Raw genomic sequence first — 66,684 nt, 5'->3', positions numbered from 1 at the left:
TCTCCAGAGGAAATGGCGCCATGGCTCCGCCTCTGCCACTGTCTCCCGGGAGCCCGGAACCGACCCAGTCACAAGGGGCTCCATGGAAACGGAAGGGCTCGGCTCAGGCCACCATCAACGGGGCAGAGAAGGGGTGCGGTGGGACGACGACTTCCAAGACGACGACAGGATGAGTGTGTGGGGAAGAGCGCGCAAATGCTGCTTGGAAAGGATACTGTTTGAAAGCACCGAAGAGGGACTTCCCTGCTGGTCCCGTGGTAAACATCCGCCTGACGATGCAGGGGCGCGGGTTGGATACCTGGTCCGGGAGCTAAGATCCCACATGCTGTGGGGAAACTAATCCCGCGCGCCACAACTACTGCACTCGCACGCCGCAACTAGAGAAGAGAAAACCCGCATGCGGCAGCTAGAGAGAAGCCCGCACACCTCAACGAAAAAGCCCGCATGCCTCAAGATCCCACGTGCCACAACTAAGACCCGACTCAGCCATACAGATAAAACAAGTTAATTTTTTAAAAACGGAACAAAATTTTTAGCAAATTAACACGAAGCTACTGAAGAGTATTAACTGTTTCAGAAAACAAATGCACTAGAACTAAGAGGGGTTTGCCACCTCCTCCTACTAAAAACGACACCAGTGAGGCTATGGGAAGGGCCCCACCTAAACTCAAGGGCATCCCTAGAATCTACCCCGGGTGAGGAGTCACTGAGCTAATTCTACCTCACTGATTCTGAGGTCAGTTCTGCCTGACTGACTCACTCAAGCTCAGGAAGTGCTGGCTCCAACCTTGTTAAGGGCACTGAAATGAACCCACAGTGGAGTGCTGGACCCTGCTGTGAACTCAGCCGTTCTTGAGACAGGCTGGGGATTCCTCACACCAGAGCCTCTCAACCCCGGCTGTGCCGTGGGTGCTGTGTAGATGTTCAGGAGCATCCCTGCCCTGAGTGCGACAGCCACGGCCCCTCAGACCCCGCCCGGTGTCGCCCCTTCCTGTGTCCCCACGCCATCCCCCACCCCCTCACCCTCCTTGCTCTCTGATCCCCCCTGCACAGGCTACACTGCTCCTGGCTCCACCCAAACCTCTGCTGTGACAACCAACACTCCTGACACAGGCAGACTAAGTTGTGATTTTAGGACCTTAGTCCTTCGGGTGTTTGGAGTCCTGTACCCACCCATCTCAGGAATTAGCAGACTCCAGGAGACACAGAGGCACAATTTGGGGTCCCGCCCACAATTCAACCTGAACACACTCTCTTTTCTCGGCCTTATACACTGGAGTTCTCTGAAATGTCTTTCTCAAATCTCAACTGTTGCTTTCAAAAAGACTAAAATCACTGCACTCAACTTCAAGAATAAAATCTTCATTTTCACCTTTAAAATGAAATTGGAGGGATGACTAAAAGCAGTCATTTTTTTAAGCACTTAAAGAGAAAACCCACATGGGATCAGTTCACAGAATAAAGGCCACGTAACCCCTCCCACCTCCTCAGCCACCGCCCGTCATCACGAAGCCTGCCCTGGGCTGGCACAGGGCAAGGGGACGAGGGGAGACCAGTGCGGGCCTGGGAAAACGGCACAGCGGCCACGAGAGGAGCCGCAGCACAGGTCCTCTGTCTCTGGGCAGAGTGGGCCACTTGCTCCATCCTCTTTCCAAGCTCAAGTGGCCAATAGCATGGGCAACCTGGGGATTCTGATTAGAAACGGAATAGTGGGGACTGAGCAAGGACCAGTGGTTCTTGCTTTCTCCCATATTAAATAAAAATGATCGACATATCTACAATGACTATTACGTATTGCTTCAGATGGAGAGAACACCAGTTTTCCCCCCACTTCCAGTTCTATACGTGAGCAGCCTGTAGGTCAGCCCACCAAGAACTAGAAAAGCTAAATATGTTTTTAACGGATGTCTGAAGGCATCAAAGAGGTACTGAGGCATCCGCAACCGAAGGGTCCAAGATTCCAGACAAAAGGGAAAGCCAGTGAGGGAGCGGGAGACTGAGAGGGCCACTCCTTCACTCGGGGCATCTGACTCTGGGAAGAAAATGCAGTAAAAAGTCAAGCAGAGAGCCCTGGCTAACAGAGATCTGGACAGTTCCATGGGGCTGGGAAGACAAAAATTCGAGTGCAGGCCTGACAAGTCAGCCAGGACTTTAGGGACCAAGCTCCCCAAGAAAAGGAAGGCACAGAAAATGAGCCCAACACTCTGCACAAACGGGCTGAGCAGCTGAGCTGCAGTAAAACCTCATGGTGCTGAGGACCTGCCAAGGAGGAGGGGCCCTGGGAAGCTTCCAGACGGAGACCCTGGAGGGCTCCACCCTGGGGTGGGGGGGAAGGTGGGTGAAGGCAGGTAAGACTGAGGCTTACAAGGACTCCCAGCCTCCAGTCACTCATTCCCTGACTAAACTGAGAGCCTGTCCGTACCCTGGGTCTGCGTCTACGGTTCTGCATATATAATACCCAGCACTCAACTAAAATAACAAAAACGATGTCACAACAAATAGGACCAAGAGATAAAAAGAACAGAAATAGAAACAGATGCAGAGGGGATCCACAGACTCCAGTGATCAGATGCAAACTTCACTTGTTCAAAAATACATACCAGACATTTATGCATATGAATACGTGACTTCCATGTGCAGATTCATTTCTCCTGGCTTACAGAGGGTGACAAAGGGCGTTGCTGAAACTTAGGATCTGTAGCGTATTCGTGAGCAGCACGGGTGATAACCTCGATTTGTGCCTGCCATCTGAAGTGTGTTGAGAGGGATGTCAGTCCTGTGAGATCTATAGGACCTCATGCAATCTCAGTGCAGACACTGTCTCAGCTGAGTTGAATTGTGGGACACCCAGCTGGTGTCCCAGGAATTACTTGTGAGAAAAATCCCCACACATTGGTGACCAAAAGTGTCAAAAGCGTTCTACAGGGGCGGAGGGGAAGATGGAGGAAGAGTAAGACGCAGAGATCACCTTCCTCCCCACAGATACACCAGAAATACATCTACACGTGGAGCAACTCCTACAGAACACCTACTGAATGCTGGCAGAAGACCTCAGACCTCCCAAAAGGCAAGAAATTCCCCACGTACCGGGGTAGGGCAAAAGAAAAAACAGAGACAAAAGAATAGGGACGGGACCTGCACCAGTGGGAGGGAGCTGTGAAGGAGGAAAGGTTTCCACACACTAGGAAGCCCCTTCGCGGGCGGAGACTGCGGGAGGCGGAGGAGGGGGGAGCTTTGGAGCCGCGGAGGACAGCACAGCAACAGGGGTGCAGAGGGCAAAGCGGAGAGATTCCCGCACAGAGGATCGGTGCCGACCAGCACTCACCAGCCCGAGAGGCTTGTCTGCTCACCCGCCGGGGCGGGCGGGGGCTGGGAGCGGAGGCTCGGGCTTCGGTCGGAGCGCAGGGAGAGGACTGGGGTTGGCTGCATGAACACAGCCTGCAGGGGTTAGTGCGCCACGGCTGGCCGGGAGGGAGTCCGGGGAAAAGTCTGGACCTGCTGAAGAGGCAAGAAACTTTTTCTTCCCTCTTTGTTTCCTGGTGCGCGAGGACAGGGGATTAAGAGCGCTGCTTAAAGGAACTCCAGAGACGGTCGCGAGCCGCAACTAAAAGCGCGGACCCCAGAGACGGGCGCGAGCCGCAGCTAAAAGCGCGGACCCCAGAGACGAGCAGGAGACACTAAGGCTGCTGCTGCCGCCACCAAGGGGCCTGTGTGCAAGCACAGGTCACTCTCCACACCTCCCTTCCAGGGAGCCTGTGCAGCCCGCCACTGCCAGGTTCCCGGGATCCAGGGACAACTTCCCCGGAAGAACGCACGGCGGGCCTCAGGCTGGTGCAACGTCACGCCGGCCTCTGCTGCCGCAGGCTCACCCTGCATCCGTACCCCTCCCTTCCCCCCGGCCTGAGTGAGGCAGAGCCCCCGAATCAGCGGCTCCTTTAACCCCGTCCTGTCTGAGCAAAGAACAGACGCCCTCTGGTGACCTACACGCAGAGGCGGGGCCAAATCCAAAGCTGAGCCCCGGGAGCTGTGAGAACAAAGAAGAGAAACGGAAATCTCTCCCAGCAGCCTCAGGGGCAGCGGATTAAAGCTCCACAGTCAACTTGATGTACCTGCATCTGTGGAATACCTGAAGAGACAACGAATCATCCCAAATTAAGGAGGTGGACTTTGAGAGCAAGATCTATGAATTTTTCCCCTTTTCCTCTTTTTGTGAGGGTGTATGTGTATGCTTCTGTGTGAGATTTTGTCTGTATAGCTTTGCTTCCACCATTTGTCCTAAGGTTCTATCCGTCCCTTTTTTTCCTAGTTATTTTTTTAATTTAATAACTTTATTATATTTTACTTTATTTTACTGTATCTTCTTTTTTCCTTCCTTCGCTCCTTCCTTCCTTCCTCCCTCCTTTCCTTTCCTTCTTCCTTCCTTCCTTCCTACTTCTACTAATTCTTTCTCTCTACTTTTTCTCCCTTTTATTCTGAGCCATGTGGATGAAAGGCTCTTGGTGCTGCAGCCAGGAGTCAGTGCTGTGCCTCTGAGGTGGGAGAGCCAACTTCAGGACACTGGTCAACAAGAGACCTCCCAGCTCCACATAATATCAAATGGCGAAAATCTCCCAGAGATCTCCATCTCAACACCAGCACCCAGCTTCACTCAACGAGCAGCAAGCTACAGTGCTGGACACCCCATGCCAAACAACTAGCAAAACAGGATCACAACCCCAACCATTAGCAGAGAGGCTGCCTAAAATCATAATAAGTCCACAGACACCCAAAACACACCACCAGACGTGGACCTGCCCACCAGAGAGACAAGATCCAGCGTCATCCACCAGAACACAGGCACTAGCCCCCTCCACCAGAAAGCCTACACAAGCCACTGAACCAACCTTAGCCACTGGGGACAGACATCAAAAACAATGGGAACTACGAACCTGCAGCCTGCAAAAAGGAGACCCCAAACACAGTTAGATAAGCAAAATGAGAAGACAGAGAAACACACAGCAGATGAATGAGCAAGATAAAAACGCACCAGACCTAACAAATGAAGAGGAAATAGGCAGTCTACCTGAAAAAGAATTCAGAATAATGATAGTAAAGATGATCCAAAATCTTGGAAATAGACAAAATGCAAGAAACATTTAACAAGGACCTAGAAGAACTAAAGATGAAACAAACAATGATGAACAACACAATAAATGAAATGAAAAATACTCTAGATGGGATCAATAGCAGAATAACTGAGGCAGAAGAACGGATAAGTGACCTGGAAGATAAAATAGTGGAAATAACTACTGCAGAGCAGAATAAAGAAAAAAGAATGACAAGAACTGAGGACAGTCTCAGAGACCTCTGGGACAACATTAAACGCACCAACATTCGAATTATAGGGGTTCCAGAAGAAAAAGAGAAGAAGAAAGAGACTGAGAAAATATTTGAAGAGATTATAGTTGAAAACTTCCCTAATATGGGAAAGGAAATAGTTAATCAAGTCCAGGAAGCACAGAGAGTCCCATACAGGATAAATACAAGGAGAAATACACCAAGACACATATTAATCAAACTGTCAAAAATTAAATACAAAGAAAGCATATTAAAAGCAGCAAGGGAAAAACAACAAATAACACACAAGGGAATCCCCATAAGGTTAACAGCTGATCTCTCAGCAGAAACTCTGCAAGCCACAAGGGAGTGGCAGGACATACTGAAAGTGATGAAGGAGAAAAACCTGCAACCAAGATTACTCTACCCAGCAAGGATCTCATTCCAATTTGATGGAGAAATTAAAACCTTTACAGACAAGCAAAAGCTGAGAGAGTTCAGCACCACCAAACCAGCTTTACAACAAATGCTAAAGGAACTTCTCTAGGCAAGAAACACAAGAGAAGAAAAAGACCTATAATAACGAACCCCAAACAATTTAGAAAATGGGAATAGGAACATACATATCGATAATTACCTTAAACGTAAATGGACTAAATGCTCCCACCAAAAGACACACATTGCCTGAATGGATACAAAAACAAGACCCATATATATGCTGTCTACAAGAGACCCACTTCAGACCTAGAGACACATACAGACTGAAAGTAAGGGGATGGAAAAAGATATTACATGCAAATGGAAACCAAAAGAAAGCTGGAGTAGCAATTCTCATATCAGACAAAATAGACTTTAAAATAAAGACTATTAGAAGAGACAGAGAAGGACACTACATAATGATCAAAGGATCGATCCAAGAAGAAGATACAACAATTGTAAATATCTATGCACCCAACATAGGAGCACCTCAATACATAAGGCAAATACTAACAGCCAAAAAAGGGGAAATCGACAGTAACACATTCATAGTAGGGGACTTGAACACCCCACTTTCACCAATGGACAGATCATCCAAAATGAAAATAAATAAGGAAACACAAGCTTTAAATGATACATTAAACAAGATGGATTTAATTGATATTTATAGGACACTCCATCCAAAAACAACAGAATACACATTTTTCTCAAGTGCTCATGGAACATTCTCCAGGATAGATCATATCTTGGGTCACAATTTAAGAAAACTGAAATTGTATCGAGTATCTTTTCCAACCACAATGCCATGAGACTAGATATCAATTACAGGAAAAGATCTGTAAAAAATACAAACACATGGAGGCTAAACAATACACTACTTAATAACGAAGTGATCACTGAAGAAATCAAAGAGGAAATTAAAAAATACCTAGAAACAAATGGACAATGGAGACAAGACGACCCAAAACCTATGGGATGCAGCCAAAGCAGTTCTAAGAGGGAAGTTTATAGCAATACAAGCCCACTTGAAGAAACAGGAAACATCTCGAATAAACAACCTAACCTTGCACCTAAAGCAATTAGAGAAAGAAGAACAAAAAAACCCCAAAGTTAGCAGAAGGAAAGAAATCATAAAAATCAGATCAGAAATAAATGAAAAGGAAATGAAGGAAACAATAGCCAAGATCAATAAAACTAAAAGCCGGTTATTTGAGAAGATAAACAAAATAGATAGACCATTAGCCAGACTCATCAAGAAAAAAGGGAGAAGACTCAAATCAATAAAATTATAAATGAAAAAGGAGAAGTAACAACTGACACTGCAGAAATAAAAAAGATCACGAGAGATTACTACAAGCAACTCTATGCCAATAAAATGGACAACCTGGAAGAAATGGACAAATTCTTAGAAATGCACAACCTGCCAAGACTGAATCAGTAAGAAATAGAAAGTATGAACAGACCAATCACAAGCACTGAAATTGAAACTGTGATTAAAAATCTTGCAACAAACAAAAGCCCAGGACCAGATGGCTTCACAGGCGAATTCTATCAAACATTTAGAGAAGAGCTAACACCTATCCTTCTCAAACTCTCCCAAAATATAGCAGAGGGAGGAACACTCCCAAATTCATTCTATGAGGCCACCATCACCTTGATACCAAAACCAGACAAGGATGTCACAAAGAAAGAAAACTACAGGCCAATATCACTGATGAACATAGATGCAAAAATCCTCAACAAAATACTAGCAAACAGAATCCAACAGCACATTAAAAGGATCATACACCATGATCAAGTGGGGTTTATTCCAGGAATGCAAGGATTCTTCAATATACGCAAATCTATCAATGTGATAAACCATATTAACAAATTGAAGGAGAAAAACCATACGATCATCTCAATAGATGCAGAGAAAACTTTTGACAAAATTCAACACCCATTTATGATAAAAACCCTGCAGAAAGTAGGCATAGAGGGAACTTTCCTCAACATAATAAAGGCCATATATGACAAACCCACAGCCAACATCATCCTCAATGGTGAAAAACTGAAAGCATTTCCACTAAGATCAGGAACAAGACAAGGTTGCCCACCCTCACCACTCTTATTCAATATAGTTTTGGAAGTTTTAGCGACAGCCATCAGAGAAGAAAAGGAAATAAAAGGAATCCAAATCGGAAAAGAAGTAAAGATGTCACTGTTTGCAGACAACATGATACTATACATAGAGAATCCTAAAGATGCTACCAGAAAACTACTAGAGCTAATCAATGAATTTGGTAAAGTTTCAGGATACAAAATTAATGCACAGAAATCTCTTGCATTCCTATACACTAATGATGAAAAATCTGAAAGTGAAATCAAGAAAACACTCCCATTTACACTCCCATCACATTTATATAATTTCTTTTGTTACCACTGCAACAAAAAGATTAAAATATCTAGGAATAAACCTACCTAAGGAGACAAAAGACCTGTATGCAGAAAATTATAAGACACTGATGAAAGAAATTAAAGATGATACAAATAGATGGAGAGATATACCATGTTCTTGGATTGGAAGAATCAACATTGTGAAAATGACTCTACTACCCAAAGCAATCTACAGATTCAATGCAATCCCTATCAAACTACCACTGGCATTTTTCACAGAACTAGAACAAAAAATTTCACAATTTGTATGGAAACACAAAAGACCACGAATAGCCAAAGCAATCTTGAGAACGAAAAACGGAGCTGGAGGAATCAGGCTCCCTGACTTCAGACTATACTACAAAGCTACAGTAATCAAGACAGTATGGTACTGGCACAAAAACAGAAAGATAGATCAATGGAACAGGATAGAAAGCCCAGAAATAAACCCACGCACATATGGTCACCTTATCTTTGATAGAGGAAGGAATGTACAGTGGAAAAAGGACAGCCTCTTCAATAAGTGGTGCTGGGAAAACTAGACAGGTACATGTAAAAGTATGAGATTAGATCACTCCCTAACAGCATACACAAAAATAAGCTCAAAATGGATTAAAGACCTAAATGTAAGGCCAGAAACTATCAAACTCTTAGAGGAAAACATAGGCAGAACACTCTATGACATAAATCACAGCAAGATCCTTTTTGACCCACCTCCTAGAGAAATGGAAATAAAAACAAAAATAAACAAATGGGACCTAATGAAACTTCAAAGCTTTTGCACAGCAAAGGAAACCATAAACAAGACCAAAAGACAACCCTCAGAATGGGAGAAAATATTTGCAAATGAAGCAACTGACAAAGGATTAATTTCCAAAATTTACAAGCAGCTCATGCAGTTCAATAACAAAAAAACAAACAACCCAATCCAAAAATGGGCATAAGGCCTAAATAGACATTTCTCCAAAGAAGATATACTGACTGCCAACAAACACATGAAAGGATGCTCAACATCATTAATCATTAGAGAAATGCAAATCAAAACTACAATGAGATATCATCTCACACCAGTCAGAATGGCCATCATCAAAAAATCTAGAAACAATAAATGCTGGAGAGGGTGTGGAGAAAAGGGAACACTCTTGCACTGCTGGTGGGAATGTGAAGTGGTTCAGCCACTATGGAGAACAGTATGGAGGTTCCTTAAAAAACTACAAATAGAACTACCATATGACCCAGAAATCCCACTACTGGGCATATACCCTGAGAAAACCAAAATTCAAAAAGAGTCATGTACCAAAATGTTCATTGCAGCTCTACTTACTATAGCCCGGAGATGGAAACAACCTAAGTGTCCATCATCGGATGAATGGAGAAAGAAGATGTGGCACATATATACAATGGAGTATTACTCAGCCATAAAAAGAAACGAAATTGAGCTATTTGTAATGAGGTGGATAGACCTAGAGTCTGTCATACAGAGTGAAGTAAGTCAGAAAGAGAAAAACGAATACTGTATGCTAAAACATATATATGAAATTTAAGAAAAACCATGACTAACCTAGGGGTAAGACAGGAATAAAGACACAGACATACTGGAGAACGGACTTGAGGATATGGGGAAGGGAAAGGGTGAGCTGTAACAAAGGGAGAGAGAGGCATGGACATATATACACTAACAAACGTAAGGTAGACAGCTAGTGGGAAGCGGCCGCATAGCACGGGGATATCAGCTCGGTGCTTTGTGGCTGCCTGGAGGGGTGGGATAGGGAGGGTGGGAGCGGGCGAGGCGCAAGAGGGAGGGGATGTGGGAACACATGTGTATGTATAGCTGATTCACTTTGTTGTAGAGCAGAAACTAACACACCACTGTAAAGCAATTATACCCCAATAAAGATGTAAAAAAAAAAAAAGCATTCTACATGAGGGTGTTGTGGTGTGCATTTTTAAGTATGAAGTATTTGGTGATCCCTGAGTTTAAGGCACAACCAAGAAGCTTTGCTAAATTCAGCACATCTGTAATGCTCTGACGGGTGTGGAAGTCCTGATTATTGGTGAGACGTGATCCACGAGGATAGCTTTTTCACATTCATGGCATTTGTGAGGATTCTTTCCAGAATGAATTCATCTTCTAAAGACCTGACTATACTAAATACATTTATCTGGCTTCTATCCAGCATAAATTTTCTCATGAAGCCTAAGCTATCAAGCCATGCTAAAAGCATCGCCAACTTCATTATATTTTTAAGGGCTCTCAGTAGTACGGATCCTCTGATGCTAAGTTAGGCTAGAAGGCGCACTGAAGAATCTACCACACTCATTACATTTGTACGGTTTCTGTCCGGTATGAACTCCCCGTTGATTGGCAAGGTATGAATTTCGGCTAAAGGCTCTGCCACATACATCACATTTATACACTTTCTTTCCTGTCTGAATTTTCTGATGTCTACTGACGTTTGAGCTGTCATTACATTTGTAACTTCTCTTTCCAGCATGAATATTCCAAGCTGTGAGTTTTGACCAAAGATTTTACCACATACATCACATTTATATAATTTGGCTCCTGGGTGGATTAGCTGATGTCTTCCAAGAGTGGCTCTATCATTAAAGGTTTTGCCACACGTTACATTTGTACCATGACTCTCCGTGAATTTTCTGACGACGTACAAGCTGTGAATTTCGAACAAAGAATTTGTCGCATACATCACATTTATATAATTTCTCTCTTGTACGGATTATCTGATGTCCAGTGAGGAGTAAGTCCTTAAGAAAGGTTTTCCTACACTCATTACATTTGTAAGGTCTTTCGATGTGGTCTTGTGTCATCACTGAAGGAGGCATGAAATAATTGCCATATGTGTTTGAAACGTCGGTTTGGACACGAGGAGGAATTCTTTGAAGTGGAGTAAATGAGGAACTACTGTTGATAGACCTCTCAACTTCATCACATTCAGATATTATCCCATCAGTAAGAAATACCTGCAGTTTATCCAAAATGTTAAATCCAAGCCTATTTCCAATGGGCTTGATTCCTGCTTGATCCCTTCTACCATGTTGATCTCTTCCATCAGTGAGATTTCCATTATGGGTCATAGACATTCCTTTGTAATTTCATCATCTATCTAATGACACTCAAAATCATGTGTATTTTCCTGGATTTCCCTGAGGTAAAAATGATTATAGGAACAGTTCTGTCATTATCAGTTTAAAGAGTTGGGTGGAAGATTAACATGAAGATTTTTCTGTCGGTGCCCTTCCGACCTGCAGCTTTATCAAGCTGAACGTTCCATCGCTGACTTGCACCAAGCCGTCTTGGAGTCGACCTAGTTATGGAAACGCGTTCTTCACAGAATCCCAGTTCAGGGAGTTCAAGCTGGCCCATCACAGTACCTCTCCATCTCTACAGGCAGAGGGTTAAAAGCAGGAGAACTGGCAGGTTTCCACAGGAGGGAAGTCCATGGAAAAGAGTGAAAACTGGGGAGTGAGGAGAGGAACCCCACGGTGTCCTCCGCAAGGCTGTGGACAGTGGCCCGTGAGCACAGGGAGCCCTCGCTGGTCACCTATGCTGTCATCAAGGAGGGCCGCCCTCGTAGTGAGCAGCTACTGGATGCCTGCTGTGTGCCTGGTGCTCTGTTCCCCTCGCAGAAGAGCTGAACCCACGGAAGGTGTCCTTAGGGGTGGATGGTGGAGCGGGCACTTGTGTCCGGTGGGGCACTGACCCCGAGCCTGGGTACCCCTCTCCCGGGGGGAGCAGCAGCAGGCTGGCCTCTGCCGGCCACATGTGCCGGGAGCCCCGAGCCTGCTCTCCTGAGGATGCGGTGGGCTGAGAGCTGGGAGGGATGGGTTTCCAGGTTCCCGAGCCAGTGACCACAGGCTTTGGCTGCACACGCCCCCACCAGGTACCAGGGCCCCGTCAGCGCACACCCACGAGGCCCTCACCTCTGGGGATTCGACCTCTTTTCCACCCCCGCTTCATTATCCAGAACACTCGCTATTTGACTGCATGTCTTTTGAATGAATGTGACCTACAGTTGAGAAGCACTGTGATGACATTTTAATCACTGGGAACATGAATTAAAAGAATGATATTTACATACCAATTAGCACTAAATAGACTGTTGTCTCATAATTGAGAAGAAAAATATATATTATACTATAGGTGTATTCTGAATACTTACTGTAAATAAATAAATGCAAAAGAACAGATGACATAGGATAAAGAAGATGTGGCACATATATACAATGGAATATTACTCAGCCATAAAAAGAACCGAAACTGAGTTATCTGTAGTGAGGTGGATGGACCTAGAGTCTGTCATACAGAATGAAGTGAAGAGAAAAACAAATACTGTATGCTAACACATATATATGGAATCTAAAAAAGGAAAAAAAAAAGGTTCTGATGAACCTAGGGCCAGGACAGGAATAAAGATGCAGACGTAGAGAATGGACTTGAGGACACAGGAAGGGGGAAGGGTAAGCTGGGATGAAGTGAGAGAGTATCATGGACATATATACACACCAAATGTAAAATAGCTAGCTAGTGGGAAGCAGCCGCATAGCACAGGGAGACCAGCTCGGTGCTTTGTGTTCACCTAGAGGGATGGGATAGGGAGGGTGGGAGGGAGACGCAAGAGGGAGGAGATATGGGGACATATGTATATGTATAGCTGATTCACTTTGTTATACGGCAGAAACTAACACAACACTGTAAAGCAGTTATACTCCGATAAAGACGTTAAAGAAAAAAAAGAACAGATGACATAAATTGTAATGCTAAATAAGCCAAAACAAGCATATCCAATCTAACTAATTGGCTGTAAAACAAATACAGAGAAATGAAGAATTTGATAAAACAATTTTTAACAAAACAATATAGTTTTCTAAGTATCTGCTGTAAAACTACATACCTATAAAGAAAAGGCATTTTATAACTTTAACAAGTAGTATGTCAGCTGTTTTGCATAAGACACGCTGAAAGACCATCATCTGTAAATTCCACTTATAAATTAATATATAAAATATTAATTTTCTCCAGTTCTCTAACAGCCAGTAAGTAGAGCAATCCCTACCTATGCAGTACCCTTAGTTATCTAGCTTAATGGTTACCAAAATATATGGACTAAACAGCACATTCTATATTCATTAACTGGGATCAGATACAATGTTGTTGAGAACGAAGTACAAACGAAAAGCAAACAGGATATAATGCAGACAAAGGTGTATCATGAAAACCATGACAGAATACTAACATACCTATTTCTAAAAAAGTAACTTTTGAGTATTTACTACAAAACATGCAATATTCTAAGCCATCTAACAGCACTAACTTGTTTTTAAAGGCTTGAGGTAAATTAACACGATTTTTCAAATCAGGGTAGGAGATGCACACAGGTTTATGTACATTAACCCAACCGACACACAAAGTAGTGTAAGAACCAGGACCTACAGACAGAAAACTTCAATGTGACCGGCCATCGGCCAAAACTTAAACAGGACAGATTACAAAATAATACAACGAATACCAAAATAATACAACGAATAATACAACGAATTTCTGACGTTTAGACAGAAAACGTCAAGGGAGATGTAAGAAGTGAGCTGTGTAACGAAGCCATTCAGCCATCCCTCCTGGAAGTGGTTTCCGAGTCATCACAGCTGCACGGCTGTCCGGATAAAGTTGTTCAATGGATAAAGAGGGATTGTTTCTATAATGTGACTAACGTGGAAGGTGGAGGCATGGGTGAAAAAGTGCTCTGGAAATGGGGGTGATCAACACAACAAATTAAATATGCAAATAAATAACTTTCCATTCACATCGAGGTTCCATCTGAGAAGTGATCAGGAATGAGAAAGGGCATGAGTGGAGCACAGGGTGTATGCATATGTGGGAGCACAGCTTGTGACTGCACATCTGTGTGAAAATAAGTGTACGATGGCAACTGAAATACTAATTTTAAAAGAAAACAAGAATTGGTTTAGGAATTAACATGATACCATCCCATTTTTCACTATGGAAATTATACTATGGGTATGAAACAGAAACGAAAAAGATCTAAAAAGGGAGAGAGTGTGATGTTGTAAGGAGAAAGCAGGATTACAAATGTGCTCTATAATGTGTTGTACTGATTATACCACAAGTACCACAAGTTCCACTGTCATGTTTATATCCAAGAAAAACATACAGGATTTTGGCACAGTGGTTAAGAATACGCCTGCCAATGCAGAGGGCACGGGTTCCATCCCTGGTCCGGGAAGATCCCACACGCCGCAGAGCCACAACTACTGAGCCCGCGCGCCTACAGCCCATGCTCCGCAACAAGAGAAGCCACCGCAATGAGAAGCCCGCGCACCGCAACAAACAATAACCCCCGCTTGCCGCAACTGGAGAAAGCCCATGTGCAGCAACAAAGACCCAATAAAGCAAAAACAAAAAAAACAATATTTCAGGAGATTGTGCAAGAATGTTCTTGGCAGAAAACAGAAGGAAAAACCAAAAAAGGGCGATCATAGGCGATGGATGACTTTCTTCTGTACCCAAACAGAGATACAAAAAAAATCAAATCAATAGTAAAGAAGAGTAAGAGACCATGATTTTGAAACTGAGTCCCCCTAAACCTGAGTTCTTCTGTTGAGTTTGATTAACCTGTCTGTGCAACATTTTCCCATTCTTATCCAATACCTGTTCCCCTCAAGATTGATGAATGTCAAAGAAAAGGCAGGATTGATATCAAAGGGAACCTGGGGGGCCTTCCGGGTTACAAAAACCTTTCTGTGTCCCCTGTTTCCTGTTTATAGAAGAAGGCTTTAGTTTCCTAGACCTTCCCTGAGATCCAAAGAGCAGATTCAAGCAGTTACCGATTAGGGGAAGGAGGGAATGCAGAAACAAAGGAAAAGCAAGCCGAACATGTATCTTTCCCACGATTGGTAGCTTAAACTGATACCTTGATTTACAACCCCAAACTGTGGCTTCAACAAGTTGCCCCAAGAAGCCTTAAAAATTGATGACACCCAGAGGGTCAACTGAGGACTGGAATTCTTAACGCATCACATCTGGCTCTAGGTAAATAATAAAACGTCACAACTATTGCTTTTACTCTCTTCCTGAAAGAAGTTAAAGAATCACAAGACCGTGATATAGAAACTCGTTTTGCAGGCACGTACAGAATAGTCACAATGTGTGCCAAAGAGTCTGCACAGCTGAGACCTTATAGGAAAGCTGGGATCACAGACACTCCCCTCCCCTCCCTCCTTTTGCCTTTAAAACCTTACACACAGGTATAAGAGTATGCTGAAAACTGTCCTTCCACGCAGTCTTTCTTTAGAGCTTTCACCATCCTCAATGGTGAAAGAATGGAAGCTTTTCCTCCAAGATCAGGAACAAGACAAGCCTACCTGCTATTTTTAAAAACATATAATTGAAAGTCCTACCAAGAACACATAGGCATAAAATGAGATGATAGATATCCCAGTAGCAAGAGGAAGCAAAATCATCTCTGTACACAGGTAACATGATCTAATAGGTAGAAAACCCTGAAGATTCTGAAAGTAAAAAAAAAAAAAACCTTCTAGAAATAATGAAAGAGTTCAAAAACCTTATAAGATTTAAGATCATCATGCAAAACTCAATTGGGTTTCTAAAAATTAAAAATGATCAAAACAAATTGAGAAAACAATTCCATTTATAAGAGAATCAAAAAATATTTAGACATGACATTATAAAAGAAGAGAAAGATTTGTACACTGCAAACTATAGACTGCTGAAAATTTTACAGAAGACAAAAATAAATGGAAACATATCCCATGTTCATGGATTGAAAGTCAATATTGTCAAGATGTCAGTACTACCCAAAGTGATTAACAGATTCAAATCATTCATTCCCTAGTGAAATCCCAATAGGGTTTTCCTGAAAAAACAGGTAAATCCATTCTGTGATTCCTATGGAATGTCAAGAGACAATGAATAGTAAAAACAAGTTTGAAAAGAACAGAGGTCTCACACTTCCTTGTTTCGAAAATTATTCCAAACCTACACTAATCGAAACAGTGTGGTACTGTCATAAAGGCAGACAGAGACTTTAGGAAAAAACTCTTCTGTGACAGCAGCCAAGATGGCGAAGTAGAAGGATCCTAAACTCACCCCTTCTCACGAGCACACCAAAATCACAACTAACTGCAGTACAACCATTGATGAAAGACTAGCACCTACCAGGAAAGCTCTTTAACAAGTAAAGACATAAAGAAGGAACCACAATGAGATGGGTAGGAAGGGCAGACTCATGATATACCCAAACCCCATATCCCCTGGGTAGGTGACCCAAAAACTAGAGAATAATTATATTACAGAGGTTCTCACACAGGAGTGAGAGTCGTGAGCCCCACATCACGCCCCCTAGCCCAGAGGTCCAGCACTGGGATGAGAAGCCCCCAGAACATTTACCTTTGAAGGCCAGTGGGGCTTGATTGCAGGAGCTCAGAGTAATGGGGAAAAGAGAGATTTCACTCTTAACAGACACACACAAAATCTCACATACACAGAGATGAAGGGCAAAAGCAATAATCTGACAGAAGCCTGGGCAAGAACTGCCCCTGCCTGCTGATCTTGGAGGATCTCCTGGGAAGGTGGGGGGAGGCGTTGGCTCACCCTGGGGACACAGACAATGACGGCAGTAACATCGGTGAGCATTCATCTGCATGAGCTCTCCTGGAGGCTGACTTCTTGGCACCAAGACCTCGCCCCACCCAAGAACCTATAGGTCTGGCGCTGGGGCGCCTCAGGCAAAACAACAAACTGGCAGGGGATACAGCCCCACCAATCAGCCAATGGGCAGCCTAAAGGCTTCCTGAGCCCACTGCCACCTCTCTGCATGCCCTTAGACATACCCTGGCCTGCCAAAGGGCCAAGACCCAGGTCCAACCAACAGGGGGCAGGGAGAAGCCTCTAGACCAGCCTCACCCACCAGGGTGCAGACACCAGAAGCAAGAAAACTGCAGTCTCACAGCCTGCAAACTGAATCCACAAATACAGGCCAGACACTACCCCGGGACCAGCTGGCCTCTGACCTTCGGTGATGAAAGGGATGCAAAGGACACCTCCTACAGAGGGCCACTTTTCCAACGTTGAGAAATGTCACTAACCTACCACATACATAAAAATAGAAATAGCAATTTAGACAAAATGAGGTACCCGAGGAATATGTTTCAGGCGGAGGAATAAGACAAAACCCCCAGAAGAACAACTAAGTGACGTGGAGATAGGAAATCTGGCCGGAAAAATGTTCAGAGTAATGATCAAAAAGAACTCGGGAGGAGAATGGATGCACTGCCTGAGAAATGAGAAGTATTTAACAAAGACTTTGAAAATCTAAACAACAACTGAACAGAATGGGATAATACAGTAACTGAAATGAAAAATGCACTAGGAAGAATCAGTAACAGGCTAAATGAGGCAAAAGAATGGATCAGTGAGCTGGAAGACAGAGTAGTGGAAATCACCACTGAAGAGAAAAAAGAATAAAAGAAGGACGACATTTGAAGAGACTTCTGGGGCAACAACAAGTGCACTAATATTTGTATTATACAGGTCCCAGAAGGAGAAGAAGAGAGGAAGCGCCTTAGAAAATATTTGCAGCGATAATAGCTGAAAACCGCCCTAACCTGGGAAAGGAAACAGTCACCCAAGTTCAGGAAGTGGCGAGAGTCCCATATCCATATGAAGACTCATAGAAAGCAGAAACCAAACATCTATCATAGATACACATTCAAAAAGCACATGAAAAGATGCTCAACATCATGTGCTTTCCCACTCTGTACAGCTCCTTGGAGCACCTCTTTATTCCCTAGGTGGGATGCTGCCCAGTGTATCAGTCATTCAATAAAGCCAATTAGATCTTTAAATTTATTTAAATTTGATTCAATTTTTGCACACTAATGGAAGGAAGTCAGTCTGAAATGCACTGCTATGGGATTTGCATTATAGCCATCTGAATATTCTGGAATAGAGTGTAGAGAGTACAAATTATGAGTATGTAACCCCCAAACTGTATGTTGTTTCATTCCATATTGGAAAGAAATTGTTATAGATTCTTTCAAACCTGAGAGCCTAACGGTGCATTTTACCTGCTGTTATAAAGCACCGACATGAGATAAAACTGTGTTGACGGAATAAACATGATTCATCCAGGGTTATGACAAAAGTGATTATATTTTATTAATTAAAACAGGAGACCCATGATACATTCAGAATGTAATTCTATGAATACAACAGTAGCAAATGATAATGGCAGCAGTTAAATGTGAATCATACACACACACATATTATTCTGGTTCTGATTAAATTTGATGCTCAAAATAATTGCTCTCTCTTCAATTTCCAAAAATAAGACTAACTTTTTTTTTTTTTCTTTTTTTTTGCGGTACGTGGGCCTCTCACTGTTGTGGCCTCTCCCGTTGTGGAGCACAGGCTCCGGACGCGCAGGCTCAGCGGCCATGGCTCACGGGCCCAGCCGCTCCGCGGCATGTGGGATCCTCCCGGACGGGTCACGAACCCGTGTCCCCTGCATCAGCAGGCGGACTCTCAACCACCGTGCCACCAGGGAAGCCCCAAGACTAACTTTTTTTTAATCATACATACAACAGTTATTGCCCTCCAATGGAGAAAGTGACCAACTTTTCCTGTGCATTGTTCCTACCACATAATCAGTCCCTAATAACCTGTCACTCTCCTCCCATGAAAAGCCCAGTGCCTAATGTCTTGCCTGCTCTTGTCCAGGTCAGTTGGTAGAGCACTCTGTCCTGTAACCCACTGTGAACAGAAGGGCGCCCTGAACATAATAAGCATGATGATTCATGTCCTAGTTTTACACTACTCTCTGCCCCTCCCTGACACTAATTCACACACTATTAAATTTGATAATTCAGGATTCATGTCTTTCCAGGGAACATGGATGTGAATGAACCACACCTAATGAAGTTGGCCCCCTCATCTTACTGATTCCTTCCCAGAGACCATCATGAAAGGCCTGTAATGAATGCATGAAATCAACATATTAGCAAGGCCAAGCTCTTAGGGCTCACCACACAACAGGCCAATAAACTGAGAGACTAGTTGTTGGAGCAAGCAACAGTGGCTTTATTCAGAAAGCCAGCAGACCCAGAAGATGGTGGACTGCTGTCCCAAAGAATCGTCTTCCCTGAGTTAGAATTCGGGCTTCTTTCATACTAAAAGAGGAGGGAGTAAACTCTTAGTTCCAATCAGGTTCTTGAGGGGATGTCTTAATTTCTTCTTTCTTGAATCCATTCACAGGGGAGCCTGGACAGGAGGTTTCCCACAAGGTAAACAAAGGTATTTTAGTTTAATGCACATTACACGGGAATCAGGTTTCCCAAAGATAGCCCATTATGTATAATTTAAGCTTATAAGCAACATCCCTTTAGTGATTCACTTGTAGCCAAAGCAATAGAATACAAATGTTAAAGTAAAAGGAAAGAGACAGACTTGTTCTTCCCTGTTACTTCAAACTTTAGGTTGAAAAGCATAAATAGTAAGTAGCCTTTTCAAGAAAACTCAAATACTTAATATACTGAAGATAATCAGCTATTTTCACATATGTCCTTTTTCCTCTCATATACACACCATGTCAGAAGTTTTAACATGTTGTGAGTTGTAATGATTCTGCAGTATGTAATATCTCAGGTTAACCTTAGAGAACTAAAGATTTATTTATTCCTAGTATGCCTTCTCTGATGGTCTGTCGTAAGAGTGGCTCAAAAAATTCACCAAATTCATTATATTTGTAAGGACTGTCCCAAATATTAGTTCTTCGGTAAACCCCAAGGATGTACTGTTTCATGAAGCTTTTCCGTGTATACTTTGTAACCTGTAAGAATTCTGTCATTACACTAAAGGTGTGGATACTTGATGTAAAAATTTACAACATTCATTACATCAGAAAGCTTTCTCACCAGCGTAAATCCTCTATTTCAGTTTTGATCTTCAAGTACAGTCCTCAGGACACATATTGCTTTGTGTGGTTTCTCTCAAAACTGTGTACTCTGAAGCTTAGTGCACTGTGAGGCCTGGAGAAAGCCTCTCTTCATACATTTCCACAGCTTCTCTTCAATATGAATTTTCTGCAGTTGCCAAGTACTTGAACTCAAGGTAAAGGTTTTGCCTCAACCAGTGAATTTGGGAGGTACGGCGCCAGTATGCTCCTATCTTGTGACTTCTGGGTAAGATCCTTGCCACATACATTTCTGCGGGTTTTACTCAGGATAAATATTCTGATATCGGGCTTCCCTGGTGGTGCAGTGGTTGAGAGTCTGCCTGCTGATGCAGGGGACGCGGGTTCGTGCCCCGGTCCGGGAAGATCCCACATGCCGCGGAGCAGCTGGGCCCGTGAGCCATGGCCGCTGAGCCTGCGCGTCCGGAGCCTGTGCTCCGCAACAGGAGAGGCCACAACAGTGAGAGGCCCACGTACCGCAAAAAAAAAAAAAAAAAAAAAATTCTGATATCTAGCGATGAGTGAGCAATAGTTTAACTTTTGACATATTCGTTGCATTTTAAAACATGAAGTATTTGGTGATCACTGAGTTTAAGGCACAATCTAAAAGCATGCAAAATTTAGTACATTTGTAACATTCTGAAGAGTGCAGATTACCTGAATATTGGTGAGATGTAAGCTGTGAGAATAGGTTTTTCACATTCATGGCATTGGTGAGGAATCTTCCTAGATTGAATTCATTTTCTAAAGGCCTGACTATACTAAATACATTTATCTGGCTTCTATCCAGTATGAATTTTCTCGTGAAGCCTAAGATGTGAAGGCCTCCTAAAGCACTGCCACCTTCGTTGTATTTTTTTTTTTAAGATTTACTTATTATTTATTTCTGGCGTGTTGGGTCTTAGTTGCGGCACGCAGGATCCTTGTTGAGGCATGCAGGATCTTTCACTGTAGTGCGCAGGCTTCTCTCTAGTTGTGGCGTGCAGGTTTTCTCGTCTCTAGTTGTGGCGCACAGGCTCCAGGGAGCGTGGGCTCTGTAGTTGTGGTGCGTGGGTTCCAGAGTGCACGGGCTCTGTAGTTTGCAGCATGTGGGCTCTAGTTGAGACACGCAAGCTCAGTAGTTGTGGCGCGCAGGCTTAGTAGCCCCGCGGCACGTGGGATCTTAATTCTCCGACCAGGGATCAAACCCATGTCCCCTGCATCGTAAGGCAGATTCTTTACCACTGGAACACTAAGGAAGTCCCCTTCATTATATTTTTAAGTGCTCTAACCTGTATGGATCCTCTGATGGTTAAGTTTGGCTTGAAAGCACACTGAAGACTTTGCCACACTCACTACATTTGTAACGTTTCTCTCTAGTATGAATTCTCTGATGGTAAAGGAGGCTCAGGGCACAAAAGCTTTGCCACACTGATATCTGTATGATTTCTCCATAGTATGAATTCTCTGAACAACAGTTAGGTGTGAATTTTGAAGCCCTTCCCACATATATCACACTTACATAGTTTCTCTCAGGTATGGGTTTTCTGATGTGTAGCGAGGGTTGAGACCTGAGTAAAGGCTTTCCCACACTCAAAACATTTGAAAGGTTTCTCTATATGTACTCTCCGATGACTTGTAAGGTGTGAATTTCGACTGAAGACCTTGCCACACTCATTACATTTGAAAGGTTTCTCTCCAGTATGAATTCTCCAATGAAGTCGAAGATGTGATTTTTGACTAAAGACCTTTCCACACTCATCCCATTTGTAAGGTTTCTCACCAGTATGAATTCTCTTATGACTTAAAAGGACTGCCTTCTCACTAAAGGCCTTGCCACACTCACTGCATTTGTAAGGTTTCTCTCCAGTATGAAATCTCTTATGACTTATGAAATGTGAATTCTGACTAAAGAGCTTCCCACACTCATTACATTTATAAGGTTTCTCTCCAGTATGAATCCTCCGATGACCAGCAAGGTGTGCATTTCGGCTAAAAACTTTGCCACATGTATCACATTTATATAATTTCTTTCCTGTGTGAATTTTCTGATGTCTACTGAGGTTTGAGCTGTCAGTAAAGGTTTTACCACACTCATTACACTGGTGACTTCTCTTTCCAGCATGAATATTCTGATGACGTACAAGGTATGAATTTTGACCAAAGATTTTACCACATACATCACATTTATGCAAGTTTGCTCCTGGGTGGATTATCTGATGTCTGGCAAGGGTGGAGCCATTGTTAAAGGTTTTGCCACACGCCTTACATTTGTAACATTTCTCTCCAGGATGAATTTTACGATGACATGCAAGCTGTGAACTTCGACCAAAGAATTTGTCACATATGTCACATTTATGTAATCTCTCTCCTGTGTGGATGGTCTGATGTTTAATGAGGTGTGAGCCCTTAAGAAAGGCTTTCCCACACTCATTACATTTGCAAGGTCTTTCCCTGTGTGCTTTAAGGTTTTGCGTCATCACTGAAGGATGCACAAAATCATTCCCATATATATTAGAAACATTGGTTTGGACACTAGGAGGAATTCTTTGAAGTGGTGAAAATGAGAAACAATTGTTGACAGACCTCTCAACTACATCACATTCAGAAATTATCCCATCAGTCTGAAATATCTGCAGTTTATCCTGAAAGTTTAATCCAAGCCTATTTCCACAGGGCTTCATTCCTGCACCCCCTCTACCATGTCGATCTCTTCCATCAGTGAGATTTTTGTTGCAGATTACAGGCATTCCTTTGTAATTTCTTTCATCGTCTCTCCACTGACACTCAAAGTCATACATATTTTTCTGAATTTCCCAGAGGTGAAAATGTTTGATTTTACAGCTTTCAGGTCTTCCCAACATTGGTATTTGGAATACTTCTCCTTTATCACTGTTCACTTTGGGTTGTAATTGCTTGATCACATGTATAGGGGAGATATCTACAAGATATAAAGAACCATAGGTATCCCATTCACAATAATTCCAAGATACATGTCTCATATTGAATATATGATATTACAACAGATGTAATACTTATACCAAAGATAGGTATGAAATGCCCCAACCATGACCTTAAATTTTTGGAAACACTAAAGGAATAGAATTCTTTACTTAAGAAAGCGTGACAACATAAATCCAAATATACTTTAAGGTAGCCTAGTTTTATTTATTTATTTTTTTTCGCGGTACGCGGGCCTCTCACTGTTGTGGCCTCTCCCATTGCAGAGCACAGGCTCCGGACGCGCAGGCTCAGCGGCCGTGGCTTACGGGCCCAGCCGCTCCGCGGCATGTGGGATCCTCCCAGACCGGGGCACGAACCTGGGTCCCCTGAATCGGCAGGCGGACTCTCAACCACTGCGCCACCAGGGAAGCCCTAGCCTAGTTTTAAACACCATATGACAAAAACACTCACACTAGACAAACTTATGTCGGCTCTCAAAGAAAGAGTATTCTTCTACTATCATCTCTAAGAACATACCAACCAACAGTAAACATACTGCTGTCTCATAATTGAGGAGAAAAATATACTATTGATGTATTCTGCATACTTACTGTACATAAATTAATTTTTAAAAATAGACAATGTATTGTACCGGGAAATAATCCAAAACAAAACTTATCCAATTAATAATATAATTGGCTGTTTAGAACTGTAAAACAAATATAACAGAGAAAATGAAGAATTTGATAAAACAATTTGTAAGAAACAATATATTTTTCTAAATCTTTGCTATAGAACTATGTACACCCCCCCAAAAAAGGCATTTTACATTAACAAGTAGTATGTGTCAGTTGTATTGCATAATACATGCTAAAAGACCATCATCTGTAAATGACATTTACAATTTAAGACATAAAATATCCTCCAGTTATCTAATGGCCAGTAACAGAGCAATCCCTACCTATGTGGTATCCTTAATTATCTGGTTTAATGGCTCCAAAATACTAGAAACAAAAAGTGAGCACTTTGTATATTTATTGACTAGGGTGAGACACAATGTTGTTGGAAAAAAATGCAAATGAAAACCATATAAGATATAATGCAGATAAAGTCATATCATAAACAACATGAATTTTATTAGCAGAAATCAGAAGAAAAAAACAGGAAAAAGCCATCTAAAGACAAATGAGTTTCTTCTGTACATACGTGCAGTTACAAAGAAACCGAATCAACCCTCCAGTAGAGTAGGGGACCATAATTTTCAAAAGTTAAGTTGCCTTAAATCTGAGTTTTCCTGCTAAGTCTGATTAACCTATCGAAAATTTTATTCTGTTTCTTCTTCCACACATGTTCATCTCAAGATTGAGGAGTACCAAAGAAAACGGGGGACTGAAACTGAACAGGAATCTGCAGGGCCTTCCTGGTTACAAAAGCCTTTCCGAGTCTCCCATTTCCTGTTTGTAAAAAAAAAAAAAGGCTTGGGCTTCCCTGGTGGCGCAGTGGTTGAGAGTCCGCCTGCCGATGCAGGGGACATGGGTTCGTGCCCCGGTCCGGGAGGATCCCACGTGCTGCGGAGCGGCTGGGCCCGTGAGCCATGGCCACTGAGCCTGCGCGTCCGGAGCCTGTGCTCCGCAACGGGAGAGGCCACAGCAGTGAGAGGCACACGTACCACAAAAAAAAAAAAAAAAAAAAAAAAATAGGCTTTAGTCTCCTAGACCATTCCTGAGTTCAGAAAGTCAGATTCAAGCAGTTACTAATTAGGGGATTGAGAGAATACAGAAACAAAGGAAAAGCAAGTCCAATTTAATCACTTCCATGATTGGTAGCTTAAATTGGTACCTTGATTTATGAACCCAAACTGTGGCTTCAACCAGTTACCCCAAGAGGACTTAAAAATTGATGACACCAGAGGGTCCACTGAGAATTGAAATTCTTAACCAGCCACATTTGGCTCTAAGTAATAAAATGCCTGAACTATTGCTTTTCCTGTCTCCTAGAAGGAAGTTAAGGGATCACAAGACTCTGATTTAGGAACTGCTTTGCAGAAACATACAGAATAATCAGAAAGGAAGCCACAACTTGATTCTCAAAAGTCTGCAGCTGAGATCTTATAGGAAAGCTGGGATTACAGACACTCCCCTCCCCTCTCTCCCTTACCCTTTAAAAATCTTACACCCTGGCCAGCCAGGAAGATGGATTTGAGGCAAGGCCAGGTCTCCCAAGTTTCTGGTTGGCACCTCCTCAACTAATACACATTTCTCTGCTTCTAACTCCAATGAGGAACGGGCATATGAATTTGTATTCAACATCATGTGTGATGTACGTTCTTTATCAAGAAAAGGGAGAAGACTATGCTGAAAAATATCCTGCAATGGAGCAGTTACACAAAGCTATCATCATACTCAATGGTGAAAGAATGAAAGCTCTTCCTTTAAGATCAGGAACAAGACAAGGATACCTGCTCTCAATATTTCTAAAAGCCTATTACTGGAAGTCCCAGGAAGAACACAGAGGCAGAAAATTGGGTAACAGATATCCCAATAGCAAAAGGGAGTGAAATCATCTCTACAGAACTGACATGATCTAATATGTAGAAAACCGTGAATATTCCGCAGAAAAGACCTGCTAAAATTTTTAGAGCTCTAAAAAAATGACAAGATATAAAATCAACATGCAAAATTCAGTTGGGCTCATAAACATTAAAAATGAACAACCAAAAAAGAAAATGAGAAAAATATTCCAGTTACAAGAAAATCAAAAAAAAAAAAGTTAGATGCAACATTATACAAGAAGGTAAAGATATGTATATTGCAAACTAAAGACTGCTGAAAATTTTAGAAAAGACAAAAATAAATGCAAAGACATCCCAAATTCATGGATTGGAAGTCAATGTTGTCATGATGTCAATACTACCCAAAGTGATCATTATATTCAAATCATTCCCTCGTGAAATCCCAGTAGTGTTTTCCTGAAGAAACAGATAAATCCATCCTGTGATTCATATGGAGTCTCAGGAGAAAACAAATAGCAAAAACAATCTTGAAAAGAACAAACTTGTTGTATCACACTTCTTTATTTCAAAACTTATTCCACAGATACACTAATCAAAACAGTGTGGTACTGGCATACAGACAGACTGCTGGAATAGAACAGAAGACTTCCAAAAAAAAACTCTTGAGGGATAGCGGCTAAGATGGCAGAGAAGGACCCTAAGTTCCCCTCCTTTCACAAGCACACCAAAAGCACAACTGACTGAAGAGCAACCACTGAACTAGAACCTACCAGAAAAGATCTTCAACAGCTAATGAAGGAACCACAACTGGACAGAAGGAGGGGCAGATTGGCCATATAATCAAATCGCATGCCCCCTGGGTGGGCAGCCCACAAACAGGAGAATAATTATATTACAGAGGTTCTCCCACAGGAGTGAGAGTTCTGAGCTCCACGTAAGGCAGCTCAGCCCAGGAGTCCAGCCCCAGGAAACAGAGTCCTCAGAGCATTTGGCTTAGAAGGCCAGCGGGACTTGACTGCAGCTCCACAGGATTGGGGGAAATTGAGACTTCACTCTTAAAGGGCGCACAAAAGAATCTCACATGCACTGGGACAAAGGGCAAAAGCAGTAATATCATAGGAGCATGGACCAGAGCCACCTGCTGGTCTTAGAGGATCTCCGGGGAGGCAGGAGGCAACTGTAGCATGGTCAGAAGACATAGACACTGGTGGTGGACATATCAGGGAACATTCATCTGCATGAGCTCTCCTGGAGGCTGACATCTTGGCACCAAGACCTGGCCCCATCCAAAACCCTGCAGGCTCCAGTGCTGTGACTCCTCACCTCAGACCAAACAACACACTGGGCAGGGGCACAGTCCCACCCATTAGCAGACAGGCTGTCTAAAGACTTCCTGAGCCCCAGCTACTTCCCATGCCCCGAGACACCAGTGGGCCCTACCCACCAGAGGCAGACCCAGCACCACCCACCAGAGAGCAGGCACTTGCCCCTCCCACAAGGAAGTCTGCACAAGCCTCTAGACCAGCTTCACTCACCAGGGGGCAGACACGAGAAGCAAGAAAACTATAGTCTCTGCAGCCTATAGACCAAATCTGCAAATGCAGGCCACATACTACCTGAGGACCAGATAGCCCCTGGTCCATAGGTGACGAAAGGGGAGTGCACTGCCTGAATGCATAGGACGTCTCCTACAGAGGGCCACTTCTCCAAGGTTGAGAAATGTAACTAACCTACCACATACATAAAATACAAATGGCAATTTAGACAAAATGAGGCGACAGAAAAAAAAAAAAAAAAATGAGGCGACAGAGGAATATGTTTCAGATAAAGGAACAAAATAGAAGCCCAGAAGAAGAACCAAGTGTGGTGGAGACAGGCAAACTATTCAAGAAAGAGTTCAGAGGAATAATCGTAAAGATGATCAAAGAATTTGGTAGGAGAATGGATGCACAGTGTGAGAAATGAGAAGTTTTTAACAAAGACTTAGAAATTCTAAATAACAATGAAACAGAATTGAAGAATACAATAAATGAAATGAAAAATATGAGGAATTAATAATAGACGAAATGAGGCAGAATAATGGCCCAGTGAGCTGGAAAACAGAGTAGGGGAAATCACTGCCACCAAAGAGAAAAAAAGAAAAGAATAAAAAGAAATGAGATCAGTTTCAGAGACCTCTGGGACAAGAGCAAGTATGCTAGTATTCACAATACAGGGTTCCCAGAAGGAGAAGAGAGAAAGGGCCTGAGAAAATATTTGAAGAGATAATAGCTGAAAACTTCTCTAACCTGGGAAAGGAAACACCAAGAGACATTCTGATTAAAACAACAAAAATTAAAGACAGAAAATTACAAGCAACAAGGGAAAGCAATAAAAAACACACAAGAGTACTGCCATAAGACTATCACATGATTTTTCATCAGAAACTCTGCAAGCCAGAAGGCACTGGCACAATATGCTTAAAGTGATGAAAGAGAAAAACCTGCAACCAAGAGTAGTCAAACCAGCAAAGCTCTCCTTCAGATTGATGGAGAAATCAAAAGATTCATAGACAAGAAAAAGCTAAAAGAATTCAACACCACCAAACCAAATTTACAACAAATGCTAAAAGAACTTCTCTAGTGGGAAAAGACCACAACAAGACCTTCTTGACTACAAACAAGAAAATCACAAAATGGAAAAGCTCACTGGTAAAGGCAAACATGTAATAAAGGCAGAAAATCATCCACACACAAAGCTAGTAGGTAGGTTAAAAAACAAAAGTAGTAAACCCATCTGTATCCACAATGAGCAGTTAAGGGATATACAAAACAACTGGATGTAAAATATAATCTCAAAAACAGTAATCATGCAGAGAGGAGACTACAAATGCAGGGTATCTAAAACGCATTTGAGATTAGCAACTTCAAACAAGCACATAAACATACGTACTAGTATACAAAAACCTCATGGTAACTGAGAAACAAAAATCTCTAATACATATACATATAAAAAAGAAAAAGAAATCCAACCATAACACTAATGATACTCATCAAACCACAAGAAAAGAGAACAAAAGAAGAAAGGGGGACAAAAAGACCTACAAAAACAAATCCAAAACAATTAATGAAATGGCAATAGAAACATACATATCAATAATTATCTTAAATGTAAATGAACTAAATGCTGCAACCAAAAGATACAGACTGGATGAATGGATACAAACATAGGACCTGTACATATGCTGCCTGCAAGAGACTCACTTCAGATGCAGAGACATACAGACTGAAAGTGAAGGGATGGTAAAAAGTATTCCATGCAACTGGAAATAAAACAGACAAAACAGACCTGAAAAAGAAAAAAGACTGTTAAAAGAGACAAGGCCACGAGAAAATGATCACAGGATCAATCCAGAAAGACATAACAATTCCAAATATATATCCACCCCAACTAAGGAGCACCTCAATATATAAGGCAAATGTTAACAGACATAAAAGGAGAAATGGACAGCAACACAATAATAGTGGGGGACTTTAACACCCACTTATATCAATGGGCAGATCATCCAGACAGAAAATCCATCAGCAAACACAGGCCTTAACTGACACATTAGAGCAGATGGACTTAATTGATATTTATAGAGCATTCCACCTGAAAGCAGCAGAATACACATTCTTTTCAAGTGCACGTGGGGCATTCTACAAGACAGACCACATGCTGGATCACAAAGCAATCCTCGGTAAATGTAAGAAAACTGGAATCATATCAAGCATCTTTTCCGACCACAATGCTATGAAGCTAGAAATCAACTAAAAAAAAAAAAAAACCAAAAACCAAAAAAGCTGCAAAAAACACAAAGATGTGGAAGCTAAAGAATATGCTACTACACAACCAGTGGATCACTGAAGAAATCAAAGAGGAAATTAAAAAAAGAAAACCCTAGAGACAAATGAAAATGAAAACTGTGACCCAAAACCTATGGGACACAGTAAAAACAGTTCTAAGAGTGAAGTTTATAGCAAAACAAGCTAAACTTAGGATTCAAGAACAATCTCAAACAACCTCAAATAAACAACCTAACTTTATGCCTAAAGGAACTAGAAAAAGAACAAAACCCCAAAGAGAGATATAAAGATCAGAGCAGAAATAAATGAAATAGAGACCAAAAAAAAGAAAAAAGAAAAGAAAAGATCTATGAAACTAAAACCTGGTTCTTTGAAAAGATAAAGAACATTGATAGAGAAGTCTCAGAAAATGGCAGAGAAATAAGATGTGGAGATCACCTTCCTCCCCACAGATACATCAAAAACACATCTACATGTGGAACAACTCCTACAGAACACTGGCAGAAGACCTCAGACTTCCAAAAAAGGCAAAAAGTCTCCATGTAACTGGGTAAGGCAAAAGATAAAAGGAAAAAACAAAAAGAGACAAAGGCAACAGGACAGGACTCACGCCTCTGCGAGGGCACTGTGAAGGAGGAAATGTTTCTGCACACTAGGAAGCCCCCTCACTGGCAGAGACAAGGGGGAGCTTTGGAGCCTCAGAGGAGAACGCAGCAACAGGGGTGCGGAGAGCAAAGCAGAGGGAATCCCGCACAGAGGATCAGTGTCAACCAGCACTCCCCAGCCTGAGATGCTTGCCTGCCTGCCGGGGCGAGTGGGGGCTGGGTGCTGGGGCTCGGGCTTCAGAGGTCAGACCCCAGGGAGAGAGGATTGGGGGTTAGCTGTGAGAAGACAGCCTGATGGAGTCCGGAAAGCAACCTGGGCCTGCCAGATAGACAAGGGACCATTGTTGCAGGGTGCACGAGGAGAGGGGCACACCCGCCCTAGGAGCCTCTTTCTCCACGCACTCACAGACAGCAGGGCACAGCCTACACAAGCTCTAGGGCCTGGTGAGAGCTGTGCCTGCTATCTTGAACCCCAGAGGTGGGCGTGGCAGCTACTGCTGCCACCGCAGGTCCCGTGAGCAAGCCCAGGTCACTGCCCACACCTTCCCGGGAGCCAGTGCAGCCCGCCACTGCCAACGGTCCAGCGATCTGGGACCAACTTCCTGGGGAGGGCGAACAGCACACCTCAGGCTGTTGAAAATTCCCACTGGTCTCTGCTGCCAAAGGTACTCCCCGCACATCCCAACTGTGAATGCTGTGTCCTTCCCGCTCCCTGGCCTGGGTGAGCAAGTGAGCCCTAACCAGCCACTGCCTTCACTCCCCCTTGCCCGGGTGGGGAAGAGACTCCTGAGGGTGGCCAAAACACAGAGGCAGAGCCAAAACTAAAGCTGAACTCTTGGGGCAGTGCAACCACAGAAGAGAAAGGGAAATTTCTCCACGCAGCCACAGGAGCAGCAGATTAAATCCCTCTATCGGCTTGGTACACCCTCCATCTGTGCAATATCTGAATAGACAACGAGTGTTTCCACAATTGAGGCTGTGGACTCTGGGGCAAGTACTCGTACGAGTTGGGTCAGGTCAGAGCATAAGCTGGCCCCATGGTGCCCACAGCAGGTGCAGAGACCTACCGAGAGTTCGATTTCTGCTTTTGATTTGCTTTTAGTTTTGGTAGTTTATTTATTTATTTATTTATTTATTTATTTATTTATTTTTTTTTTTTTTTTAGGTAGTTTAGTTTTTAGTGTTTGTTTTCATTTTGGGGTTCGTTTGTTTGGTTGCTCTCTTCTTTTTTGTTATCTCTCTCTCCTGCGGTTTGTTTTTTTGTCTTGGGGTTTTGTTTGTTCGTTTTCTTTTTTGTTTGTTTTCGTTTGTGTGTTTCTTTGTGTGTGTCTGTTTTCCTTCTTTTTTTTTTTCCTTTTCTTCCACACCGTGCAGTTGCAGACTCTTGGTGCTCTGAACAGGGGTCGGGCCTGAGCCTCTGAGGTGGGAGAGACTAGTCCAGGACGCTGGATGACCAGAGAACTCTCAGCCTCAGGGAATATTAATTGGCAAGAGCTCTTCCACAGGACTCCATCTCTACACCAAGACCTGGCTCCACCCAACAGCAAGCAAGGTCCAGTGCTGGAGGCCTCATGCCAAATAACTAGCAAGACAGAAACACAACCCCACCCATTAGCAGACAGGCTGCCTAAAGTCATACTAAGCTCAGAAACACCACAAAAAGAGCCACCGGACGTGGCCCTGCCAATCAGAGGGACAAGATCCAGCAGCACCCACCAGAACGGAGACACCAGTCCCCCCACTAGGGAGCCTACACAAGCCACTGGACCAACCTCACCCACTGAGGGCAGACACCAGAAGTAAGAGGAACTACGACCCTGCAGCCTGCGGATAGGAGACCCCAAACACAGTAAATTAAACAAAATGAGAAGACAGAGGAATATGCTGCAGATGAAGGAGCAAAGTAAAAACCCACAAGACCAAACAAATGAAGAGAATATAGGCAGTCTACCTGAAAAAGAATTCAGAGTAATGATAGTAAAGATGATCTAAAATCTCAGCAATAGGGCTTCCCTGGTGGCGCAAGTGGTTGGGAGTCCGCCTGTCAATGCAGGGGACATGGGTTCAAGCCCTGGTCTCAGAGGATCCCACATATCGCAGAGCAACTAAGCCCGTGCACCACAACTACTGAGCCTGTGCTCTAGAGCCCACGATCCACAACTACTGAGCCCACGCGCTGCATCTACTGAAGCCCACGTGCTCTAGAGCCCATGCTCTGCAACAAGAGAAGCCACCACAGTGAGAAGCCCGCGCACCACAACGAAGAGTAGCCCCCACTCACTGAAACTAGAGAAAGCCCACGCACAGCAACAAAGACCCAACACAGCTAAAACTAACAAATAAATAAATTTATATAAAAAAATAATAAAATCTCAGAAATAGAATAAAACACAAGAAATGTTTAACAAGGACACAGAAGAACAAACCAACAGTGATGAGCAACACACCAAGTGCAATTAAAAATACTCTAGTAGGGGGCTTCCCTGGTGGCACAGTGGTTGAGAGTCTGCCTGCCGATGCAGGGGACACGGGTTCGTGCCCCGGTCTGGGAAGATCCCACATGCTGCGGAGTGGCTAGGCTCGTGAGCCATGGCCGCTGAGCCTGCACGTCTGGAGCCTGTGCTCCGCAACGGGAAAGGCCACAACAGTGAGGCCCACGTACCGAAAAAAAAAAAACTCTAGTAGGAATCAACAACAGAATAACTGAGGCAGAAGAACGGATAAGTGACCTGGAAGATAGAATGGTGGAAATAACTGCCATGGAGCAGAATAAAGAAAACAGAATGAAAAGAATTGAGGACAGTCTCAGAGACCTCGGGGACAACGTTCGAATTACAGGTGTCCCAGGAGAAGAAGAGAAAGAGGAAGAGTCTGAGAAAGTATTTGAAGAGATTATAGGCGAAAACTTCCCTAAACATGGGAAAGGAAATAGCCAATCAAGTCCAGGAAGTGCAGAGAGTCCCATACAGAATAAACCAAAGAAGAAACACGCCAAAACACATATTAATCAAACTATCAAAAATTAAATACAAAGAAAAACTATTAAAAGCAACAAGGGAAAAGCAACAAATAACATACAAGGGAATCCCCATAAGATTATCAGATGATGTTTCAGCAGAAACTGCAGGCCAGAAGGGAGTGGCAGGATTTATATAAAGTGATGAAAGGGAAACACCTACAACCAAGATTATCCTACCCAGCAAGGATCTCATTCAGATTCCACGGAGAAATCAAAAGCTTTACAGATAAGCAAAGGCTAAGAGAATTCAGCATCACCAAACCAGCTCTACAGAAAATGCTAAAGGAACTTCTCTAAGCAGGAAACACAAAAGAAGAAAAAGACCTACAAAAACAAACCCAAAACAATTAAGAAAATGGTAATAGCAACATACATATCAATAATTACCCTAAATGTGAACGGGGTTAAATGCTCCAACCAAAAGACAGACTGGCTGAATGGATACAAAAACAAAACCTGTATATATGCTGTCTACAAAAGATCCACTTCAAACCTAGGGACACATACAGACTGAAAGTGAGGGGATGGAAAAAGATGTTCCATACAAACGGGAATCAAAAGAAAGCTGGAGTAACAATACTGATATCAGATAAAATAGACTTTAAAATAAAGACTGTTACAAGAGATAAGGAAGGACACTACATAATGATCAAGGGATCAATCCAAGGAAACATACAATTGTAAATATTTATGCACCCAACATAAGAGCACCTCAATACATAAGGCAAATGCTAACAGCCACAAAAGGGAAAATCGATAGTAACACAATAGTGGGGAACTTTAACACCCCACTTACACCAATGGACAGATCATCCAGACAGAAAATAAACAAGGAAACACAAGCTTTAAATGGCACAATAGACCGGATAGATTTAATTGATATTTATAGAACATTCCACCTGAAAGCAGAAGGATACACTTTCTTCTCAAGTGCATATGGAACATTCTCCAGGAGAGATCACATCTTAGGTAACAAATCAAGCCCTGGTAAATTTAAGAAAACTGAAATCATATCAAGCATCTTTTCCAACCACAACTCTATGAGATTAGAAATCAATTACAGGGGAAAAGAACTGTAAAAAATATATAATGCATGAAGGCTAAACACTACACTACTAAATAACCAAGAGATCAGTAAAGAAATCAAAGAGAAAATCAAAAAATACCTAGAGACAAATAACAATGAAAACACGATGATCCAAAACATACGGGATGCAGCAAAAGCAGTTCTAAGAAGGAAGTTTACAGCAATACAATCCTACCTGAAGAAACAAGAAAAATCTCAAATATACAATCTAAACAGCTAAAGGAACTAGAGAAAGATGAACCAAAAAAACCCAGTTAGTAGAAAGAAATCAATCATAAAGATAAAAGCAGAAATAAATGAAACAGAAACAATAGCAAAGATCAATAAAACTAAAAGCTGGTTCTTTGAGAAGATAAACAAAATTGATGAACCTTTAGCCAGGCTCATGAAGAAAAAGAGGGAGAGGACTCAAATCAATAAAATTAGAAATGAAAAAGGAAAAGTTACAAAGAGCACTGCAGAAATACAAAGGATCATAAGAGACTACTATAAGCAACTATAGGCCAATAAAATGGACAACCTGGAAGAAATGGACAAATTCTTAAAAAGGTATAACCTTCTAAGACTGAACCAGGAAGAAACAAAGAATATGAACAGACCAATCACAAGTAATGAAATTGATACTGTGATTAAAAATCTTCCGGAACAAAAGTCCAGGACCAGATGGCTTCACAGGTGAATTCTACAAAACACTTAGAGAAGAGCTAACATCCATCCTCAAACTCTTCCAAAAAGCTGAAGAGGAAGGAACTCTTCCAAACTCATTCTGTGAGGCCACCGTCACCGATACCCAAACCAGACAAAGATATCCCGAAAAAAGAAAATTACAGACCAATATTACTGATGAATATAGACACAAAAATCCTCAACAAACTACTAGCAAACAGAATTCAACAACACATTAAAAGAATCATACACCACAATCAAGTGGGATTTACCCCAGAGATGCAAGGATTCTTCAATATACGCAAATCAACCAATGTGATACACCATATTAACAAATTGAATGAAAACCATATGATCATTTGAATAGATGCAGAAAAAGCTTTTAACAAAATTCCACACCCATTTATGATAAAAACTCTCCAGAAAGTGGGCACAGATGGAACCTACCTCAACATAATAAAGGCCATGTATGACACACAGCTAACATCATTCTCAATGGTGAAAAACTGAAAGCATTTCCTCGAAGATCAGAAACAAGACAAGGAGGTCCACTCTCATAACTACTATTCAATACAGTTTTGGAAGTCCTAGCCACAGAAATCAGAAAAGAAAAAGAAACAAAAGGAATATAAAATTGGAAAAGAAGAAGTAAAATTGTTTGCAGATGAGATGACACTATACGTAGAAAATCCTAAAGATGCCACCAGAAAACTACTAGAGCTAATCAATGAATTTGGTAAAGTTGCAGGATACAAAATTAATGCACAGAAATCTCTTGCACTCCTATACATGAACAACTAAAGACCAGAAAGAGAAATTAAGGAAACAATACCATTCACCACTGCAACAAAAAAAGAATAAAATACCTAGGAATAAACCTACCCAAGGAGGTAAAAGACGTGTATTCAGAAAACTATAAAACACTGATGAGAGAAATCTAAGACGACACAAACAGATGGAGAGATATACCATGTTCTTGGATTTGAAGAATCAATACGGTGAAAATGACTATACTACCCAAAGCAATCTACAGATTCAATGCAATTGTTATCAAATTACCAATGGCATTTTTCACAGAACTAGAACAAAAAAAATCTTAAAATCTATATAGAAACACAAAAGACCCCAAGTAGCCAAAGCAATCTTGAGGGAAAAAAAACAGAGCTGGAGGAATCAGGCTCCCTGACTTCAGACTATACTACAAAGTCACAGGCATCAGAACAGTGTGGTACTTGCCCAAAAGCAGACACATACATCTATGAAACAGAATAGAGAGCCCCAAAATAAACCCATGTACATATGGCCAATTAATCTACAACAGAGGCAAGAATATACAATGGTGACAGTACCTTCAATAAGTGGTGCTGGGAAAACTGGACAGCTACATGTAGAAGAATGAAATTAGAAAACTCCCTAACAACATAAACAAAAATAAACTCAAAATGGATTAAAGACCTAAATGTAAGGCCACATACTATAAAACTCTTAAGAGGAAAACAGAGAGAGAACACTCTTTGACATCAATCACAGCAAGATCTTTTCTGACCAACCTTCCAGAGTAATGGAAATAAAAACAAAAATAAACAAATTGGACCTAATTAAACTTAAAAGTTTCAGCACAACAAAGGAAACCATAAACAAGACAAAAAGACAACCCTCAGAATGGGAGAAAATAATTACAAACGAATTAATGGACCAAAGATTACTCTCCAAAATATACAAATAGTTCATGCAGCTCAATATCAAAAAAACAAACAACCCAATCAAAATATGGGCAGAAGACCTAAATAGACATTTCTCCAAAAAAGACATACAGAGGGCCAAGAGGCACATGAAAACATGCTCAACATCACTAATTATTAGAGAAATGCAAATCAAGACTACAATGAGGCATCAGCTCACACAAGTCAGAATGGCCATCATAAAAAAATTTACAAACAATAAATGCTAGAGAGGGTGTGGAGACAAGGGAACCCTCTCACACTGTTGGTGGGAATGTAAATTGATACAGCCACTACGGAGAACAGTATGGAGGTTCCTTAAAACACTAAAAATAGAATTACCATAAGACCCAGCAATCCCACTACTGGGCATATACCCAGAGAAAACCATAACTCAAAGACACATTCACCCCAATGTTCATTGCAGCACTATTTAGAATAGCCAGGTCCTGGAAGCAACCTAAATGCCTATCGACAGACCAACAGATAAAGAAAATGTAGTACATATACACAGTGGAATATTACTCAGTCATAAACAGAATGAAATTGGGTCATTTGTAGAGACGTGGTTGGCCTAGACACTGTCATACAGAGTGAAGTAAGTCAGAGAAAAACAAACATCGTATATTAACGCATATAGGTGGAATCTAGAAAAATGATACAGATCAACCTGTTTGCAAGGCAGAAATAGAGACAAAGACGTAGAGAACAAACGTATGGATACCAAGGGGCAGGGTCGGGTGGGATGAATTGGGAGATTGGGATTGTCATATATACACTATTGATACTATGTATAAAATAGATAACTAATGAGAACCTACTGTATAGCACAGGGAACTCTACTCAATGCTCTGTGGTGACCTAAATGGGAAGGAAATCCGAAAAAGAGGGGATATATGTATACGTAGAGTTGATTCACTTTGCTGTACAGTAGAAACTAACACAACATTGTAAAGCAACTATACCCCAATAAAAATTAATTTAAAAAAACCTAATAAGTGAAATGGTAATTACAGGGAAATTTGCTGCTTTAAATGCTTATATTGGAAAAGAAGAAAGTATCTTTTAACATGCTATTTTATACTAATATGTGTAAAATAGATAACTAATGAGAACCTGATGTACAGCACAGGGAACTCTACTTCACTTAGCTGTACAGTAGAAACAAACACATTGTAAAACCACTATACCCCAATAAAAGAAAAAAAGAATATTGAAAAACATTTAGCCAGAGTCATTAATAACAAAGGGAGAGGGCCCAAATCAATAAAATCAGAAATCAAAACGGATACGTTACAATGGACACCACAGAAATACAAAGAATCAGAAGAGACTTCTCCAAGAAACTATACTCCAATAAAATGGACAACCTAGAAGAAATGGGTTAGAAAGGTACAATCTCCTAAGAATGAACCACGAAGAAATAGAAAATAGGAACAGACCAATCACAAGTACTGAAATTGTAACTGTGATTAAAAATCTTCCAAGAAACAAAGGTCCAGGACCAGATGGCTTCACAGGTGAATTCTCCCATTCTGATATTCAGACAAGAGCTAACACTCATTCTTCTGAAACTATTACAAAAAATACTTTTGGAGAGGAAGGAACACTTCCAATGAACTCATTCTGTGAGGCTATAATAACCCTGACACCAAAGCCAGAAAAAGATATTCCAAAAAAAGAAAATTACAAGTCAATATCACATATATGCAAAAACCCACAACAAAATACTAGCAAACAGAATCCAACAATACATTAAAAGAATCATAAACCATGATCAAGTGGGATTTATTCCAGGGATGCAAGATTTTCAATATCTGCAAGTCAATTAATATGATACACCACATTAACAAATTGAAGACTAAAAACCATATGATCATCTCAGTAGTTGCAGAAAAAGCCTCTCACAAAATTCAGCACTGATTTATGATAAAAACGCTTCAGAAAGTAAGCACAGATGGAACCTACTTCAACATAATAAAGACCATATATGACAAACACACAACTAACATCATACTCAACAATGAAAAGGTGAAAGCATTTCCTCTAAGATCAGGAACAAGACAAGGATGTCCACTCTCACCACTTTTATTCAACATATATTTGGAAGTCCTAGCCACTGCAATCAGAAAACAAAAAGAAATAAAAGGAATCCAGATAGGAAAAGAAGTAAAACTATCACTGTATGCAGATGACATGATGCTACACGTAGAAAATCCTGAAGATGCCACCATATAACTACTAGACCTCATCAACGAACAGGGTAAAGTTGCTGGATAAATATAAAAAATAAATATACAAAAATCTGTTGCATTTCTATATACTAACAACGAAATATCAGAAAGTGAAATTAAGGAAACAATCCCATTTACCATGTCATCACAAAAAATAACATTCCGAGGAATAAACCTACCTAAGGAAGCAAAATAACTGTACTTGTAAAACTATATGATGCTGGGCTTCCCTGGTGGCGCAGTGGTTGAGAGTCCGCCTGCCGATGCAGGGGACGCGGGTTCGTGCCCCGGTCTGGGAGGATCCCACATGCCGCAGAGCGGCTGGGCCCGTGAGCCATGGCCGCTGGGCCTGCGCGTCCGGAGCTTGTGCTCCACAGCGGGAGAGGCCACAGCGGTGTGAGGCCCACGTACCACAAAAAAACCCAAAAAAAACCTATATGATGCTGATGAAAGATATCAAAGATGACACAAACAGATGAAAATATATACCATATTCTTGGATTGGAATAAGCAACATTGTTAAAATTACCATATTACCCAAGGCAATCTACATATTCAATGCAATCCTTATCAAATTAACAATGGCATTTTTCACAGAACGAGAACAAAACATTTTTAAAATTTGTATGAAAACACAAAAGACACCGAATATCTAAAACAATCTCGAGAAAGAAGAATGGAGCTGGAGGAATCACACTCCCTGACTTCAGACAATACTACAAACCTACAGTCATCAAGACGGTATGGTACTGGCAAAAAAACAGAAACACAGATCAATGGAACAGAATAGAAAGCCCAGAAATAAACCCACTCACTTATAGTCAATTATTCTATGACAAAGAAGGAAAGAATATACAATGGAGAAAAGACAGTCTTTTTAGTAAGTGGTGCTGGGGTAACTGGACAGCTACATGGAAAATAATGAAACTAGAACATTCTCTAACACCACATACAAAAATAAACTCAAAATGGATTAAACAGCTAAATGTAAGACCAGATACTATAAAACTCCTAGAGGAAAACAAAGGCAGAACACTCTTTGATATAAATCACAGCAATATTTTTTTGGATCTCTCTCCTAGAGACACGGAAATAAAAGCAAAAATAAACAAATGGGACCTAATTAAACTTAAAAGCTACTGCGAAGCAAAGGAAACCATAAAAAGTACGAAAATACAACCTAAGGACTAGAAGAGTATATTTGCAAATGATGCTACCAAAAAGGTATTAATTTCCAAAATATACAAAATTCATATAGCTTAATATCAAAAAAACCATACAACCCAATCAAAAAATTAGCAGAAGACCTAAATAGATATTTCTCCAAAGAAGACAAAAAGATGGCCAACAGCCACATGAAAAGATGCTCAATGTCACTAATTATTACGTAAATGCAAATCAAAACCAAAAAATGCTATCACCTCACGCTGGTCAGAATGACCACCATCAAAAAGTCTACAAATAGGGGACTTCCCTGGTGGTCCAGGCGGTAAGGCTCCACGCTGCCAATGCAGGGGGCCCAGGTTCAATCCCTGGTCGGGGAACTAGATCCCATACGCATGTCGCAACTGAGAGTCATACAGCAACTAAGAAGTCCGCATGCCCCAACTAAATATTCTGCGTGCCACAACTAAGATCCGGCGTGGCCAAAAAAAAAAAAAGTCTACAAACAGTAAATGCTTGAGAGGGTGTGGAGAAAACAGAACACTCCTACACTGTTGGAAGGAATGTAAACTGCTGTAGCCACTTTGGAGAACCGTATGGAGGTTCCTTAAAGAACTAAAAATAAAGCTACCACATGAACAAGCAATTCCAATCCTGGGCATATATCCGGAAAAGATGAAAACTCTAATTTGAAAAGATATATGCACCCCAATGTTTATAGCAACACTGTTTACACTAGCCAGGACATGGAAGCAACCTAAATTTTCATTGACAGATGAAGGGATAAAGAAGATGTGGCACATATATACAATGGAATATTATTCATTCATAAAAAACAATGAAATAATGCCTTTTGCAGCAACATGGATGGACCTGTGAAGTCAGACAAAGAAAGACATATATGATATTACTTATACGTGGAACCTAAGAAAGTGATATAAATGAACTTATATACAAAACAGAAATAGACTCACAGACATAGAAAACAAACTTACGGTTACCAAAGGGGAAAGTGCAGGATGCGGGGGGGTGAGGAGAGAGATAAATTAGGAGTCTGGGATGAATATATACAAACTACTATATATAAAATAGATAAACAACAAGGACCTACTGTATAGCTCAGGTAACTATATTAAGTATCTTGTAAATTGCTATACACCTGAAATTAACACAACATTATAAATTAACTATACTTTAAAAAAAAAACCTCTTGTGTAGATGTTTAAACGATGTTTCAAAAAGGTGTAAAGACCACTTAATGGGAGAATCAGTGGAACAGTGGAACAAAAGGTATTGACAGGACTTCCCTGGTGGCGCAGTGGTTAAGAATCCACCTGTCAATGCAGGGGACATGAGTTCAAGCCCTGGTCCGGGAAGATCCCACACACCATGGAGCAACTAAGCCCGTGTGCCACAACTACTGGGCCTGCACTCTAGAGCCCACAAGCCACAACTACTGAGCCCATGTGTCACAGCTACTGAACTCCGGGTGCCACAACTACTAAGCACATGTGCTGCAACTACTGAGCCCACGTGCCTAGAGCTGGCGCTCCACAACAAGAGAAGCCACCACAACGAAAAGTCTGTGCAACGTAACAAAGAGTAGACCCTGCTCACCACAAGTAGAGAAAGCCCATGCGCAGCAAGACCCAACGCAGCCAAAAAAAGTTAATTAATTAAAAATAAATTTTTTTTTAAAATGTGTTGCCAAAACTGGATACCTACTAACAAAAGTATTTACTTAGACCATTATCTTACGCTACAGACAAAAATTAACTCAAAATGGTTCAAAGACCTAAACCTAAGTCCCAAGTATATAAAACTCCTAGAAGTAAACATACAGAAAAAGTTTCTTGTCATTGGACCCACAAATGATTTATCAGGTATAACACCAAAAGCACAGGCTACAAAATACAGATAAATTGGACTGTATCAAAAATATAAACTACTGTGCATTAAAGCACAGTGAAAAGACAACCAACAGTAAAAGAGAAAACATTTCTAAATCACATATCTTATAATAGATGAGTATGAAGAATATATAAAGATTCTAAGAGGGACTGATAACAAATTCCACCACAGGGACCCATCCCCAATCAACCATCCCACGCGTTGCAAACATAAAACAAAACCCCCAAGAGTAACATGGAAATTTGAACCTAATGATAAAATAAAAAATCATTTATAATGCATAGAAATGTACGAAATCAAAGTACCAGTGTTATAAACACATTATCGTTCATCACTGAAGGTATCCCTCCACTTCATACGCTCTCATTAAGACGCTTCAAAATTCGCTGTTGGGGTAGAATGAACAATGGCACAGGCAGTGAAAAATGTGGCATCAACAACACTTTAGCCAACAGCCTCACAGATATGAGAATGTGAGCTTTGACAAAGTTGTCCTGGGATAAATTCCTATACCAATTTAAAGAGGCTAAAATGTATGGTCATTGAGACACATGAATAACACGGTCACAGTGCCCTTGAGACAGCCTTTTGTGACAGTCCCCAAAGCCAGAAAAAAACCCGGTAAGACTTATCAGTCAGACTCTTGTGATGCTTTCTATCTCATATCCTAGAACATGCTGACCACTCTACTGAGTAGCTTCCAGTGGTGATTTTGTACAGAGCAAGAAAATACTACAACGTACGAGGAATAGTGTCTCTATCAAAATTTTCTGTTACCCAGTAAACACTCTCCCTAGAGACTCCACAAGAGGCTGCCAGATAAACATAGGTGGATTATCCCAACAAGGAAACCAGGTAAAATTTCAGACCTTAGGAACATACTTCAAAGAAATTTAAGAGGCAAAATTAGGTAAAATTAGGAACAGTCGACATTCCCAGACCAGATAGAGCAGTACAAGAGTAAAAAGAATACAATGTGTAAGGGTCAGACATTATAGGATCTTGAGATGGGACCATGTACTCGACCCACAGATGCCAAGCTAAGAGCCTGAGAGATTCACATAGGCACCCCTTGTAGGATTTGGGATCAAAAGGAGCATCTCTCAGTCCACTGTCCTTACACTTTTCCTAAGTAACAATCACAGAAGATCCAATCCACCCGCCTGTCCCACACACCCCTAAACAAAAGAAACAGCCCTTCTGAGATACCCATCTTTGTTTGCACTTTTGACTCCCACACAATGTATTCTTGGCTATTTTTCACATTTCTCCCCACTGTCCACGGCTCTTTCTCTTGCTCCAATGTGGAGATAATATTCAGATCAGAAAAAGAAATTCTGGGACTTCCCTGGTGGCCCACCGGTTAAGACTCCATGCTTCCAATGCAGAGGGCACGGGTTCAATCCCTACTCAGGGAACTGAGATCCCACAAGCCAGAAGGTGTGGCCAAAAAATTTTTTAAAAAAGAAACAGAAATTCTGGTTTATCAGGACAAAGAAATGTGAAGTGCTGTGGTTTTCCTAAAATCCCAGTTCTTTGTTCAGCTGAGGGGTGAGGACATTACAGATGGGTCAGGAAAAGTATTTCACAAATTCATCCACCGCCTCCCTTCTACACAGGGAACGGTGTAATATGCAGACATCAAGCTCTCTTCCTGCAAAAACTGAGTCAAAAGCCAAAAGGCAGAAAATAGGAAATTTGGTATTTTTTAAAGTTTGCCATTGAGCTTTGTACGTAATTAAGCTCTGGGACAACCCCTGATGTAACATGAAACGTGCAGAGCATCTGAAGAAAGGGTCAGTTTAAACTCATGATGCCACATGATGTGAATCAACAGGGCTTTCAAAGATTATCAGGGCCTCCCAAGAGGCACACAAGGGAAAATGCAAAGACACCCAAGGGCAGATCCCAGCTCTGAAGGGAAGTTATCCTCACCCAGGGAGATCAGGTTCCTGTAGGTCTCCACCATCACGTCCCTGTACAAGGCCCTCTGAGCAGGGTCCAGGCATTCCCACTCCTCCTCAGTGAATTCGATGGCCACATCCTCAAAGGTCAACCGTTCCTGAAATGAAACCACATTTCACCAATGGGCCACGAAGAGTTCTCATCTTCATACAAATGGAAAAGACGAGGAAGGGGTAAGGACTGATTCAATTAAAGTATGTGTTCTACCAGATCCATTTAGAGGTATCTGGAAAAATTATGTATCTCTAATCTTAATTTCTTATACGTTTTCATAAGACCTTATGAGGTCCTCCAATTAATATGATTTTTCGTCACTGTCGAAAAATCTATGAAACGCCTATAAGTAACACTCAACACCATGTTGTCTATGCAGAAGTGTTAGGTATTACGTTCTACACACTGAGTGAGATTCAGTATACAGATGAGATGACAAAGTTTGCAGTGCTTTTAATGAAAGGTCAAAACCTTCAACTATGATGATGATAACAACAACGACTAAAAGTGTTTGAACACTTCCTATTGCTCTAAGTTACATTAATGTTACTCTAAACATTACTCTAAGTAAGTACTTTTACAGGCAAGACCTTGTTATCAACATAACAGCTCATTAAAGGAAGATCTGTCCCCACCTTACAGAGGACAAAAACTGTCACAGACACTCTGAGAAACTTGACTCAGATCAAGAAGGTAAGAAATGTTACAGCAAACACTTGAACTCAGAGGGCTGTGCTCAGCAACTGAAGCTTAAGAATCAAATAGTTAAGTAATACAGAAAGCATTAGAAGTACATTGACAGAGGGTTCCCTGAGAAAACTTGAAAGAAGTCCAAGGTGAATGGCATGAAAGGTCATTACAGATGTGGACACACAGCACATACACATAAATTGTTAGTAATCTTACTACTACTTAAACCATTAACAGGATTGCATAGAAAAATTCCAGGCAATGGAATATACTGAAGACCATTTCAACCGAAAAAAGATATAATACATAGTTTTAAAATCATGATCTCTTTTTTCTAAACCACAGACTTGCACATCCATGCACTCATGCACATACATATCTATAAAAAATAACTGAAATGAGAGAAAAATCTCTTGACAGATTTTTGGACAATTTTTTATCATCGTTTTATTCACATGTATTTCAGCATCTTTCAGACAATGAAAATGTATCCACTGTACTTAATTTAGTTTGTCAACGTGATTCTGTAGTAGCATACTAAAAAAAAATGGTATGAACATTAGAAAAAATAGAATACTTGAACTCAAATCTCAATAAGATAACCATGCCCAAAAATATAAATACAATTTTATCCATTTAAATTTACATAGCTAGGCATTAACAAAAGCCAAAGAATTTCTTTGTTTTTGCCACCAATAAAACATTGATTAGAAATTAGAAAATTTACTATTATACATTATTGCCACAGGTTATGAAAAAATATATCATAATAGTAAAGTTAAAAACTTCCTGGACAATTAAAAATCAAGAAAAAAAGGATATGGAAAAAAATAAATTCTGATTAAACAAGAACATTTCAAGAAATGTCATGAACAGAAGGAAACACTCGATGCATTCCCTCTGGAGTTACAGTGGAGTGAAGGGGGCTGGCCAGGGCACCTGCCTTTCACCACTGTACAGTGTGCCTAAGCAGGGACCACTAGAGTAAGTAACGGGGGAAAACAGAGGGCAAGGGACACACTGTGAGAGACTTGGAACTGCTAGTGTTCACAAATATAAGGACACAGAAAGGTGAAAGGATGGAAAAATATATTCCATCCTAAAGAAAGCAGGAGAGAATACATTATATCAGACAAAATAAACTGAAGAAAAACAAGTGACATGAGACAAAAATACATTATATAATGATAAATGGGTCAATTTACCAAAAAGAAGTATCAAGTAAAAATATATATACATCTAACATTAGATATCTCAGAAAAATGAAGCAAACATTAAAGGAAAGGAAGAGAGAAATAGCAGCACAGGAATACTATGAGACTTCAATGCCCCAGCTGAACTTACGGATGGAACCAAAAAGATCAATAAGGAAACTACAGACCTTACTGGTTATTAGACATAACAGATCACATGACCCAACAGCAGAAAACACATGCGTCTCAAGCACACATAAAGCATTCTCCATGACAGACCACATGTTTGGCCAAAACACAAATCTTAACAATTTTAAGAGACTGATATCATAAAAGTAAACAACAATGAAATAAACAGCAGAAGAAAAAAAAGAAAATTCCCCCAAATGCGGAAATTAAACAACTCACTCTTAAACCACTAATGGGTCTAAGAAGAAATCACAAGGGAATTTTTAAATATATGGATGAAAAGGAAAATACAACCTACCAAAAGTTATAACACACAATGAAGGCTGTACTAAAAGGAAATTCAAAACTGCTAAATGCTTACAGTAAAAAAAAAAAAAAAGATCTCAAATCAGAAATTTATTTTTACACCTCTAGGAAGTAGAAAAACAAAAACAAACTAAACCCAAGTTTAGCAGAAGGAAAGAGGTAAATAAGAAAAATGAAACCAGGGACTTTCCTGGTGGGGCAATGGTTAAGAATCCGCCTGCCAATGCAGGGGACACAGGTTCGAGCCCTAGTCTGGGCAGAGCAACTAAGCCTGTGTGCCACAACTACTGAAGCCTGCATGCCTAAAGCCCAAGCTCTGCAACAAGAAAAGCCACCACAATCAGAAGCCTGCACTCCGCAACGAACACCCAACAACGAAGACCCAATGCAGCCAAAAATTAATAAATTAACGTATTAAAAAAAAAAGATTAGACCAGAGATAAATAAAATAGAAAGTAGAAAAATATAAAAATGAACAAACCAACAGTTGGTGTTTTGAAAAAACTGAATGAGAAGACCCTTAGCTACACTAAGAAAAAAAAAAAGATTCAAATAATTAAGAACAGATATGAAAGAGAAACAATTGCAACTGATATCAAAGAAAGTTTTTTAAGGAAGTACTATGAACAATAATGCCTACAAAGTACAGAATCTAAAAGATACAGGTAAATTCTTAGAAACATACAACCTACTAAACTTGATTTATCATTATGAAATAAAAAAATTGGAGATTGGTTCAAGATGGCAGACTAGAAGGACATGCTCTCACTCCCTCGTGCGAGAGCACTGGAATCACAACTAACTGCTGGACAGTCATCAACAGGAAGACACTGGAACTCACCAAAAAAGATACCTCACGTGCAAAGACAAAGGAGAAGCCACAATGAGCCGGTAGGAGGGGCGCAATCACAATAAAATCAAATCCCATAACCGCTGGGTGGGTGACTCACAAACTGGAGAACACTTACACCACAGACGTCCACCCACCGGAGTGAAGGCTCTGAGCCCCACGTCAGGCTTTCCAAACTCGGAGTCCAGCAACGGGAGGAGGAGTTCCTAGAGAATCAGACTTTGAAGGCTAGTGGGATTTGATTGCAGAACTTTGACAGGACTGGGGTAAAACAGAGACTCCACTCTTGGAGGGCACACATAAAGCAGTGTGTGCATCAGGACCCAGAGGAAGGAGCAGTGACCCCATAGGAGACTGAACCAGACCTACCTGCTAGTGTTGGAGGGTCTCCTGCAGAGGCAGGGGTGGGGGGCTGTGCTCACCGTGGGGACAAGGACACTGGCAGCAGAAGTTCTGGGAAGTACTCCTTGGTGTGAGTCCTCCCAGAGTCCACCATTAGCCCCACCAAATAACCCGACAGGCTCCAGTGCTGGGTCGCCTCAGGCCAAAGAACCAACAGGGAGGGTACCCAGCCAAACCCAGAAGCAGACAAGCGGATTAAAGTTTTACTGAGCTCTGCCCACCAGAGCAACAGCCAGCTCTACCCACCACCAGTCCCTCCCATCAGGAAACTTGCACAAGCCTCTTAGACAGTCTCATCCACCAGAGGGCAGCCAACAGAAGCTAGAAGAACTACAATCCTGCAGCCTGTGGAACAAAAACCACATTCACAGAAAGATAGACAAGATGAAAAGGCAGAGGGCTATGTACCAGATGAAGGAACAAGATAAAATCCCAGAAAAACAACTAAATGAAGTGGAGATAGGCAACCTTCCAGAAAAAGAATTCAGAATAATGATGGTGAAGATGATCCAGGACCTCGGAAAAAGAATGGAGGCAAAGATCAAGAACATGCAAGAAATGTTTAACAAAGACTTAGAGGAATTAAAGAACAAACAAACAGAGATGAACAATACTATAACTGAAATGAAAAATATATTAGAACGAATCAATAGCAGAATAACTGAGGCAGAAGTACAGAGAAGTGACCTGCAAGACAGAATGGTGGAATTCACTGCTACGGAACAGAATAAAAAAAAAAGAATGAAAAGAAATGAAGACAGCCTAAGAGACCTCTGGGACAACATTAAACGCAACAACATTCGCATTACAGGGGTCCCAGAAGGAGAAGAGAGAGAGAAAGGACCCAAGAAAATATCTGAAGAGATTATAGTCGAAAACTTCCCTAACATGGGAAAGGAAATAGCCACCCAAGTCCAGGAAGCGCAGTGAGTCCCATACAGGATAAACCCAAGGAGAAACATGTCAAGACACACAGTAATCAAATTGGCAAAACTTAAAGACAAAGAAAAATTATTGAAAGCAGCAAGGCCAAAACAACAAATAACGTACAAGGGAACTCCCATAAGGTTAACAGCTGATTTCTCAGCAGAAACTCTACAAGCCAGAAGGGAGTGGCATAATATACTTGAAGTGATGAAAGGGAAAAACCTACAACCAAGATTACTCTACCCAGCAAGGTACTCATTCAGATTCGAAGGAGAAATCAAAAGCCTTACAGACAAGCAAAAGCTAAAAGAATTCAGCACCACCAAACCAGCTCTACAACAAATGCTAAAGGAACTTCTCTAAGTGGGAAACACAAGAGAGGAAAAAGACCTACAAAAACAAACCCAAAACAATTAAGAAAATGGTAAAAGGAACATACATATCGATAATTACCTTAAATGTGAATGGATTAAATACTCCAACCAAAAGACAACGGCTCGCTGAATGGATACAAAAACAAGACCCACATATATGCTCTCTACAAGAGACCCACTTGAGACCTAGGGACACATACAGACTAAAAGTGAGGGGATGGAAAAAGATATTCCATGCAAATGGAAATCAAAAGAAACCTGGAGTAGCAATACTCATATCAGACAAAATAGACTTTAAAATAAAGACTGTTACAAGAGACAAGGAAGGACACTACATAATGATTAAGGGATCAATCCAACAAGAAGATATTAAATCTATATGCACCCAACACAGGAGCACCTCAATACATAAGGCAACTGCTAACAGCTATAAAAGAAGAAATCGACAGTAACACAGTAATAGTGGGGGACTTTAACACCTCACTTACAGATCATCCAAACAGAAAATTAATAAGGAAACAGAAGCTTTAAATGACACAATAGACCAGAGAGGTTTAATTGATATTTATAAGACATTCCATCCAAAAACAGCAGATTACACTTTTTTCTCAAGTGTGCACGGAACATCATCGAGGACAGATTACATCTTGGGGCACAAATCAAGCCTCAGTAAATTTAAGAAAACTGAAATCGTATCAAGCATCTTCTCTGACCACAACACTATGAGATTAGAAATCAGTTACAGGGGAAAAAAACATAAAAAACACAAACACATGGAGGCTAAACAATACGTTACTAAATAACGAAGAGATCACTGAAGATATCAAAGAGGAAATCAAAAAATACCTAGAGACAAATGACAATGAAAACACGACGAGGGAAGCTTAAGAGGGAAGTTTACAGCAATAAAATCCTACCTCAGGAAACAACAAACATCTCAAACAATCTAACTTTACACCTACAGGAACTAGAGAAAGAACAAACAAAACCCAAAGGTACTAGAAGGAAAGAAATCATAAAGAACAGAAATAAAAGAAACAGAAACAAAGAAAACAATAGTAAAGATCAATAAAACTAAAAGTTGGTTGTTTGAGAAGATAAACAAAACTGATAAACCATTAGCCAGACTCATCAAGAAAAAGAGAGGACTCAAATCAATAAAATTAGTAATAAAAAAGGAGAAATTACAACGGACACCACAGAAATACAAAGCATCCTAAGAGACTACTACAAGCAACTCTATGCCAATAAAATGGACAACCTGGAAGAAATGGACAAATTCTTAGAAAGGTATAACCTTCCAAGACTGAACCAGAAAGAAATAGAAAATATCAACAGACCAATCACAAGTAATGAAATCGAAACTGTGATTAAAAATCTTCCAACAAACAGAAGTCCAGGACCAGATGGCTTCACAGGTGAATTCTATCAAACATTTAGAGAAGAGCTAACACCCATCCTTCTCAAACTCTTCCAAAAAATTGCAGAGGAAGGAACACTCCCAAACTCATTCTATGAGGCCACCATTACCCTGATACCAAAACAGACAAAGATACTACAAAAAAAGAAAATTACAGACCAGTATCACTGATGAACATACATGCAAAAATCCTCAACAAAATACTAGCAAACAGAATCCAGCAACACATTAAAAGGATCATACACCATGATCAAGTGGGATTTATCCCAGGGATGCAAGGATTCTTCAATATATGCAAATCAATCAATGTGATACACCATATTAACAAACTGAAGAAAAAAAACCATATGATCATCAATAGATGCAGAAAAAGCTTTTGACAAAATTCAACATCCATTTATGATAAAAACTCTCCAGAAAGTGGGCACAGAGGGAACCTACCTCAACATAATAAAGGTCATATATGACAAACCCACACCAAACATCATTCTCAATGGTGAAAAACTGAAAGCATTTCCTCTAAGATCAGGAAAAAGACAAGGATGTCCACTCTCACCGCTACTATTCAACATAGTTTTGGAACTCCTAGCCTCGGCAATTAGAGAAGAAGAAGAAATAAAAGGAATACAAATTGGAAAAGAAGTAAAACTGTCACTGTTTGCAGATGACATGATACTATACATAGAGAATCCTAAAGATGCCACCAGAAAACTACTAGAGCTAATCAATGAATGTGGTAAAGCTCCAGGATACAAAATTAATGCACAGAAATCTCTTGCATTCCTATACACTAAAGAAGAAAAATCTGAAAGAGAAATTAAGGAAACACTCCCATTTACCATGCAACAAAAAGAATAAAATACCTAGGAATAAACCTACCTAGAGACAAAAGACCTGTATGCAGAAAACTATAAGACACTGATGAAAGAAATTAAAGATGATACAAATAGATGGAGAGATATACCATGTTCCTGGATTGGAATAATCAATATTGTGAAAATGACTATACTACCCAAAGCGACCTGCAGATTCAATGCAACCCCTATCAAATTACCAATGGCATTTTTTATGGAACTAGAACAAAAAAATCTTAAAATCTGTATGGAGACACAAAAGATCCCAAATAGCCAAAGCAGTCTTGACGGAAAAAAATCAGAGCTGGAGGAATCAGACTCCCTGACTTCACACTATACTACAAAGCTACAGTAATCGAGACAATATGGTACTGGCACAAAAACAGAAACATAGATCAATGGAACAAGATAGAAAGCCCAGAGGTAAACCCACGCACCTACGGTCAACTAATCTATGACAAAGGAGGCAAGGATATACAATGGAGAAAAGACAGTCTCTTCAATAAGTGGTGCTGGGAAAACTGGACAGCTACATGTAAAAGAATGAAATTAGAACACTCCCTAACACCATACACAAAAATAAACTCAAAATGGATTCGAGACCTAAATGTAAGACCGGACACTATAAAACTCTTAGAGGAAAACATAGGAAGAACACTCTTTGACATAAATCACAGCAAGGTCTTTTTTGATTCACCTCCTAGAATAATGGAAACAAAACCAAAAATAAACAAATGGGACTTAATGAAACTTAAAAGCTTTTGCACAGCAAAGGAAACCATAAACAAGACGAAAAGACAACACTCAGAATGGGAGAAAATATTTGCAAACGAATCAACAGACAAAGGATTTATCTCCAAGATATATAAACAGCTCATGCAGCTCAATATTCAAAAAACAAACAACCCAATCCAAAAATGGGCAGAAGACCTAAATAGACATTTCTCCAAAGAAGACATACAGATGGTCAAGAAGCACATGAAAAGCTGCTCAACATCACTAATGATTAGAGAAATGCAAATCAAAACTACAAGGAGGTAACATCTCACACCAGTTAGAATGGGCTTCATCAGAAAAGCTACAAACAACAAATGCTGGAGAGGGTATGGAGAAAAGGGAACCCTCTTGCACTGTTGGTGGGAATGTAAACTGATACAGCCACTATGGAGAACAGTATGGAGGTTCCCTTAAAAAACTAAAAATAGAATTAACATATAATCCAGCAATCCCACTACTGGGCATATATCCAGAGAAAACCACAATTCAAAGAGACACATGCACCCCAATATTCATTGCAGTACTATTTACAATAGCCAGGTAATGGAAGCAACCTAAATGCCCATCAACAGACGAACGGATAAAGAAGATGTGGTACATATATACAATGGAATTTTATTCAGCCATAAAAAGGAACGAAATTGCGTCATTTGTATAGAGTCGTGGATGGATCTAGAGACTGTCATACAGAGTGAAGTAAGTCAGAAAGAGAAAAACAAATATTGTATATTAACGCATATATGTGGAATCTAGAAAAATGGTACAGCTGAACCAGTTTGCAGGGCAGAAATTGAGACACACACGTAGAGAACAAACGTATGAACACCAAGGGGGGAAAGCCGCGGGGGTGGTGGTGATGGTGGTGTGATGAATTGGGCAATTGGGACTGACATGTATACACTGATGTATATAAAACTGATGACTAATAAGAACCTGCTGTATAAAAAAAAAACAGAAAAAAACCTACTTATTAGGTTTATAGACCTGTGTGCAATTTTAAAAAAACACTAGTGTTACCTTTAAAAAAATTTTTAAAAAGGTACCTATGGTAAAACAAAAAAATGTGTTTTCGAGATATCACATAGATTCATTTTTTTCTTTCCTGTCTTTCAGCTTCTACAACTGTCTTATTTAAGCCCCTCTATTAATATATAAAATATGCCACTGCAAAAAAAAAAAACCCACAACCCAATCCAAAAATGGGCAGAAGACCTAAATAGACATTTCTCCAAAGAAGACTTACAGATGGCCAAGAAGCACATGAAAAGCTGCTCAACATCACTAATGATTAGAGAAATGCAAATCAAAACTACAATGAGGTATCACCTCACGCCAGTTAGAATGGGCATCATTAGAAAATCTAGAAACAATAAATGCTGGAGAGGGTGTGGAGAAAAGGGAACGCTCTTGCACTGTTGGTGGGAATGTAAACTGATACAGCCACTATGGAGCACAGTATGGAGGTTCCTTAAAAAAACTAAAAGTAGAATTACCATATGACCCAGCAATCCCACTACTGGGCATATACCCAGAGAAAACCACAATTCAAAAAGACATGGGCACCCCAATGTTCACTGCAGCACTATTTACAATAGCCAGGTCATGGAAGCAACCTAAATGCGCATCGACAGATGAATGGATAAAGAAGATGTGGTACATGTATACAATGGAATATTACTCAGCCTTAAAAAGGAAAGAAATTGGGTCATTTGCAGAGACGTGGATGGATCTAGAGACTGTCATACAGAGTAAAGTAAGTCAGAAAGATAAAAATATTGTATATTAACGCATATACGTGGAACCTAGAAAAATGGTACAGATGAACTAGTTTGCAGGACAGAAATTGAGACACAGATATAGAGAACAAACATATGGACACCAAGGGGGGAAAGTGGCGGGGGAGGTGGTGGTGGTGTGATGAATTGGGAGATTGGGATTGACATATACACACTAATATGTATAAAATGGATAACTAGTAAGAACCTGCTGTATAAAAAAATAAAATTCAAAAGAAAAAAAATAAAAAATTTGAACCGAATTATAACTAGAGAAATTCAAAAAGTAATCAAAAACCTCAAACAAAGAAAAACCCAGGGCTTCCCTGGTGGCGCAGTGGTTAAAAATCCACCTGCCATTGCAGGGGACACGGGTTCAAACCCTGGTCTGGGAAGATCCCACATGCCATGGAGCAACTAAGCCCATCTGCCACAACTACTGAGTCTGCGTTCTAGAGCCCGCAAGCCACAACTACTGAGTCTGCACTCTAGAGCCTGCAAGCCACACCTACTGAGCTCACGTGCCACAACTACTGCAGCCTGTGGGCCTAGAGCCCATGCTCCACAATAAGAGAAGCCTGTGCACCGCAACAAAGAGTAGCCCCCACTTGCCACAACTAGAGAAAGCCCACGCCCAGCAATGAAAACCCAACACAACCAAAAATAAATAAATAAATAATAATTTTAAAAAAACAAACAAACAAGAAAAACCCAGGACCAAATTCTATGAAATATTTACAAAAGAATTACCACTAATCCTGCTAAAATTACAGAGTTGAAGAGGGAACTCTTGCAAATTCTTTCTATGGAGCCAGCATGATTCTGATACCAATCTCAGACAAAAACACAACAAGAAAGTAAAACTAGAAACCAATACCCCTGATGAATATTGATGCAAAATCCTTAACATACTAGCAAAATAATACCACATTAAAAAGATCTGACATGTTGACCAAGTGGATTTTATTCATATAAGGCAAAGAGAAGTCAACGTACAAAATCAATTAATGTGATACACCACATTAACAGAGTAAAGGAAAAAAACACACAGGACCATCTCAATTGATGCAGAGAAAAGCATTTGACAAAATTCAACAACCTTTCAAGATAAAACACTCAACAAACCAGAAAGAGTAAATTCTCTCAACATAATAAACGCCATTTATGAAAAAAGCACAGCTAACAACATTCTCAATGGAGACAGACTGAAAGCTTGTCCTCTGAGATCAGAAAGAAGGCAAGGACGCACACTCTCTGCACCACTGCTCAACAATGTACTGAAACTCCTAGCCAGAGCAATTAGATAAGAAAAAGAAATCTAAGTTATCCAAACTAAAAAAGTAAACTTACCTTCTTTCCTAGATGACAAGGTTTTATATGTAAAAATCATAAAGATTCCGTAAGAAACCTGCTATATCAAGACTGTTAGAAAAGTTGTCGTATACAAACTCCAAATGCAAAAATCGGTTGCATTTCTATACACAATGAACAATGTCAGAAGAAAACAAGAAAACAATCTTATTTACTATAGCATTAAAAAGGGATGAAATATTTAGGAATAAATTAGCCAACATGGTGAAAGACTTGTACATTGAAAGCTACTAACCATTGCTAAAAGAAATCCAAAAAGATACAAATAGAAAGACAACCTGTACTCATGGGCTGGAAGACTTATTCTCTTAAAAAATCCAAGCTAGGGCTTCCCTGGTGGCGCAGTGGTTGAGAGTCCGCCTGCCGATGCAGGGGACACGGGTTCGTGCCCCGGTCCGGGAGGATCCCACATGCCACGGAGCGGCTGGGCCCGTGAGCCATGGCCGCTGAGCCTGTGCGTCCGGAGCCTGTGCTCCGCAGCGGGAGAGGCCACAACAGTGAGAGGCCCGCGTACCGCAAAAAAAAAAAAAAAACAAAAACCCAGAAAAAATCCAAGCTACACAAAGTGTTCTACAGATTCAGTGGACCCATTATCAAAATTTCCATAGCAATCTTTGCAGAAATAGAGGGAAAAAAAAATGCTAAAAGTCACAGGGCAGTTCTAGAGACCACAAATAGCCAAAAGTCTCTTGAACAAGAAGAAAGGTGAAGGCCTCCCTTTTTATTTCAAAACGTATTAAGAAGTAATCAAGATGGTGTGGTACCGGTATAAACACAGATAACATAAACCAAATGAACAGAACACAATACTCAGAAATAATCCTTTGCGTATATGTAAAACGTATTCACAAGGGTGTCAAGATACACATAGGGGAAAGGAGAGTATCAATACCAATGGTGCTGAGAAAAGAGAGATCTACTAGGAAAAGAATGAAGCTGGAATCTTGCCCGTATCAGAAGTAAAACTTTCTGTCTGTCAAAGGATACAATCCAGAGTGAAAAGACAACCTCTGAGGAATGGAGGTGATGAAAGTAATTTAAAGAATTTCCAACTGCCAGAGATTTAGGTTGATTTCATAGTTTAAATCTGATGATAAACTAAAACACCCTCTGCCACTGATGTCTATTTTTGAACTTTCCATTCCATTCCCAATCATTAAGATTTAAGGAGAGTGACTCACATGTTTACCTTGAACTGCCTTAGAAAAAGTCAGAACAAACTGCTCCAATTGGTCTGATTTTCGGATTTTACCAGGTACTGTGCACGTTAATACCCGACTTCCAAGTGCAGCTTCTCTATCCTGGTTGACAGAGAGTGGACAGTGCATCCGGATGGGGCCCCTCAACAGTCCCTGCTGCCCAAGAGCACTGACACCACGTCTCCAATCCGTGGGTGTGAAATCTAAGTGGAGACGACAGACCCTGAGGGAGGGCCCCGGGTGAGTGTGAGGTACAGGTGTCAGGCAGGATACTTCAGAGTCAGACAAGATCAGCAAGCCCAAAGAAGGGCATTTCAGGAAGGACAGACAGAAGAAACAACTGAGAATATGACTTTACCTGAGAAAGAGCCATTTCCGACTCCTTTTCTTTCCTCTCCCTCCTCTTCCGGGCTTCCTCCTCAGGAAACGTGAGTCTTTAGAGGTTGACCTTGAAAGTGGAAAACAGGCTGTTTAATGCTTGCAATCAACACACCCCCTTCCTGAGTCACCACCACACACACAGGGAAGCCCTCAGCATGGGGAACAGACGGTCCTCTGCTGCCCACTGTCCCAGGAGGGGCTCAGGACAGTAACTCCCACACAGAGTCTAACAGGTGAGTTTTCCCACCCTTTCTTCAGACCTCGCTCCCCTCCTGGTGAGGCCCTCACGTACCCAGCAGCAGCGGGCACCTCAGCGGGACCCGACGATCCCCTGCAGGTCACAGACCAGCCCTGATCCATCCCCACGCAGAGCAGAGCCCTCACCCTCAGCCCAGATCTCAGCCCTCAGGAACGGGGGGACCCAGAGTCCTGATGCTCAGTGACGCATCCGGATTGGAATCACCTGGGGCAACATAAATATTATCGAGCTTTGGTCCCACACTGACTACATGAAGAGGAATCCCTGGTCAGAGGGTACAAAACATGTCTATGCATAAAGCCTCATCGATCTAATGGGAAGCCTGGGTTGAGCACCACTCACAGGAGGCAAGCCCAGCACAGCCCCCACTTTCTTATTCTTTCCCAGCTTTACTGAGGTGTAACTGATGAATTAAAATGATGTAAATGTAAGGTGTACAAAGTGATCCTCTGACAGATGTGTATACTGTGAATAATTATCACCATCAAGCAAGTCACACTTCCATCAACTAACAATTACCATTTTGTGTGTTTGTTGTGAGGACACTTAATTGTTTCTCTGTGAGCAAATTTCAAGTATATAGAAACAGTATAGGCAGCATGCAGTACATCCGATCCCTAGAACTTATTCATTTTACAACTGAAAATCTGTATACTTTGACAGACATTGCCCCATTTTCCCTACCACCCAGCTCCTGGTAACAGCCTTTCTACTCTATGGCTCTATGAGTTTGATAATTCTGGTTTCCATGTACAATATCTGTCCTTTGTCAGGCTTATTTCACTTAGCATAATGTTCTCTAGGTTCATTCATTTTGTCATAAATGCAGGATCCTTGATTCTTCATATTTATATACAGTGAATAACATTTCATTACACATATTATATACATACTATACAATATACAGTGTATGTTTTGATACCACGATTTTGTTACCCATTCTTTTGTCAACAGACATTTTGGTTGTTTCTGTTCCTTGGCTACTGCAAATACCATAATACTCATGAGACTGCAGATGTGTCCCTGAAAACACTGATTTCCTTTCCTTTGGATATCTGCCAGAAGACAGTTTGATAGACTGTGTGCCTGCTCTATGTTTAATTTATTAAGGAAACTCCATATTTTCCAATTTAGCGGTACCATTTACCCACCCACCAACAGCACACAAAGGTTCCCTGTTCTCTGTATTGTGCCTCTGTGCATATTTTGGGAGGGACAGGAGTGGATAATAGAGTACCCAGCACTGGCCTGGCAGCAAAAAAGTTGCAGCTGCATCTTCCCAAGGATGAGCCCCCGGACTGCAGATCACTGCAGTGTTGCTGTCCTCCGATTCTTGCAATAATCTTTCCCAACAACACGAGACTTTATGACTCTTCTCAAGTTGGGCTCATAGACCCATACCTAGCAGGACCTCCCTACTAAAAACATTCTGCAGTCTTAAGCTTACTACTCATAATTTCCAGTCTGGACTCAAACAAACTTACAAACTCTCATGGGGTCCAACACAGTGTCCATAGAGCCCAAAATGATCCCCTCATCCTGTTACACAATGACAGAAAACATTTCAAGCCCTAATAACTCATGCATGAGGGATAATACATAAGAGGACACCCAAGGACCCACTAGACACAAGGCACCGTATTTTCATTTACAGTGACCCAGGCAAAACACTGGAATCACAAAAAACTACTAAAAAGAGAGATATTTCCAATGATGCACATGCCCCAGTGAGACCCCAACATCTTCCAAGGCAACACTCCAGATTCTCTTTGCATCTTTCCAAATGCATAGGAAACTTTCTTCACTTGCAACACCAAATACTCAAAGATACCAACGTTAACGCAAAAAATGATCTGAGATTTTCCCTATATTACTCTATTGGTGGCATGATGATGCTTGTCCTCCTAAAAGAGCCAACAAAAGTCAGTGTGTGGAGTGGATGCTGGGGGGCACCCTCTAGATCCAACCCCTTAAGACCAAGGCACCCATCCTCCTGCACCCAGAGCTCCCTGTGGGCTCTGCTCAGGCCATAGTTCTAACAGTGGAGGATAACATTTCTCTCAGTCAAATTTCACTTTCTTCACTGCTGCTCACGTGTGATCATGAGTTATCGAACCAAACCCATGCAGGCAAATGTCAGCCTCAACACTGACGTCCCAGGAACCTGAGCTAAGACACTAGGGCACCTCAAACCATTCCATGCAGGTTCTCCAACAAACCCACTGCCAGTTTCTCCAGCCTGAACTGAGACATTCCTTTCCAACAGACCCACACAGCCCTCGATCCCGTAACTACCCTTGGGACAGGTGCACACATCATTCACTGGGCTCATCTTGATGCCCCCGCTTGCTGCCATATCCCTCCTGCGGTCCCTACAGGCTCCCCTCCGCTTTCCCCATTTTTCTACCTCTTCTCCATGCATGACTGACTAAAGGAGACTAAAAGGCACAGGGACTTCTCGGCAAAGGGATCCAAACAGGAATGTACACAAGCTGCCACCCAAAGGATATTGGGCATTCAGTATGAAAATCAAGAAACTGGCCCTTTGGGCTTCCCTGATGGCGCAGTGGCTGGGAGTCCGCCTGCCAATGCAGGGGACACAGGTTCTAGCCCTGGTCCAGGAAGATCCCACATGCCGCGGAGCAACTGGGCCCGTGCACCACAACTACTGAGCCTGCGTGCCACAACTACCGAAGTCCGCGTGCCTAGAGCCCGTGATCTGCAACAGGAGAGGCCACCGCAATGAGAAGCCCGCGCACCACAATGAAGGGTAGCCCCTGCTTGCTGCAATTAGAGAAAGCCCGCGTGCAGCAACAGAGACCCAGTGCAGCCTAAAATAAATAAATTTATTTTTAAAAAAACAGACGGCTTCCCTGGGGGCACAGTGGTTGAGAGTCCGCCTGCCGATGCAGGGGACACGGGTTCATGCCCCGGTCCGGGAAGATCCCACATGCTGCAGAGCGGCTGGGCCCGAGAGCCATGGCCGCTGAGCCTGTGCGTCCGGAGCCTGTGCTCCGCAACGGGAGAGGCCACAACAGTGAGAGGCCCGCGTACCGCAAAAAAGGAAAAAAAAAAAAGAAAGAAAGAAACTGGTCCTCTTGGGAAAGTCTGCCACCACCTGGGGACATTATGGAGTCTGGGTACAAAGGCATTTGAGATCAGGGAGGACGTCTCAAAGAGAGGGTCCCCAGGTCTCAGTTTCCTGTTGTCCCCACTCACACCTACTTGGAAGATGTTCTAGCTCTTTAAGGGAGGCCTCCTTCATGCCCCATTAGGTTCTCCTTCTGCCCACCCTTAGCGCAGTGAAACCACTACCGCTGACTCTGTGCAGATGAACTGCTGGAAGGCAAGGCTCCTGTCCAAGGTGGCGACTGGTACCTGGATGTGCACAGCCTGGAACACTGGGGGCTGTAGCACAGCAGTCACACAGGAGACTAAACAAGAGGACACCTCAGGACACCGCATGAGGACATCCATGGGCTTTTTAGGACTCCTGTATTTTGGGGCTCTTCTTTTCAGTAATTTAGTAGCCACATGTGGTAGAGATCAATTACAGCTGAAATGTCCAGAATGCAGGAAACATCCTCATCACCTGCCCTGTTCTCTTGGTCTCCCTTGAGGATTATCCAGCCCAACCCACAGTCCTAACATCTAAAGACACCTCCAGCATCAGGTACTGCAGCCATCCTGGGAAGGGGAGGAACACTGTGAGCCCTTAAATCAAGGGTAACCAGGAAAGACTGAAAATAATCAACGGAGAAGGGCTTTCAGATGAGGGTGACCGACTTTAAAGGCAATAAAACCTGGTTAAAATGACAGAGCTTGTCAAGGCAGGATGGGGAGCCGTCTCTGAGCCTAGACCTGAAGGGGGACAAAGGGCCTGAGCATGGTGATTTAATAACCAAAGGTAAGAGCGGAAACTAACATCTGAGACAGATGGTGTTTGGAAACAGAGAAAAGGTGAATGTGACCAGGCAGAGTGAGCCATGAGAAAAGCTCCCAGGATGAGGCTGGGGACACTGGCAGGGCCCTGAGGATGACACAGGGCTGAGCAGCCACAGGGAGGAGTCGGGATTTTCTCCTGAGGACAAATGGAGGCCAGTGGAGGTCTGAGTGTCAGGAAGTGACAAAATCTCCCTGGAGATTTATCCTTATTCATGGAAGACACCTGATGATGGTCTCGCTGACTCTGAGCCTAGCTTCCTGCCTCCATCCTACTGTTCCTTAGTTTTTCATTTTGGGAAGTCTGGGATCCATTTAAAATTCTGATTACCAGTGGACACTCCCTCCAAACCAGAACTGCCACACACAGACACACGCCCAATGTGGCCAATCATCTCAGGGGTCAGTGTTGCTCACGCTCAGAGTTTCTGGTCTAGTCTCTCATCTCCATGTTACAATAGGGCTCCCTGAGGCCCAGAGGGGAGACATTTATGACAAGGTCTGAGCTGAGTGAATAGAACCGGGTGTGAATGAATTCTGAAAAGGTCACCTGATGGGCAAGTGGGCACAGTTTGTCTTTATCAACTGTCCCATTTAACACCAGGACCATCTTTCATGTGCCTGAACAAAGGAAACTTCTCTTTCAAGGTTCGATCACACTGGTACCAAGCAGGTAATTCTTCTTTATCAGAAGATTGCAGTAAAATGTTTTAAAAACACAGAATTGCAAATATATATCCCTGGTGCAGAAAACATTGTAAGGGATCAGCTTAGAAATAAGATCTGAGCAATCCTTTTCATCGTGAGTAGAGGGATGCTGTTGGAAGAAGATTCCAAGTCAATCCCACCCATCCTTCCTCATTTGCACAGAAGAGTCAAAAGGGACCTGAGGGAAACATCTTCGTATCACCTCATAGCTCACTATCTTCCCCGACCACAGAAAACGGAAAAAAGGGATTAGACTAACTGGTTAAACTAGGTTTTGACTGTTACTATAAAAGATCATTGACATCTTTGCCAAGTACTCGTCAAAACAGTCTAAAGTTATTTCTACTTACCAAAGAAAATTTCAAATATATTAGATGAAGAGAAGAAAACACTCAGGCGAGGAATGAATCTGAAACAAATTTGAAAAAGAAATAATGTGTGTATTATTTTTAATCTAAAAATCTGGTATCAAAGTTTTAAAATAAAAACCGAGGGTATATCACATTTGGAAAAGAATGACATGACTAGAATACTGGAGACTAAAAAAGCTTATTTCATAAATTAAAAATGATTTATAGGAAAGAAGAAATTGAATGAACTAAGATTTATTCCAAGCTACAAAAAGAACCATATGTAAAGAAAAAGAAAAATGTAAATCCATTAAAAAAAACAATGTTGCCTTAAAAAGCCACCACCACATAATGACAGAGTCAGTCATTTCTTGCCCCTCTTCTCCTCTCCCCTGACTTCTACCCCATGTCAGGAAAAGGTACGGGGGTGACAACTGAGTGAATCAAGTCACTGCCTGCTGGCTCAGCAGGGTTTGCAAATGGAAGTTATCTTCTGATACAAATAATAACAAAAGGCACAAGCCTTATTGACAGGAGTTTTGCAATTCTCATCCTCATCTGTATAATTTAAAGAAATTTTAAATGTATTAGATTCTAAAGACACGAATCAATATCATCACAACTTAATCATCTATATCCAATCAACTCACCATCCACCTGGATCCAGTTTACCCTCTCTACTTTTACTAGGTGTTTCCATCTCATTCTGTTCACCTGTCTCCCTATTTCATCTTGGTCTGTGTGTCTCTTTTTATTCCCCTCTACACTCCTGCTGTTTCTCCCCTCTTATTTCTTCCCTCACACCTGTCCTGCCCCACTCTGCAACTTATTCCCCTTCGAGATGCTCTTTCTCTCCAACCTTTCTGATTCTGTCAAAAATCTGCAGGTATTTCTGCCTCTTGTTTGCCTCATCTCTGCCCTCCGGGTTACACTCCTTCTCTCCCTGTTACTCTCCCTTCCTCCCCACTCTCTGGAACCCCAGGTGGCTGTGCTTCCTTCCTGCTCTTCTTTCTTCCTCTGCTCTTGTCACCCTTTGGCTTCTTTCTCTGCCAGCACCATGATGCACTGAAGTCCATGGTTCCACGTTTTATCCTCTCCACGTCTGACGTACCTCACCACCGTTCGCCGCCCCCTCCTCCAGGGCAGCTCTCCCTTGTTGTTTTCCAATCCCTGGAGATCTGGCTTTTTCATTTACTTCTCTATTTTATTCACCTGCTACTTTCAAGGCTTAATCTCTTTCATTTTACTACCTCTTTGCAAGTTCCTCAGCCACCCTCTACGTTCCCATCGGTTCTCTCTCATGCTTTTCTCCTTCGCAGTTTTAATCTTTCTCTCTCAGTCGCTCAGTCTCTGCTTCTCCTGATGCCCCTCGCCCATTTAAGGGGCTGGAGACTGAATGAGATGCCCGCGGACTGGAAAAGCACATTTTTCAATAGAGCTGAATACGACACGGAACACCACTAGGAGTCACAAGGCTGGACTAGGTCACCTCCCCCAACGCGGGGTGAGGGGAAGGGCTGACCAGGAAGGGGAGGCCAGAGAAGCAGAAGGACCGGCCTTAGGAGGAGGCGAGGACAGAGGCGCGGGGAGGGAGGGAGGGGGTCTCAGGAGAGGGGCGGGGCTCTGCAGAACCCCAGGACCGCGGGAAGGACGCGGCCTGTCCGGGAGCGCGGCGGCCGGCGCAGCCCTCCAGGGGCCGAGAGGGCGAGGCTGCGGGGCGCGAACCCACCTTGCGGAAGAGGACTTTACAGGGGGAGGGCGGAGGTACTAAAGAGTTTTAAACAGGAAAATGTCGCCAAAGACGGTGTCTACGTGGACCGAAGGCTGAAAAAGCCAAGGGAACGGACCAGCCTCAGAAAAAATTAAAACCCAAACGAAAAGATACCCGACCTGCAACTGCCACGTCTGGATTTACTCTGGGACGGGTGCGGCGGTGGGTGACGGTGGTCGGCGGGGGGGGGGGAGGGGGGGCTGCACAAATTTACACTGGAAAGAAACTTACGCTCCGCTCTGCGACCTTGGCTCAGCACCCTCCGCTCTCCGCGTCCTGAGGAAAGGGCGCCTGGCGTTCGAGGGAGGGCTTCCGGGGCGGGGCCTAGGCGGAGCGCCAGCGGCGAGGGGCGGGGCGAGGAAAGCGCCCAGGTCTGCGCACTGAGCGCAGGAGGGAGGTGCAGGGAGCAGGGCGGGGTTGGTGCGCCTGTTACCTTGACTACATTCCTTTAAGTTACTGGCTGTAACAGTTTTCACGTGTGGGCCAGTTATGTTGGAAGCCAAGATATTTCCTCTTAAGACTAAAAGGGTTTAATAAAAACCTATTTCTCACAGCAAGTTGTTCTGACGTCCTGCTAGTGAGGCTGAAGCAATTCACTGGTCTGGGAACTTGGGTCTCTAGGAGCGGAGAGGGAGGGGTTGACGTGGGCCATTAGTTGGATCCAGGAACACTTCCTAAATTGGAATTAATTTAAGCAGCTTTAAGAAATAAAAATGGGACTACTCTCTGTATTACAAATAACAAATACAAAACTCCCCCTGGGTAGAAATGGGCTATTTCATACTGACACCCTACAAAACTGCTTTTTTTCTCTATTCCCCATTCACGCAGAAGGGCAAACTCAACATGGTGCTGAGTTCCACAAACTCAGGGACAGTACCTGGAGGTCTGAGATGGAAGACTAAGACATGTGATCATTTAGGTCACTAAAAATTGCCTTAAAAACAGCAATACATTTTTTTAAAATTGTTATAAACTGCATTATTCTTTCTTTTATCCAATGTGTTTTAATTATTTGCCTTTCTAAAACCAATTCTGTAAACAGTGACATAGAGTTGTATAAGCAACACTTTATACAGTGACAAACATCACAGTATAAGTTTAAGCTGTAAAGCATAAGTAACTGACTGACATATACTGTGAAATGATTATCACAATAAGTATAGTTAGCATCCAGAATTTCATACAGATAACATAAAAAGAGAAAGCAAACTAGAAGAAAAAACTTTTTTTTTCTTTTGATGAGAACTGCATTATTGTTTAAAAAACTTACTGTATTCCACACTTGGGAGAATTACTTTTAAGTATCTTTCCCCAAAACTTTTAATGAAATTCTACTTAAATACATAATAACACAATGTAATTTCAAATTGATTATATGTTCATTATGAACATAATTAGAATTTTTCACTTTTTATTTCCAAATATATTTTAGTTTTTTATTTTCTATTTCTTAAAGTTTTGTCAAGGGTGGGTAACAAAGCCTGAAAAATAACAGTCTTCAGAAGACACTGGGATTTATTTCCATTTAAAGAATAATTAAGTTGCAATATTTCTAACAGCATTTACTAGGGAGGTATATTCTCTTTAATTTGAACCCCAAAGAGAGTAAAACTAGATTACCAAATATACAGTAACTTCATTTGGACCCCCAATATTTTTAAGGCAGTATCTGTTAGATAACATCTACTATAAACTATGCTTTATCACATCCCTACATGTGAAACATTTCAACCAGAGAGACATGGGAATCCATTGAAATAGGATGATGTTTACATAGGGAAATTAGCATACTTAAAGTATTTTCAGGTAAAATGAGCAGACTGTCCTGGTGTATAATATAACTCACAGTAAGTTTAATTATCATGCATCATCTCATATAGATAAAATGAAGAGAAATCAAAATAGGAGAAAAAACTTTTCTTTGATGAGAACTGCATTATTCATTTTTTAAAGTTTTTTTTTTAATGTGGACCATTTTTAAAGTCTTTATTCAATTTGTTACAATACTGCTTCGTTTTATGTTTTGGTTTTTTGGCCCCAAGGCATGTGGGATCATAGCTCTCCATCGAATCTGCAAGCCCCTTCACCGGAAGGCAAAGTCTTAACCACTGGACCGCCAGGGAAGTCCCCATTATTCTTTAAAATACTTACTCTCTGCCACAACTGCGATGAATTACCTTGTGAACGTATATGGTGACTAAAAAATTCCTTTTAAAAAAAAAGCAAAATAAAAAGATCTTAGAAGAACAAAATATGCTTAAGCTAGCAGAAGGTAGGAAAAAGGATCAGAGACAAATGAAATGTAGAATAAAACCAGAGAACATGACAACAGTACAACATCGTTATTTGAAAAGGATAACAAAACTGACAAATCCTTATCCAGATTAACAACAAAGGGAAGACTCAAATGACTGAATCAGAAATCAAAGAAGGGATATTATAGCTGATTACAACTGATTCTTCAGAAATTTTTTTTTAAATTTAGAAGAAAATATTTAGACAATTCTATGCCTAAATATCAGATAACCTAGAAGATATGGATAAATCCATACAGAACACAACCTACCAAGACAGAATTATAAAGAAATTAAAAATCTGAACAAGCCTATAACTTTTAAGGAGATTGAACCAGTATTCAAAAACCATTCAGCAAAGGAAAGCAAGATAGCTTCACTGCAAAATTCAACCCAACATTTATAAACAATTAAGACCAACCTTCCAAGGACTTCCCTAGTGGTGCAATGGTTAAGAATCTGCCTGCCAGTGGAGACATGGTTTGATCCCTGGTCCAGGAAGATCCCACATGCTGTGGAGCAACTAAGCCCATGCGCCACAGCTATTGAGCCTGTGCTCCAGAGCACCCGAGCCACAACTACAAAGCCCACGTGCCACAACTACTGAAGTCCATGCACCTAGAGCCCATGCTCAGCAACAAGAGAAGCCACTGCAATGAGAAGCCCACGCACTGCAAAGAAGAGTAGCCCCTGCTCACCACAACCAGAGAAAGTCCGTGAGCAGCAACAAAGACCCAATGCAGCCAAAAATAATAATAGCCAAAAACAAATAAATAAATATTTTTAAAAAATCAACACATTTAAAAGACCATCAT

The 66,684-nt window shown here is 41.5% G+C and overlaps 1 protein-coding gene across 1 annotated transcript; it reads right to left on the bottom strand.

Annotated features, from left to right (window-relative positions):
- Positions 1 to 21,583: 21,583 nt before the first annotated feature.
- On the bottom strand, positions 21,584 to 61,872 carry LOC137214816 (zinc finger protein 665-like). The gene is made up of 4 exons (XM_067719104.1): positions 61,802 to 61,872; positions 56,520 to 56,609; positions 43,811 to 43,937; positions 21,584 to 23,130 (listed from the first exon to the last, which is right to left on the bottom strand). The coding sequence occupies exons 2-4, from the start codon at positions 56,532 to 56,534 to the stop codon at positions 21,722 to 21,724; spliced, it is 1,551 nt and encodes a 516-aa protein (XP_067575205.1). The 5' UTR covers positions 56,535 to 56,609; positions 61,802 to 61,872; the 3' UTR covers positions 21,584 to 21,721.
- Positions 61,873 to 66,684: the final 4,812 nt, after the last annotated feature.

This window comes from Pseudorca crassidens, chromosome 20 (assembly GCF_039906515.1).
Source record: "Pseudorca crassidens isolate mPseCra1 chromosome 20, mPseCra1.hap1, whole genome shotgun sequence".
In the NCBI taxonomy this organism is placed as follows: Eukaryota; Metazoa; Chordata; class Mammalia; order Artiodactyla; family Delphinidae; genus Pseudorca; species Pseudorca crassidens.
This window is presented reverse-complemented; position numbering and strand designations above follow the sequence as displayed.

Coding starts and splice junctions, on each gene's coding strand:
- LOC137214816 (XM_067719104.1), bottom strand. Junction 23,131..43,810: donor CAGGAACCTGATCTCCCTGG/GTGAGGATAACT, acceptor TATATCTTGTAG/ATATCTCCCCTATACATGTG.